Source organism: Cucumis sativus, chromosome 7 (genome assembly GCF_000004075.3).
Source record: "Cucumis sativus cultivar 9930 chromosome 7, Cucumber_9930_V3, whole genome shotgun sequence".
NCBI lineage: Eukaryota > Viridiplantae > Streptophyta > Magnoliopsida > Cucurbitales > Cucurbitaceae > Cucumis > Cucumis sativus.
This window is the reverse complement of record NC_026661.2, coordinates 6,317,163-6,378,307: the sequence shown is the minus strand read 5'-3', so window position 1 is coordinate 6,378,307 and position 61,145 is coordinate 6,317,163. Positions and strand designations below refer to the sequence as shown.

General features: G+C 33.2%; 2 protein-coding genes across 2 annotated transcripts; one reads left to right on the top strand and one right to left on the bottom strand.

Moving 5' to 3' along the window:
* Positions 1–6,489: 6,489 nt before the first annotated feature.
* LOC105436247 lies at positions 6,490–7,962 on the bottom strand. Its single transcript, XM_011661429.1, has 3 exons — positions 7,121–7,962; positions 6,975–7,032; positions 6,490–6,864 (listed from the first exon to the last, which is right to left on the bottom strand). Exons 1-3 carry the CDS (start codon positions 7,960–7,962, stop codon positions 6,490–6,492), a joined length of 1,275 nt encoding a protein of 424 aa, XP_011659731.1.
* An 11,556-nt stretch (positions 7,963–19,518) lies between these two features.
* Positions 19,519–22,733, top strand: LOC101211536. The gene is made up of 5 exons (XM_004148873.3): positions 19,519–20,173; positions 20,883–20,968; positions 21,104–21,406; positions 21,487–21,570; positions 22,034–22,733. The coding sequence occupies exons 1-5, from the start codon at positions 19,784–19,786 to the stop codon at positions 22,482–22,484; spliced, it is 1,314 nt and encodes a 437-aa protein (XP_004148921.1). The 5' UTR covers positions 19,519–19,783; the 3' UTR covers positions 22,485–22,733.
* The last annotated feature ends 38,412 nt before the right edge of the window (positions 22,734–61,145 follow it).

The window sequence follows — 61,145 nt, the reverse complement described above, 5'->3', positions numbered from 1 at the left end:
TAACATCTTAGCATTTGTCCAATCTTCCTTATTCGGTGACATTTCATGTCTATAAGAGGCATCTTCATCTTTTAATCTATCAAGAGCTTTTTCAAACTTAACAGTAGATTCAAGCATCATACATGTAGAGTTCCATATTGTGGAAACATCAAGACACACATAACTCTTAAAAAGCTACTTTTCCAATTTCATTGCTTTTTTAATTTTAAAAAACGTGTAGGAGAAAACCTTATAAATCGTATGACATATCGAATCCTTTTAATACAATCATTATTTTCTTTAAAAAGCATCACTTACTATAAGATTCAATCTATGGACATAACAACAAACATGCAAAAATTTTCCACCAAACACTAATCCCTTATTCGAACTTGCATTATCAACCTTAAATAATCATTACTCTCTCAATGTCTCAATCCTTCAAATTCTTTTCAATGGTTTTACCTGTAGTATTGGTTTTATGATTTTCAATTGGATAAAAATTAAGTATTATCTTATGTAATTTCCAATAAAAATCTATGAAATGGACAATTAGGACCATATAATTTATATTTTGTCACGATGTTCAACAGTTCGTGGTGAGAGAAACTCTATAGTTATATTTTACAAAAGTGTCTTTCAAACGATTCTTCTTATTAACATACAACTTAAGCACGATCTCTAGCCGCAGTAAACCGAGACAAAACAACAAATTTAGTTTGATTTGCACATGTTAATCTATCCACAAATTATTTTTTAAATCCCTTACTCTCCATAAACTTAAAGGGCAATTCATCTGCTATTATCATTTCAATCAAAGCTTTCCGACAACCCCTAAACGAAATGACTCAAATACAGGTTTCGAAGAATTATCTCTAACATTGTCTTTTGATTTGAAAGCTAATGTCATTTAGGTTTGGTCTCTTTTTTTCTTCTGTAAGGGTACTTTTTGCAATTTTTCAAATGATGCTTCATAGTTCGAGTATTTTTACGATTAGAATGACATGCATAGACAATTTCACAATATTTAAATTTAACGTAAAGGTCTTTAGGATCACTTTTAAGCCTATGAAAGTGGTCCAAAACCATGAATTGTTTGACGTTCTTCCTTCTTTTCAGAGAATTTGGAATATCTTCTATCATATATGAATCAACATCAATGGCTAAGGCTTTACTTTTGTCATTTGTATTCACATCAATATCTTCTCATCTTGTACAATTTTTGAAGTTTCACTTCCATCAAACTCCATATCCATTGAATCCATTTGTTTTAACTGTTTAAGAACAAAGCCAACAAGAGAACAATTAATTAGGTTACCAACAATAAATTTCAAAATGAAAACTACTATTTCCTAAGAATGTTAATAACAGATATTTAGACAATTTTGAAAAGTCTTTGATGAAATCATTGAAATATACTGGATTTTAAAGTCCAAGAATTAAACACAATTTATATAGATTGAGTTCAATAATGTGTAGAGGAAAATTTTGAAAATACGATTTATATTCCAAATCTACATATCAGTCATGGGGTAAAGTTCAAATATAATGTATATGTTTGATCAATAATTGGAAGCTTATCCTGTAACACAGAGCCTAAGGTACTGTTTGGGAGTTTGACTACTTATTTCATTCATCAATGAAAATAATTCTATTCTTAAACAACTACCACAAACACACACCAACTTCACACTCTTTTTTTTAGGGTTTTCTTACTAAATAATATTTTTATATTTGATGATGAACTTTCCCTTTTGAAAGTTAGGAATATAATAGGGAAGAAAAGCATCTTGTATGGTTAAATATCTAACAAGAAATTAAAAAAAAAAAAAGATCTTTAACTAACATGACCTAAATTGCTATTTGATATTGTATGAAAGACTCAAATTTCTAATAAATTTCACAAATGTCCTAAATGAACCTATATATTACATCAATGTATGACCCAAATTACTTTAATACACATTTCTATTATTAACTACTATTTCCTAAGAATGTCCCGTAACCTTGTTCTACGTTTGGAGAATCGTGGGTCAACACTAGTGGTGGTTCGAGCTAGCAGTTTGAAAGCCATGAAGGTAATTGATTATAAGTGAAAAAAGAAACTTTCCTTAAAAAACAATTAAAGGAAATAATAAATTGAAACCAAATGCACTAATAAAATTTTGCTTTGGAAGTTTGGAACCAAATGAAAGTTGGAGCAAAACTTTTTAAAAAATTATTATGAATTATGACTAAGATTTTAGTCTAAAGGTCCGCAAACAAGTTTATGAATGCAAGCAAACAAACCTGAATTCCAATTTGATCCTGAAATTGAACGAACATTTCAGAGGAATCGTAGACAACGACAGAGACAAAATCAAATAAAATGGAGAATCCAAACAATAATCCTACCAACCAACAACATGCTCCAGATCAGAACCCTGCTTACCTTCCCATGATTTAGAGTGTCCCATCAGGTCATATGCATCACCAAGCCTATACGATTTCAACCCAGGCATAGCATCTGTTGTGTTTGGGGGGAATTCACGATTTGATATCAAGCCCGTGATGCTTCAAATGATTCAGAATGCTGAGCAATTTGGAGGACACACATGCGAGGACCCTCACGAGCATATCCACAATTTCTATGCCATCTGTGTGTCTTTTAATTTTTGAAATATCACGCGATGAGCTACGTATAACATTATTCTCACTCATTTTATGTGATGAAGCCAATCAATGGGTAAATTCTCTGGAAGAAGGGGAAATTACAACTTAGGATAGTCTGATTGAAAAGTTCATGAAAAAGTTATTCCCAGCAATTGAGAATGCGAGAAGAAGACAAGACTTGATAACCTTCGAGCAGAGGGATAGCAAAAACTTAATTGACGCGTGGAGAAGATTCAAATGAATGATCAAGGGATGCCCTCATCATAGCATCCCTCGATGTGTCTTGATGGAACAATTCTATTTCGAGTTAAGCAAGAATACACAACAATATGTAGACGGTCTATTCACAGGTGGGATGCTTCAGTCGTCCTATAACCTGATTAAAACAACGTTGGAATGGATGCAATGGCCAACAATAGTCAAGAGTGGAGGGAAGATGACTTCGACTCACAAAATGATAACAGGTGAAGTAGAAGAGAGAGAGGTAGGATAGAAGAAGGATTCAATAGGAATGCTATGGTAGCATTACAAGGCTAAGTCACTGAAAAGAACAAGCTTTTACACTCCATGGTTCCATCGTAGGTTAATGATGCAAGGAGTTCTTTTCGAACAGTGCAGCAGGTAGCTGAGTTGAGTTGTGTATATGAAAAATGACCCCTACTCCAATACATATAATGCCAGATGGAGAGACCATCCCAATTTTAGTTGGAGAGGCCAGGGACAAAACGTGCAATAAGGATAAAGTGGTCAATTGAATTACAAAGGTGAAGCACCTGGCTATCGCCAAAGACAATATCCCGAGAGACCACATCAATCAGCTCAACACCATGGCCACCACAACATTCCTAACCAAGCTTCTTCATCTCCTTCATATCATCATCAATGGAAGCCCTTGTGTGTGATATATACAGAGGAATGACGCTCTTATGCAAATCCAAGCCACTCCATTAAAAATCTGGAATTACAAATGGGGCAAATAACCAGTGACATCCATGAGTGCTAGAAAGGAAACCTTCCCAGCAACACAAAAATACCAATCTAGAGAGGGAGCTTAAGGAAAGAAAAGTGTCAGGCAAGGAAACTACAAAGCGAAAGGAACTTATCCATCCAAAAACTAAAGTCTGAACGTAGAAATCCTACTTCTACCTCGGCTATCGAGATTGGTAGCTCAAGTAATAATTCTGATCCCTTAAAGTTCTCTTTTTACTAATGATAATTCTTCCTTGCAGAATAAAAATGTGTTGAACGAGGAATTGAAGCATATGAGACAAGGAAATCAACATGGTGAAGCGTTTGATCAGGCGACAAGCTCTAATCCCTTACCGCCCCCTTAATTTCCTGGTCGCCTAAGAAAGAAAGGCGACGAACAACAATTCAATAAGTTCTTGGATGTTTTGAGGCAGTTGCACATCAATATCCTGTTTGTTGATGCATTAGAGCAGATGCCAACCTATGTCAAGTTTCTAAAGGATATCTTGGCAAAGAAGCGCAAGACCAATGCTTTAGAAAAAGTGGGTCTAATGCAAGACACAAGCAATATCTTCAAATGAGGGATGCCAGCGACGATGATAGATCTTGGAAGCTTCACTATTCCCTGCTCAATAGAAGTATCAATTTGATGCCTCTTTCTATCTTCAAGAAACTGGAGATTGAAGAAGTACAACCTATGCAGTTGAGACTCCAATTCGCAAACAGATCCTTCGCCAAGCCTGAGGGTAAAATGGAAGATGTTTTGGTAAAAGTGGATAAATTCTTGTTCATCAAAGATTTCGTGGTTCTGAACTACAAAGTTGATCGAGAGGTCTTAATCATTTTGGGGTGATCGTGCCCTCATAGATGTCCACCAAGGGGAATTGACCATGCATTTGAATAATGAAGAAATAGAATTTAATGTCACTAACGCGATGAAATTTCTCGCTGATTTTGAGAACTGCAGTGAACAGAAGTTCTTGGTTGGGACTATTGTAAGGACGAAGTATGTGTTGAGCTGTTTAACACTGAAGAATTCTTTAAAGATGAGCTAAATTTGCTTGAAGAACTGAATGCCGTAACTGGCAGCAAGAAGTGTAAACCTTTGGACTTGGAAAACAAAGGTGATAAGGGAACAAAGCTATCAATTGAAAAACCACCAGAACTAGAGCTCAAATCGTTGCCTCCTCACCTAGAGTGTGAATTTTCAAGAGAGAATGACACTCTACCTATCATTATCTCTTAACAACTGAGTGGTATTGAAGAAAATGCATTATTGAACATGCTAAAATGCCACAAGAAGGCGATAGGATGGACCCTTGTTGATATTCAAGGCATAAGTCCATCTTATTGCATGCATAAGATTAGGTTAGAAGAAGGACAAGTAAGAACCGTTCAATTCCAGAGAAGGTTAAATCCTGCGATGAAGGAGGTTGTTAAAAAGAAAATTATTAAATGGCTTGATGTAGAAGTCATTTATCCTATCATAGACAGTGAATGGGTCAGTCCAGTCGAGAGTGTCTATAAGAAAGGTGGGATGACTGTTGTGAAAAATGATCGAAATGAGTTAATCTCGATGCGAATAGTCACAAGGTGGAGAATATGTATGGATTACAGCAAGCTGAATGCGGCCACCAAGAATGACCACTTTCCCTTACCTTTCATTGACCAGATGCTGGATAGGCTTACAAGAACAAACACAAAACAACGTTTACATGTCTTTTTGGTACATTTGCATTTCACACGATTCCATTTGGTCCATGCAACGCACCAGAAACATTTCAAAGGTGCATGATGGCTATTTACTCAGAATTTTTGGAGAGATCAACTGAGATATTCATGGATGATTTCTCGATATTTGCCGAATCTTTTAAAGAATGTTTAAACAATTTGAAGGAAGTACTCGAGAAGTGTGAAGAGACACGACTCGCGTTGAACTAGGAGCAGTGCCACTTCAAGGTGAAAGAAGAAATCGTGCTTGGGCACAAAGTCTCTAATGCGAGACTGGAAGTAGACCCCGCAAAGATTGATATGGTTAGCAAGTTGTCGCCGCCTTATGATGTTAAGCCAGTGAGAAGCTTTCTGGGCCATGCTGGGTTTTATTAAAGATTTATTCGTGGGTTCTCCCAGATTTCCAAACCATTAAGTAACCTCTTATGTGCCAATCAACCCTTTATTTTGAATGAAAAGTGTAACCACGTTTCAAGCCATCAAAGATGCGTTGATCTCAGCGCCTATCCTCATCACACTAGATTGGTCGCAACCATTTGAACTTAGGTGTGAAGTGAGTGATTTAGTGGTAAGGGCTATGTTGGGTTAGAAGAAGAACAAGGTGACTCATCTAGTATACTATGCTAGCAAAGTTTTCAATGAAGCACAAGAAAATTATACCACCACCGAGAAGGAATTGTTAGTGGTAGTCTTTGCGATAAAATAATTCAGAAGTTACATCCTTGGCTCCAAAGTTATGGTGTGTTCTCATAATTTTGTGATTAGATATCTCATGGTGAAGAAGGACGCTAAACCGTGGTCTAAGAAGCATGGACACAGACACGAATACGATAAGACACGACGATACGTCAATTTCTAAAATAATAGGATACAGACACGTTGGGGATACGCTATTTTTTAAAATTATTATTTTTTATATAATATATATAAATTTGTTACAAAATACTAAATGCTCTTCATTTCCTCAAAAAAAAAAAAAAAAAAAAAAAAAAAAACTAAATGTTCTTTAATCTTCATTAGAAAAACATAAAATGTCAAATTAACATTTAACCATTGTAGGTTGTAGTAGTACAAAACATATTAGGTATATTCAACATGGAAAGTGATTTTCCATACAAAAAAATAAAATATTAAAGACTAATAAAAAAAACTATCCTCTCAAATCTCAGTGACATCTTCATCCTTATCAACACTATCGTCCTTAGTAATTTCAGCCTCAAACTCTGGATCATCTAAAGATAAATTAGCTACTTCAAGCATACCTACATCTTTAAGTGAATCAACATCTCCCACAATATCCCATGCCTTGGTTTCTCCTTTTGAATATTCTGGAGTTTTTCTAGACAAAAGACGAAGGTTACTGTGGATAAATATCAAATCCTCTACACGTTGAGGCATCATTTTGTTCCTCTTGATAGAGTTAATAAAGGAATATGTGCTCCAATTTCTTTCACAACATGAAAATGATGATGATTGTCCTAAAACTTTGAAGGCAATCTTCTGAAGCATTGGTGCATAAGTCCCATGAGTTGCCTACCAGCTTTTGTAGAAAATTGAGCAAATTCTACATTCACTTTTGCACGATCCTTCGAGCTACTAAAATACCTCTTCATACATTTCATTCTCTCTCTATTTAGTTTGACATCTTGATGTGGAGCAACTTGATTAGGATCTTCTATAAGCCAGTCTTCACTATAGTATCTATATAAAGGTTTTAAGAAAATGTTAAACTTGAAAAAATTAACTAAGAATCAACTTAGAATGTACTATACAAAAATTAAGTAAATACCTTGGATTCAAAGAATGTGCTAAACAGTGAAGTGGAGTACTATTCTTGTTCCAACGATCAATGAGAATGTTATACACCACATCGTAGAAAGAAGAGAATTCAATTGGTCGCAATCCTTCGTGTTTATATATGGACATCTTCACCTTTTCAATCATTGTATCCCACATGTCATACACCAAATGTAAATAAGGTTTATCTGTATCACAATCTCTTAGCATGTCGTATATGGGTGAAGTGAATGACAAAATATAATTAATTTTGTCCCACCAAATTTCTTCGAGCACCAACTCCTTTACATGTCTTGCCTTGACCACATCATCTTCTCTATAACTTTTCCATTTATCACTGATGACCATAGCTTGTAAGCCACTTTTAATAAGCTTAAACCTCTTGAGCATAATAATAGCCGATGGAAAATGAGTTTCAGCTATTGAAAGCAATTTAAGAGGCACAAATTCATTAAACATGGCAAGCCTCATGGAATGGTTCATGATAAAAAATTTCACTACCACGAAGTCCCCAACAATATCATAAATCCAGCTGCACTCTCCATAAACAATTTGATTATTTTCAACATTCTTGGTAGCACAAATGTTTTTCAAGGCAAGATTTACAGTATGAACCACGCATAGTGTCCATATAATCATTGGAAATTGTGCTTCAATAAGTTGTCCTACCCTTTTGCAATTGGGAGCATTATCCGTTATCACTTGAACAACATTCTCATAACCGACTTCATTAATCACTTCCTTCATCAAATTTGCAATGAAGTACTTATCCTTAATCTCACCTGAGCAATCGACCGATTTTAGAAACATTGGCTTACCATTAGAAATGACCATGAAGTTTATCAATGACCTTCTTTGTGAGTCACTCTAACCATAACTCACAATGCTCACTCTCTTTTTTTTCGCCATTCACCTTTAATAGGCATCAATAGTCTTTCAATATTAGCTTTCTCCCTTTGCAGTAGACTAGTCCTCAACATATTATATTCTGGAGGCTTGTATCCGGACAATGGATTATTTGCGGCATAAGTAAAGGCACAGATAAAATGAGGGTTCCTTGCCAAATGATATGGATGAAGATGCTATTGGCAACAGAACATTTTTTGGAGCTTTTCTTTCCATTTGAGTTTTTGCCTCATCCTCTAACCTTTGCATATCCGTTATGTCTTTAGGAGTGAGCTTTAGACATGACCCAATTCCTTGACCAACCATCTTCAACAAGTGAGCTCTCACTCTTGTATATGAGCTCTTCTTTATAACGTGACAAAAATTGCATTGCCATGAAAAATTTCCACCCCATTACTTAACTTCTTAATCTTAGTCACATATTGCCATAGGGGTTTAAAATCATCTTCAACAGTGCTACTGTTAGTTTCCATGGAACTCGTTACTCCTAACATTTAAAGAAAAAACAAATAAATTTTGAAGTTTGCTAATGGTGTATATATAAAGCTTTGGTTATTAGTTTAAAAAGATTAAAACTTTGAAAAATTTTTAAACTTTGAAAAGGATTAAAACTTTGAAAAATATTAAAACTTTAAAAAAGATTTAAACTTTAAAAAAGATTTAAACTTTGAAAAATATTAAAACTATGAAAAATATTAAAATTTAAAAAAAAAATCAAAACTTTTAAAAAAATTAAAACATTAAAAAAAGATTAAAACTTTAAAAAAAGATTAAATCTTTAGAAGAAAACAAACTAAACTAATAATATATAACTAAAAAAACATACTTGATAGTTGGTTGTGGTTTGGTGTATTAGTTTTGAGTTGCCGACAAGCAACAACAGTGACTGTGAGCAAGAATAGAAAAAATATCCAGCAAACAGTAGCGGTGAGAGGGACTCTTTGGTCGTTGAAGTTGGACAAAACACAGAAGAAAAGATTGAGATGAAAGCAGAAGATGAAAAGTCAAATATTCAAGAGTGAAAGCCAAAAGACGTGGACGGCACAGAGGAGAATAGAAGAAAATGGAAGAAGATTTACAGTATCTAATAAAATCTTCATATTTTATTATTTATTAAAGTTAGTTTAGTGGGCTTTGGGCTTTGGGTTGGGCTTTACTTAATTATAATTTTTATTTAATTTATAAAACATACAAATATGTCGTGTAAATGGGCTTTGGGCTTCTTCCAAAAAGCAAAATGGTAGTGTCTGGACGTGTCCGGATAATTAAAAAAAAAAGAACGGATTTTAGCGTGTTGAACATGTGCCCCTAACGTGTCCGGACGAATTCGTGTCCCCCAAGTGTCCGACACCGATACCAGCTCTAATATGAAGTGTCCATGCTTCTTAGACAGTTGTTAATAAGATGAATTTTATTACTCCAAGAGTTTGATTTTGAGATCATAGACCGCAAAGGCACCGAGAACCAAGTAGCAAATCACTTGTCGCGTCTTTGAAATGTAAAATTTCAATGCAAGGCGAAAGATATTGAAGAAAGATTTCCAGACGAGCAGCTCTTCCGCATTTAGCTAAAAGAGCCTTGGTATGCAGATATAGTCAACTATCTTATTTGTAAGATTTGGCCGCAAGATTTCAATAGCCAACAACAAAAGAAGTTATTTCATGAGTGCCACTTTTATAAGTAGGATGAACCTTTCTTTTAGAAATTGGGCCCAGACCATCTATTATGGTGGTGTGTCCCTGAATATGAACAACTGACATACTAGCCAAATGTCACGAAGCACCATATAGAGGACATTTTGGTGGACAAAAGACGATCACAAAAGTATTACAGTGTAGGTATGGCCTACTCTCTTCCAGAATGTGAGGAAATTTGTGATCAAATGTGATAGGTGTCAGAGGACGGAAAATTTGTCTCGCTACGATGAATTGCCTCAACAACCCATCTTAGAGATCGAAGTCTTTGATGTGTGGGGAATAGACTTTATGAGACCATTTCCTCAATATGGTAACCATGTGTACATCTTGTTGGCTATAGACTATGTTTCTAAGTGGGTTGAAACAATATCCTATGTTAAGAATGATACGGTTAAGTGAGTAAATTCCTGAAAAAAAAACATCTTCACTCATTTTGGAATCCCTTGAGCAATTATCAGCGATGAAGAATCCCACTTCGTTAACCACATCATCATCAAGCTGCTTGCAAAATATAACATAATGAATAAGATAGCCAATTCCCATCATTTGCAAATAAATGGTCAAACAGAAGTATCCAACAGGAAAATCAAGAAGATCTTAGAAAAAATGGTAAATCATTTTCGCAAGGATTGGGCAGATCACTGGACTCTATGCTGTGGGCAGATCATACTGCGTAAAAGATGCCAATTGGGATGTCTCCTTACATGATAGTTTTTGGAAAAGCTTGCCACTTACCCCTAGAGTTGGAACACAAAGCGCTATAAGCATGCAAAAAGTTGAACTTTGACCATCGTGTCACAGGAAAGGCAAGATTACTACAACTGCACGAACTTCAAGAATGGTGTTCTCAAGCGTGCTAAGATTTATAAAGCAAAGACTAAGGCATGGCATGATAACCAGATTTGTAAACAGGAACCCCACATATGACAAAAAGTGTTGTTATTTAATTAGTGTATACGATTGTTTCCAGGTAAGCTTCGTTCACGATGGTCTCACCATTTTTGGTCAAGCAAATCTTCTCGCGTTGTGCTGTAGAAATTTCTTCGCTGGATGGAACAAATATGTTTAAGGTACATGGACAATGCTTAAGGCATACTTTGAAAGAGAACAGTGTTGTAAATTTATTGTGGATTTATTGTAAAACGCCTTTTAGTGCTTACCTCTAAAACGCATGATTGCATTTTGTATCTTTCAACAAGATCATATCATTTATGCAGAACACATTCTTTTGTGCATCACTTTTGCATTATTTTCATTTTTGTTTGCGTTATTGTCATTTATATCACAATTCTTTACTGCATTCCTTGCTGCTTTCTTTACGCATTCATTATTGCATTCCTTAATGCTTTCTTTATCGCATTTCTTCATCGCTTTGTAACCTAAGACAGTTAGAACATTTGTGCCTATGGAAAAACTCCTAAAGCTCACACAATAGGTTTAGGCCGGAAAAATTAGAATTTAAATCTAATTCACCAGGAGTATAGCATAAGGGAATTGAAGTGTTTTTAAACGTGAACGATCATTTAGGGTTTTGAAGGGATGCGTCGACCTTTTGTCAGACGCATTAAATGCAGAAATAGCCGTAATGATTGCCTCGATGTGTATAAATATGAATACACCCGCTCTTTTTCCTTTTTATGCTTTCATTAGACTCATCCCGCTGAAGACTCTCCGTCTCTAAAACCTACTTTTCACTTGAAAACTCATCACCTTCATTCATCATTTACTTTTAAATAGTCGACACATCTTAGAAAACCTCCAAAATGGCCCAAACCCTTAAGGAAACCTCATGAACCTCCTCACAAAAATTCAACACTCAGGATTCTAGGAAAAAGATAGTCCTCAAGTCTCGAAACCAGTCGTCACCCCCTACCCACTCTGTTAGACCTGATTCGAAGTAGGCTCAAAGACCTAACCTGACAGCCAGAGACTTCATTCTTGAAGCATATTAATGGATGAGATAAGAAGAGAACTTTTATACCGAATTATCAGACTTGAGCCCAAGGGTGGAAACCACCAACTTAGAGGACAATTCGCCACGTTACAAACATTTGAAGCATGGAGCGGGAGAAGTGCTTGTTGGTCGCAAGGAGATAAGTGGCGAATCAAGTTTGCAAATTCCATCCCACCTCTCGAATTAAGTCAAGAAATTCATAGAAAACCTATAGGTTGCAGAACAAAGAAAAGATGAGGCAGCGAGAGAAGAAGAAAAGAGGAAGGAGGAAGAGAGAGCAAGAAAGAAAAAGGATGAGGAGAGGGAATTACATGAGAAAAGAGCTATGAAAGAAGAGGAGAGAGTCAAGAAAGATGAAGAAAGAAGAAGGAAAGAATGCGAGCACAATTTGCCTATGATGACAGAGAAAAGAGAGAAAGATAGAATACGAACAGAGGATGAACGACTCTAAAAAATATCCAAAGAGAAAAAGCAATTTCAAAATAAATATATTTCATCAAATTTCATTGATCCTATCTTGCAATATTCTTTGCCCTTCTTTGGAAGGAACAAAGAGCAAGTTGGACGAAATCTGAGCCCCCAAGAAAAAGAAGAATGACGTCCTCGCAGACATGAGGGAACATGTAGAGAGGGTGACCGCAGTGAATGGGGCGACATAACAGCAGGAGGTTGATCATGTGAGCATTGTGGCAGAAGAGCTAACGTGGGAGGTTGAAATGATGATCTCTGTAGAGCGATTAGAAAAACCTAATGAGTCTGGGATCTTAAGCTCCTAATGCCCCCAAAAAGGAAAAATTAAAGTAGGAACATCCAGACCTGAGGATGTTCACAGAGGGAAAATGTTGGGCACCCTTTAACTAGACAAGCCCATTAAGATCGAAAAGGGATTACTACCCTTTAAGGACCCACTACTTGACTTCCTCTACGACCCAATCAAGGCATTCAAATGGAAAAAGTTCTTTGTCAGTGAGACACAAATTCGATTAGATCTGGTGGATATGTTCTATGCAGCAAAGTTTCACCCTCAAGAATCATACGTCGTAGTGAAAGGAGAGAAAGTTCCCTTCATCGTGGAATCGATTAACGAGTTATATGATTTTCCCAATGATCCTAACGCATATCTCGGCTAAAGAATTATTGACAGCCCAATGAGGAGTGATGCAAAAACAATTATCTAGTTAATCGCGTGCCCAGGGGCAGAATGGACGAACACAAGAACTGAGAGGCTTCAGTTATTCCCGCATCAATTAACAACCAAGGAAAATATTTGGTTGTTCTTCATAAAAATGAAGATGCTCCCAATTCACCACAAAAACATAGTTTTCTTGAATATGCATTAGCTCTATACTGTATTATGACGAAGCATCCATTTAATTTGGGAAGTATGATTAATGGAGCTCTCCTTGTTTGGAGGACGAACCCCAAGGGCGCAAAGCCTTTCCCGTCTACCATGGAGAAGTTATATTTGAAGTACTCGCCCACCCTCGCGAGATACCTACAAACTCCTATGGCGACAGGTACGTGCAATCTTGTGGGCCTTACTCACATCATAACTCTCTATCAAAACAAGGAAGAAGTGTGATGATTAAAAATAAAGTCGCCAAGAGATGAAGAGGAGGATGCAACTGAGGAATTTGCACCACCACCACCGCCGCTCAAAAGGAAAAGTTAAACCACACGGGAAGTGGTGGGTTTAGATAAAGAGGGCCCAACTCCTAAGGATCAACCAAGTAAAAAAAGGGAAAATGTGCCTATTAAGCACACCCTGATGGAAAACTCGCCTGTCAAATCCTCTCATGATAATGACCTCCCTCTACTTGGTGTAGATGGTGATGAAACAAACCTTCCCTCCACGAGGAAAGTCAAAAGTCACCTCCAACCATTCCAAAAAATAGTGTCAATCCGCCTCTACCCTCATTGCCTATTTTGCCCAGCAAATGTAGCCTCTGCTTAAAAATCAGCTCACAGATTCAACTCCCTCACCCCTCGCCTACATTTAATAAATTGACAACTCACTTACCCACCTCCCAAACACCTCAAACCTCTTTCGCACGACGAACATCTATGTCGCCTAGCCAAAGTGCCCTTGACCCACCAATCAGTAACCTGGACCCTGATCACATTGAATCAAATGTACTAGTGATAACTAGTGATGAAAGGGATAGTTTAATGCATGACGCAGCCGACATAGGCAAAGTTATCTAGCGTGTCATACCACTAACTATTACTAACCACTTGATCCAGACATAACAGAGGAAGAGGTTCTTTGCCAAACAACTATAGAGGATAAAATTCTGAACGAGGAGGGAAGTGCTGAGAAACAAGAAAAGTCAGATAAAGACGAGGCTCAAAGGGAGCATGTGGAACTTGAGATCCCTGACTTGATAGACAGTGGTTTTCGCGATGTACTTCATAACGTCATCGTGGTACCTATGAATGTCGCGTTCTAGGCCGTGATTCAAGAAAACATGGTGCTAAAGGAACATATTGCTATCCTAAGCAAAAGGTTCACTAGAAGACAAGAATGTTAGTTGGAGTTGATGTGATGTCATAAAGCTGCAACGACACTGACAATCTCAGAAGAATAGAAATATCCCACCAAAAAATGCCTATAAAAAGACTTCATCCCCACCAAGCAAAACAGGTCTGTATTGGCCAGAAGAAGGTATGCACGAACCATAAAAGAGAGTCTAGATGAAAGTGTAAAGAGTTTTCTTCTCCGGTCATGCTTTAAGTGAGAACTCAGAGTTTGAGTGATGGAGAACCCAATCCCCATTCCCCCTAACTTGTATTCTTTTCCCATTCATTTGTCTTCTATTTTTGTATTCTTTGTGTAATATTTATTCTGTTCATATCGTACAATGGTCGAATGCCTACATTCTTTATATATCTTACATGTTTATACTATTTCAATCCATCATGTATTCACTCTCCTTCAGTCAATGTATTATTTGTAATTTAGAAATGTGACAAGTTCTTGATAAGAAGTGTTGCTTATAAGTTTTATCGCGTTAGATGAGTTATTTTCACTGCTTAGCCAGCATAAGTCGCCAACTACCCGAGAGAAAAAGTAGCAAGAACCTAACTAACACATACAAGGAAAAATTTCTTCTTTCTTTGTGAGATCATTTCCAGCATTTGTATCCTGAAAGGAGAACAAGTGTAGACACTGGACATTGAAAGGTTGTTCTCCTTAATCACGAAATTCTATATGGTTTATAAGTGATTTCCTTTATATATATCTCACCTAATCATGCTTAGTCATATGGATCCTAAAAAAAAACCCATGTGTGGTGTATAAAGACTTCGAGAGAAGCAAGCCTTAATCAAAAGCACGATTTAGTAAGTTATATCGCATAAGGAGCATCACACTACTTAGTCGCATAATAATGCATAGACCTTCCTTCTTTCATTTCTCTGATACAAGTTAGTTCGTATTACCATTCCACCATCCTATCACCTCTTTACAGACTCTCGAGGCTTAGTTTAATAGTTCTTTTTATTCTTGCATTCTTTAAGTTTATTATTCTTTAATTCTTTTATACTGCCTAGATGATAAGTAATTCTTAGAACTAATGTGTTGAATCAACTCCATGTGTTCAACCTTGGATCATCCAAGTAAACCTATTGTTTCACTTGCACTTGAACATGTAGTAGGAAAACTTGTACTCAACAAGGACTTAGTAGTTATGCGATAAATATGTACATCATAGTGGGTACCTTGTGCACAGTGATCATGATCAATGCCTTGTCGCATAGAATTAATTGTGTAATGAACGACTAAGTCCCCAACAAAATGAAAGAAGCATACCCTTAGTGAGATCATAGGTTGTTTACCTCTGCACGCCATGCTTTGTTGTAGCTTATGTTGATGCTGCAATCTCTCCTCATATCTTCTACAATGTATTTAGGTTTATTAACATGTTCAATGCCTATGAACTTTCTTTTAATCAGTTGTCCTACTAATCTAGTAATTGCTTGTCCATAGTCATGATTTAGAATTCTAATAGAACACGTGTGTGAACTTATATACTTTGCGATCTTGAACATATCACACCCTTGTATTTTCCTTTCATATAAACACCACTTACAATTTATCTCAATACATTTGATAGTGAACAAGGACTTGTTTGACTTTTTAACTTTGTATTTGAAATTGTTGTTGATGGACATAATAGACAATCTCATTTTCAAGTCCACCTTACTAAAAAATAGTTCATCAACTTCAACATCTATCCTAGATATAAATATGTACCAGACATAATCAATTCTATTGTACAACTTGAAGATCACTAAAGCAACTGTAGAACCACACACATCTATAGGGTTATAATGCACATCATTCAAACCCGTTGATCGCTCATTTGCATCAATTGAAGGACCCTGCTGATATGGGATAACAATCTCCATATAATCAAGTCGAAATGGTCTCTCACACAGCTTTGTGATACTCCGCCTCATATAGTAAATTCCAGATGGTCTCTCATCATCATCCATCAAATCTAACTCGACTGGTATCTTGTTACTAGAATTCACAGTTTGGTTGCATTTGATTCCTCTTTTTAATTCTCATGGATTTATGCTAATGTTGTCTCATGATAATTTTGGCGGAATAGTGTTCGTAGAAAATATAATATCATCCTCTCCTAGAGCAAACTCATATGACACCTCATATTGTTTGTCTACACATATATCATCATTACTCATATTTTCAAGACCCATTCTTAAAGTTTCCTCTCGATAGAATTTCAATGTTACAAATAATAGAACTCTATTAATGTGAAACCTCAAATTTCTATGATATTTTAGACTTATTAAGCTTTAGTAAAGGAAAGAGAAATTATAAAAGATTTGGTTCATAGTTTAAGTGTTGAGGTTGAAGTTGTGATGGGATGATGGAAGAAAAGTTGAGGAAAAGATGGTAGTTAGCCAAAGTAAGTGCCTTGGAAAGGGACTCTCGGGCCAGCCTTGAGCAATCTCGATCTGGATGGAAAACAGAGAGAAAATCTTGGTGCTAAGGCAAGAGCATCTTGATGCTTGCTCGGTCAAGGTGAAAGACACAATGCCTTTTATGTAAGGATCTCAGACAGTCGTGTGGAATGTCGAGCAAGATTGAAAACAGAAGTGAAATCTTGGGGCCATCATGATGCTTGTTCGATTGAGATGAAGGACAAAAGCTTAAGAAGTTAGGAGCTCGGGCAATCCCGAGGGTCTTGCTAGGTTGGGACTGGAAGCAAAAAAGGGAAATATTAGGAATCTTGGTGCTTGTTCAGTCGAGAAAAGAGCAGTTCTCGAGGGATCTTAGGCCTATCTGGGCTAAGATCACTTAATGGACTCACGACAGACATATTTTTAGAAATTTCTAACGTGCGAGGTTAGCGTTTTTTGAATACAAGGAGTGTTTTTAAAGCGTAAGAGGCTCTCTTTTCTCTCATTTCTCACCATTTTCACTCCAAGGGAAAAATAGAGAGAAGAGGAAGAGAGAAGTTGAGTTGCATGCAAGAGTTGAAGCAAAAAAAAAGGGTAGTTCGACACGAAGCTTCAGTCAAAAGGAGTTCAGGTTGATATATAAACCAAGCATCTAAAGCTTGTAATAGTGAGTGAAAAAAATGAGTTTAAGTTTATTCTCAACATAATTTGTTATCAAATGTTTTGATGTTTGAATGCTTGAAAATACCAATTTACAAAGTGTTCTTAAAGCACGAGTTTAGAAATGTTTTGACATGCATGTATATGCTAATGAATTTACTAATGAGATCTATAAGCAATCATGTCTATGCTAATTAAGTTTTCGAAGTGTTTAAGCTCGAGAATGATTTTAAGCTATTGCTATATGTATGATTTGAGTTAAATGTTTGAGCTATCTGTTTAATAAATGATTTTCAAGCCTGAGATTTCATCATATATTTATTCAAGCACGTTTACTATTGAATGTTTAAAGCTAAAGAGAAAAAGAGTTTACCAAGCCATGACTATATTTAAAGATTGCTTTATGCAAAAGTTATTGTGTTTAAGGGTTTCTGTATGCAAAAGGATTCTTAAAGGGTTTGAAGCATATGAATTTATAAATTCTTTATCGGATTCAAGATGTCTCAATTAGCCTTTAGCTGGGTAGGTATTGGGGCGCCAAGGAATTTTAGGTAAGGACACTTATCTCGAGGATTGGAGGGACACCTATCTTTTAGGAATAGGGATTGGGGATGCCCATCTATGAAATTTGGAGCAGGTATTGAGTAACCTCTACCTTCTTCGAGGAGTAGATACTTGAGATACGAAAAGGAAAAACAAAGATTGGACTTACTATTTCTCAAATGTTTATGAAGTTAAAGTATTTATGTTATCGCTCATTGTTTTGTTTTTAAAGGTTTATGAAATGTTATTTGAAAACTTATCACTCATGAGGCTCGTTTAGCTCACACTCTTCAAAATGTTTTCCACTTTCCAAGTACAGATTATGTTGCTTGGGTTGCTAGATTTACTGCTGTTAGGCCAATTTGATTTTAGTTGTTTAAGGGTTGGAGTTAAAGTTTGTTTTGATGCAATTTTGGTTGTTGTTAAATGTTTGTGTAAAACTTATATGAAGTTTTTTTAAGTGAAAGAGTTGCTTTCAATTGTGTTTAACTTGTGTGTGTTAGCTTCCACTTTCATTGAAAGGTTAAAGCTTAAGGGTCAGTTGGTGTCGTTCAAAGGGAGAGCGATATTGGTTGACTTTACGCCGTCTCTCGGGTCGAGTGTATGTGATTTGGAAGGGGGTGTGACAACTAAGACTATCTCTAAAAAAAGAAAGACAACGTCATCATCGTTCCTTATTTACCGTTGAGGGGTTTCAAAGTCAAACTTATATTTAATTCTTATTACTACGTCAAAGTCTACATAACTGACATTTATAATCTTGTAAATGCAAGCTTTATGTTTTTCATATTCCAATGTTATAAGCATAATAATTCATGTCAACTCGCCTCCAACATGAAAGCATAATCTCCCCCGTGTTGAACAAGAAGACACTTTTTTGTCATCTGCAAAGAAAAATAACATTTGTCATTAACTTGTAACAGACATTGAACATCAGTACATTATGCCTCGTACCTATATCTCTCATTGTCTCGCTCCTTCAAAATCTCTCGCTATCTTAATATCTCACTTTAACTCTATCTCGTTGACTGGTTCTCATGCTATCTCATTGTCTCGCTCTCACATTGTCTTATTGTCTCACTTTCGCTTTGTCTTGCTCTCACTACTTCTCGCTTTAGATCCTTCCATGTGTAATGCTTTCTCTCACTCATCTTTGATTTCAAACTCTCACTCCCTTCACAGTTTTGCTTAATCCTCATTTCATACCTTTTTCGGACACCACACTAACTCCTATAAACACCTAAACAATGGAACATAGTTGTGAAAGACCATTGTGTAAAAGCTCGTTGAGTTATGGAAACTTAGTTCAACAAAACTTTGTCTAACAAAACATCGTCGAGAAGAAGTTCGTCAATAAAGCATTTAGTGTTGAAATGAAGCTCCAATTCAAAGAAAACACAATTGTTCGTTTGTTTTAGGGTTAATGTTGATGTTCATTTTCATTTCAGAAAAGATTGTCGAATCATTTATAATCTAACAATCAATCACATCACTAGTCGAATTTTGAGAGTGAGACACAAAAGTAAGGACAAATCAGTAACGTGGCAGTGTTATGACATATGGGAAGGGTCAATTAACATTTAAAAAAAAAAATTAGCAACTTGGACTCAAACCAGTCATCTATACAAATTTTCCAAATTATAAAAAAAAAAAAAAAAAAAAACACATCTCCCTTTGTTTCTTCTCTTGATATTTGGGGTTTTGGCATCAACATTTATATTTTTAGATCGAAGTCTCCGAAAAGTCGTTCCTTTTCTCCTAAATTTCAAACCCAATTTGCCCAAAATTTCACAGATGACGGCAAATAATTCAACCTAGTATGAGTATTTCGCCATTCTCCTCTACCGCCACACCTTGACTCTCACTTCCATTCCAAATTTCCGATTCCACCATGTAAAAGCGACCCCAACTGCCACTTTCTCTCATTTCCAATTCGAAACCCATTTTCTCAACTCCCATCCAAATCATGTCTAGCAGCAGAGACAGAGACGACCCTCTTTCCTTCGCCCCCACAAACCCATCTTCTTCTTCTTCCCCTGTCTCCGTTTCTGACCCTCGTGATAGTTTTCTCTCTGACCCAACTACCCACATCGGAAGTGCCTCCAGTAGCTTCCAGAATGAGGGTCTTCTCTCCGATTTCAGTCCCAACATCAGCGATGCCGAGTTTGGATTCTCTCGCCCTGAGTTCCGCCAGACCCCACTTGCTGCGACTGTCGATTTCTATGAACGTCATGTGTTTCTTTGTTACAAAAATCCCCAGGTCTGGCCTCCTAGGATTGAGGCTGCTGAGTTCGATCGCCTCCCTAGGCTGCTCTCTGCGGCTGTAATGTCGAGGAAGGCTGATATGACGAAAGAAGTAGGTCTTTATGTTTAACGCCCACCTACTGTTTGTTGTTGTTCTGCTTTTGGGTTCTCTTTTGTGTTTTACTGTGTGATTTGATTCACTCTGTTGTTGGAGTGATTTGGGAATGTGGGTTTTGCAATGTGGTGATTTTTGTGTAAGGGGCGGGTTGGGAGTGGAGTTTAATTGTTCGGAAAGAGGCATGGTTTCTCAGGATTTCAGAGGTGTTTCCATTCCTCTTATTTTCTCATGGGACAGAAGGCAATTCTTGGGGGAAACAATGCTGGTTTTGCTTTAGTGCCGTAGGTTTTTGTTTTAGATCTGTTAGTTTACTGAATATATGTTTTGGACTATCCTTTAGGCATTTTCGAATCTTCTTACATTTGCTGTGGCTAAGCACTTTAAACTGGTCTAAATTAAGGTCACAATAACGCTTTTGAGAGTGGATTAGAAGAAATTAAAGAAGAAGGTTTGTACCTAAATGTTGTTAATGAAAACAGAAAACAAGATATAAAAAGGTTGTCACAGAAAACAAGGTATTACCATCTTTGTTGTAGTTATTGAGGTTCTTGTCAATCCTGTTGTGTGATAGATTGAACACTATTATAATCTATACCGCTTAGAATATGCAATACAAATGCTTCTTATTATCTCTCTAACTCTATGATGCTGGATACTTTTACTTCTCTATGTTCAACCTTCCTGCTTCGTCTGGAAATATTAGACTCGCTTAACCATATGTGAGGGGCATGATGGAACGGAGACATCGAATGGGGATGTTTTAATCTTCCCAGACATGATAAGATATAGGTCAGTTGTGTCAGTTACAAGCTCAACTTCAACTAACTTCATTCTTAAGAATTCCTTGATTATCATTTGCGGTGACGATGTCAACTCAAAATTTCAGATAAATTTAAATCGAACAATGACTTTCAAGAATTGCAGGAGGTTGACCCATTTTGATGTTGACACATTTGTTGAAGAAGTGCTTGTGAAGAACAGCGAGTGGCAGCCTGGATCTCCTGAAGCACTGAAGGGATCATATGTTTTCGTATGTTGTCATGGGTCCCGAGATCGTCGGTGTGGCGTTTGTGGTCCTACCTTGGTCAGTCGGTTCCGCGATGAGATAAAATCTCTAGGTCTTCAAAATGTATCTGTTAGCCCATGCTCGCATATTGGAGGCCACAAGTATGCAGGAAATGTGATTATATATGGATCAAATGCCAATGGAGAAGTCACTGGGCATTGGTATGGGAGAGTTATCTATCTTAATTGATACATCTACCCATTAACCTGTTTCGCTAACACCCCTCTCAATTTGGTTTCAGGTATGGATATGTTGCCCCTGAAGATGTATTTTTATTGCTTCAGCACCATATCGTGAAAGGGAAGATTGTAGATGAACTTTGGAGGTATGTTTTTTCTTCGCACTAATAAGTCTGATAAAATGTATGTCCAGTGCCGCTTTAAATGAAAACTGGATCATTATCACTTACCTTGCAAGAAGTCAATTTCGTCTTCTGATTATTCAGAACAATAAGATAAATTTGCATTGAGTTATTGATCTTTAGATACGGGTTTGTGTGAAGAACACCATGAATTTCTAATTCTGATGTGGTTTGTTAAAACTATGGTTAAAAACGGTTTTTTGTTGGTAAGGACATGATAAAGATGGGTGATGAGCTGTCTTCCAAAATGTGTCATATAAGAAAATGATTAGCATAAATATTTTAAGAGACTTAGCTTAAATATAGGGATCAAATGAAAATGTTTAAAGTAACCGATCCCGAACTATCAAAGATAAAATGTTTGTTTAATCTAAAATTATTATTGAACATTCTGTTCTAATTCTATATGATAAATATACTCACTTAGGGGCCAGATGGGTTTATCAGAGCAAGAACAGATGCTAAGCCTTGAACTGAGACTTCGTGTAATCAGTGGGACAAATGGGCATAAAAACAAGGAAGAGCTGGCACAAATCGAGGCCAATGATTCAAACTCCGATCCCTATAGATCTCGGGCTGAGGTTGCGGCCTGCTGTCAGGAAGATGCAGATGGTTATTCCTCTTGCTGTCAGAATCCCAAACTATCAAGAACAGTAATTGATTCAGATACAGACAACCTTTCTCCAAATACTGTTACTGCAAAGGGCAACAGAAAACTAACTTCACGAAGCAATAGCTGCAAATCATTTTCCCGTAAGGTTTGCGCAATGCCAACATGGCTCGAGAGCTGGGAGCGTGAAGACACATATGCTGTTGCTGCTGTTATCTGTGCTGCTGTGTCGGTTGCCTTTGCTTATCGGTGCTACAAGCAGCTGTAACAATGTAATTTGTGAGAAGAAGCTTCAGTCCAGATTTAAAATCGTGTTTGTGTTGACGTGATTTTGGGTTGGTAGATGAGCAAAATATTAAGAATTTAGGATAATCTTTCTTTTTTCCTTTGGGGATCTTATAAACTCTTGAACTTTAAATGGAGATGGAGTGGAAATTAATTGAGTTCTTTCTGTATAAATTAAGTTTTTCATAGCAGTACTTAAACAATAATATGCTTCTAATTTTCGACTGATTTATATTTATATTTAAGAAGGGTGTTTGGAGGAAGGAATTGATTATTATAGTCAAAGGTCATTACAGTTTAGTTTTAAAAGGTAATAGTAATCATAGTAGCAAAAAAATAAAGAAAAAGAATGAGAATGAAAATGAATATTAATAAGAGTTGAAACAACAATGTAGAGGCTTGAACACATGACATCTTAGACTATACTATTATGATGCCATTTTAAATCATAAATTGATATACGAACTTAAGAAGATAGATGAAGACAAATTTAACATAATATCTAACATTAGTAGCAAGAAATGATTATTATAGTCTTAGTATAATTGGTGTCTCGAACGGTTCCTAATAAGTTATTATTTTGCTCATTGTGTTTAAAACAAATAGAAGTCGTTATTTCTTATCTATTATGGGCAAATGACCATTACACTACATTTCTCATGTTTTTTTTTTTTTTTTACGATATTTGGGAGATTAAAACTCAACTCTCAAGAGTGATAATAGTATAAGTTAAACTATGCTTCTCTTGACTCATTTAAATGTCGGTAGGATTGAGTTGGTTATTATACCAACTTTCCTCGACTCACTCAAACTCTCTCCAATTCTCCATACCTCCAATGTTTTTAATAGCTCCACTCATTGACATCCGTCAACAACTATTGCTACCACACTCCAATGACATACTTCGACGATCACCTATGCATGGTCAACTTTGAGCTACGGGTGTGAGACCTGTACCTAAGTAAAGAGGTTAAAGTGTTACCAAGTGTTTTGAAAAAGGCGTTTTGAAGGAAGGATGTGATAAGAAGCTGGTGTTGAGTTAGTTCGTGAGGAAATGAGATGACGCGATAAGACATTCCACGTTTAAGAATCAGTAGGCATTTGAAGTTCTTCCTGAGATGAAGTTAGACGACGAAGATGTCTAATCTTGATTTGACAAGGATTTACGTGTAAGGTTAAGAGTTAAGCATGTTTAAGTTAAGTGTGAAGTTTACACGTGTACCATTAAGAGCAGGAGCTGGCGAGTTATTAGGAGTCTAGGGATGACTAATTTGTTTTGGAATTAGTATAAATAGATGATGCAGTCAGATTAATAAGAAGTTTGCTACTGAAAATCAGAAAGGAAGTGAAGTGTTGAGTTGACTCCAGGCGTTCTTCGAGAAGGAAAAAAAAGTGGTTGTGAGTGATTTCTTCTAAAAGTGTTTGTTTATATGAAATGTTTTCTTTAAGTTATTACTGATTTAAAAAGATGTTTTACATATGATGTCTTATAAAGATTCAAACGATGTTTCATGTATATAGTATGTTTTATGAATGTGAAACTATGTTCAAACCATTAGCCTTCTTCTTGTCATTTGAGCTAACTCTTATGGACATAAGGGGTAAAAGTAGCCATGTAGAAAAGAACTGCATAGTGGAATGAAGTCGACCAATGCATAGAAAGTGTGTATTGTGTTGGGCGGCCTAAGCAACAAGAATTGAATGAGGATATTCTTGAATGTTGTTGATGAAAAGAACATCACAGTAGTCTAAACGCGAGATGATGAGTCTTGGCGTAGAGAATGATCCAAGTTCTTGGCAAAAGGATTGTTTGAAACTAATGTGTGTTTATGCAAAAATATGTGTTTATGCAATTTGATATAAAATGATGATGTTTATGAAATGTATTTCGAAAAGGTTCTCTTAAACTATCTCACTAAGTCTTTTGACTTACGTTTTAAGTTTTCACTCTCTAGGTAATTAGAAATTAAGGCCAAAGCAAGGAGAGGATGAGAAGCTGCTAGGCAAGAAGAGATTGACAGACGTTTAGTTTAAAGTTGGAGTTATTTCCTATGTATTATGTAAAAAATTGTAAACCACGTGATTTAAGGTTAATAAAGGAATGATTTATTTTATTATGTTGTGTTAAGTGCATTATCGCTTAAAGTATGAATTTAAGTTTAAGTCTGAAGTCATTAAATGTTTATGCAAAGCTTAAGGATCAGAAGTTGAGCTTTTGTCGTGTAGCGTGTTAGAAGTGGCAAAGTCATATCGCGTCTTGCATAGTTGTGGGGCGGGGTGTGACAAGGGGTGCATATAAGTAGGATTGGAGGAAAATTATGGACCAACCCAAACTATTCGGGTTGGCAAAAAATGAACAATATTGGTTCAATATGCAAGTGTCAGCCCAAAAAATCTGGGTTGGGCCGAGGTTGGCAAGTTGATGTTTTTTTTTTCATTTCTCCATAATTTTGACAACTTTTCATACTTTTTTCTCAATATGCAAGGTGAACAAACTGTCATTCAAGGTGTGAGGCAACACACACACACACATACACACAGACACACATATACATAATTTGGTTGGGCCTACACAACCCGACCCCTTACTTGCTATTGAGATTATTAATAAAGTGTTATTATTATAACTGTAATAAGTGTTATTTATTATATTATTAGTTTTTTGTTAATAACCTAAATCCAATAAACTTACATCCTAAGTTTCGATGAGCCTTGAATAGTATGTAGAAACATACATGGATAAATGTTCGAGATATAACTTAAATGGTCTAAAGATTGGGTACCTTATCTTGGTAACACTTTGGATTCGACTCACTTTGTATTTGATACAAATGCAATGATCCAACACATTCATGTAGGTGACGTGCGAGTGAGAGTATTCTATGCAATGAGTTTGCATAAGACCGAGTCACGAAATAGTAACTACTAGATGTAACTCTGTTAACTAGTCAGTTTTATATTCATTAGGATGCCTAGGTAATTAAGTCTTAATCTTGAGTGTATTATGAACTTCTATTTGTGAGAGATTGTCCTTTGATTTGTACGGTGAGAGTGGTCAGATTGCTGACTCAATATGCTTATCATTTTGGGGATAAGATCGAGTGGAGAGCTAGAAACATAATCACACGAGATCGAATTCACTCATTCCCAAGTTTATAGTAAGTAGATGAGTATTCCCTTAAATGGTGTCTCTGAGACTTGAACAAATGACCATATCCTTTCTATGGCACGAGAGGATAAAAATTTGCATTGGTTTGGTGGGATCTTGCATTATGAATCTAAATTTTGTAATTGAATGTTTATGTAATTGAATGGTTTGGTGGGATCTTGCATTACAAAGTTTACCATAGAGGTTGTATACGTCGCTGCTTGTGAAGTAGCAAAAGAAGCAGTTTGGCTCAGAAAGTTCCTACATGATTTGAAAGTTGTTCCAAACATGAACTTGAACATCACTCTATATTATGATAACAGTAGGGCAGTAGCAAATTCTTAAGAACCTCACAACCACAAACGAGAGAAACACATAGAGAGGAAGTATCACCTAATATGAGAGATTGTGCAACGAGGGGATGCGATCTTCACCAAGATCACTTTGGATCACAACATTGTTGATTCGTTTATGAAGGTTCTCACGATTAAAGTGTTCGATTATCTAGAAAGTCTAGGTATGCTAGATATGTACATTAGTTAATTGGTTGCAAAAAACTTTTCTTTGTTTCATTTATGAGTTATGATCTTAAGTATTATGTTCGTAGATTTAACATAATGACTATAATTGGGTGACTATCAGATGACTAAATTAGATTATGCGATAAAAAGCACAGTTCTACTCATGCGTTGCTAGATTGCTAAAAGTAAACGTGATTTTACAAGTTTTCCTCCCTATCGCTCAAGTATAATTGAAGAAAGGTTTCTTGCTAAGTTCAGGGTCGAACACAGGGAATTTAATTTCTTAGTTTACCTTATCGCGTACTAAATTATGCGATATAATTTATACAGTATATTTGTGGACAGTATACTGTTTAACTTAACTATTTACACTATGGTGCTTAGTGGTGCAAGGTGAGCATGACGAGATGGAATAGTGGTAAATGAACTCATTATAGACAAGGCAACGAAGGAAAGTTTAATTATCTAATTACAATGATTTGTGCTTCAATACTCCAAGATGATACAAAGCATGTATTAACTAAGAATTAGGATGAGCAGCCTCTCAGCTCTTTGTCATACTTGCTCGCCTTTCGGGATGCAAATACACAAAGTTAAGCTACAATTTGTATCTGATCATCTTAAATATGTTATTAGTAACTTGTCTTTCATTAAAGTAGGCATCCTCTCGGTGTTGTCGCTTCACACACAAATTCCTCTCGGTTGTGTATGTGAAGGACTAGTTTGGCGTTAAGATTGCCTTGCGACTATCTTCTCACCACTCGATTAGCTAAATGTGGTTCTCACTTGTCAGGTGATTACAATCTAAACCCTTGCTATTCTCTCGAATACACAAGGTTAAGATATTCACGTTTAACTCAGTAAAACTCATAAGACATTTATTTCAATTCTCGAAGTATTGAAAGAACAATTTATTGCTAATTATTTAACCAAACATATTGAACGTGGAAAACACAAGAAATATGGACGAATGGAAGAAGAAATGCATTGCTTTAATAAAAATAACTTTAGGCCTCTCGACCATGGTGTTCATCTTACAAACAATATAATATAAAGAAAATACAAGTGAAATTTAAAAAGTGTTATGCCTTAGAGTATATTTCTTCATACTCTTTGGTTCTGATTTTTGCCTATAGGTAAGGGGGGAAGATGGAGGGGATGAATCTCTCTGTCTCTTTTTTCTAAGCTTTCACCTATAGGGAAGGACAAAGGTGGACGATCTAAGAACTTTTTTTCCGACCAAAGTGTGCAACACTAATTTTAGAGAGATAACCCCTATTTAAAGGCAAGAGTTGATGTTGACAGGATGTCACACGCCATTAAAGCTTCTGAAAAGCTACAGCAGTGTCATGCAGACGTCTTTTTGTTATTTCTTTGAATTTCCCACCAACCAATTTTTGTCTGTTAGTGCCTTAATCATCTGGCTTGATTTTATTTTTGCTATATAGGTTGAGTTGAACTTCTTGCGTAGAAATGGTATCGCTAAGCTTCACTCCTTTTCGCTTAAAATCTCGTGATAAGAGCACTAAAGAATGATAAAACAAGGATACAATTCTTTTTTATCATTTATTTTGCGAGATAACCAAATCGCATACTTTTTCTTCTATTTTCTTTTCTTTTTATGCTATAAGACTTTATTATTTTACTTAAATGATCACAATAACTTGTATTTCTACAAGTTATCATTAATCTAGGACAAGTGAAAGATGTGTAATGGGTATGAGGATGTCCTAGTTTATTGTATTCTTATGTATATGTTTATGCAATATACTTGTACATTTTATCATTTTCAATTTTAGAGGATTACTTTATTATGTACATCCTATAAAGACTAGAGTTTTAATCCAAGTGAGAGTTTGTTGGGATTTATGTCCTAAAACTCTTAGATTGTAAATATAATCCAATTGACCATAATTAATAAAGTGTTATTATTATAATTTCAAGGAATATTGATTCCATTATTAGTTTTGTCTTAATAACCTAAATCCAATAAACTAACATCCTAAACTGTTTGATTAGTCTTGAACAGTATGTAGAGACATACAGGGACCGATGTTCGAGATCAACTTAAAAGGGTCTATAGTAGAAGGATAATGTTGAGGATACCTTATCTGGTAACACTATGGAGATGACTCATTTTGTATTTGATACAAACGCAATGATCCAACGTGTTCGGGTAGGTGACATGTGAGTGAGAGTATCCTATGCAATGAGTTTGCATAAGACCGGACCACGAAATAGTAACCACTAGATGTAACTTCGTTAACTAGTTAGGTTTCTATTTCATTAGGATGACCTAGGTAACTTAGTCTTAATCTTAAGTGTATTATGAACTCCTCTTCGCAAGGGATTGTCCTTTGATTTGTACGAGTGAGAGTGGTCAGATTGTCGACTCAATATACTTATCATTTTGGAGACAAGACCGAGTAAGGAGCTGAGAACATAATTACATAAGATGAAATTCATTTTTTTCCAACTTTGGGGTAAGTAGATGAGTATTCCCTTAAATGGTGTCTCCGGGACTTGAACAAAGGACTCTATCGTCTCTATGGCCCGAGAGGGATTTCTGTATATTGGTTGGACCACAAATAGGTTGTTCACTAGAGGAGCACTGTTATTTAACGATTAGAGGTAACCTAGTGGTAAAATTGTAATTTAACCCAGCTGGTGTTACGAACACTAATATTAGAGGATTACATATATTATACTTACTGTTATTGGTCTATATTTGTGGACACATAAATATATCTACAGTGAGAAGAGTTCAACTGTGAGTCTTTAGTGGAGTGTACACACAGTGAACAAATATTGATTAATGTAGTTAATCAGTTTACCCATTTAATCTCATATCGTTGTAACTTTTGATCTATAGGTCCATTAAATTCCCTTCCTAGTTCGTAAAGGGTAATGAGATTTATTTATATTAGTTATAATTTGAAATGTTCAAATTTACGTTGAAAATTAGTATAATATATGTTGATACATTATAATATACATTTTATATTTTAATCAAACTTTATTATATAAATTTAATTTTGGACATGATTCAAAATTAATTTATGAGAGATAAAATATTTGAATGAGTTCAAATATTAATTTAATGTGAATTGGATTAAAATTAAAATTATTGGTTATAAAAAAAAAACTATATTTGAATATGATTCAAATTTAATTTAAGTTAAATATAAGATATTTAATTTAGCTATTAATTAATAGGAGAAGTAATTAATAGTTTAGTTTTATTAAATTAAATTAAATTAATTCGAAACTATATGATATGTGGAGATATTCATTAAAAATGATTTAAATGAATTATTAATTAAATATGATTTGATTAATTTCTAATTAATTAGTTGATTTGAAATTTCTATTAATTTTATATTTTTTAAAAATAATAGAATCTCATGATTCTCTTCTACTCCCTAAAGAAAAGTGAGTTATAAATATTCAGAAGAAAACAAGTTTTCTTAAAACTTATGGTTGTCCCTCTCTGCAAATAGTTTATCTCAAAACCTTTTTACAATATAATCGGTTCCCACAAACCAATGTCATCCTAGAGTATAGGAAGGTCTTCGACGGGTGTTGTCTCCAATTTGGAGTTTTAGTAGATTCAGAGACGTCAAAGTACGTGAGTTTTTCATTCTCTGTATCTTTTAATTTAAAAGTATATATGCTTAGCCTTTTAGAATTTTGTTTCTTAATATTACAATGTATCGGTATTTTGGGATTCCTAAATTAAATTAAGGAATGGTTCTTTAAAATCTTTCGCTGCCGAGAGCTTTAATCCCTTCGATAGGAACTCCTTAACTCAAACTGCTTCTTTTACTACTTCACAAGCAGCGGCGTATTCAACCTCCATAGTAGAGTCTGCAATGCATCTTTACTTGATGATACACCATACCACAGCTCCCCCGTTTAGTGTGCACACTGATCTCGACATGGATTTCCTAGAATCCTTATTGGTTTGAAAATTAGAGTCAGTGTATCTTGTTAGAATCAAATCCTTAGCTTGATACACAAGCATGTAGTCTCTCATTCTCCTAAGATACTTGAGAATAATTTAACTGTCGTCCAGTGGTACAACCTAGGGTTGGACTGATATCTACTGACTATTCCCACTACATAACAAATTTTTGGCCTAGTGTAGAGCATAACATACATTAAGATGCCCACAACTGAGGCATAGGGAATACGCCCATATCCTCAACTGCTTGAGGTGTCTTAGGACACTGTTCCTTAGACAAGTGAACCCTGTGCCTGAAAGGTAATAAATCATTCTTGGAGTTCTTCATCGAATATCGAACCAACATCTTGTCAATATAAGTTACCTGAGACAATGCTAGCGTTTTGTTCTTTTGATCTCTTATGATTTGGATCCCAAGAACATATTGTGCCTCTCCAAAATCTTTCATTTGAATTTGAGCTGCTAGACAAGTTTTAATGTCAGTTAGGTATCTTACATCATTTCCAATGAGAAGAATATCGTCCACATAAAGTATATATTTTAATCTTCTTACTTGATAGATTTTCAACTTTAGCCTTATACTCGAACTTTTCAAGAGCCTTAGACTTATGCACCATTAAGTATAAATAACCATACATTGAATAATTATCTATAAAAGAGATGAAGTATTCAAAACTTACTCTAGCTTTTACATTCATCGGACCACAGAGGCCTAAATGTATAAGTTCTAGGGGCTCTTTGGCTCTATAACTTTTTCCAGTAAAAGGTCTTTTAGTAATATTTCTTTCAATACAAGATTCACATGGAGGTAATGAATCATATTCTAACTCATTTTGAAGTTCATTCTTCACCAATCTCCCAATCCTATCGAGATTAATGTGACCTTATCTTAAATGCCAAAGATAGGTATTGTTATTAGGAGAAATGTTTTGCCTTTTATTTTGAGTATTAGCAGTTTTAAACATCTCATGATTTAAAATCGCTTTCGCTTCATTAGGTCTCAATACATACAAGTTGTCTTCAAGCTTAGCTAAACAAATATGTACACCATTCTTATAAATGAACACTTCATTTAAAGAAAAAATAACTGAGTACAAGTTCATTAAGGAAAGAAATAGAAATTAAGTTCCTCTTAATCTTAGGAACTATGTACAAGTTTTCTAAAATCAAGAATCTATTTGAAAAAAAAAACAAACAACTTGGCATCTTCTACTGTATGAGCTGTAATAACATCTTCCGTTCCTACCTTGAGTGTCATCTCATCCTCTTCGAGCTTCTGGAAGGAATTAGTTTCCTGTAAAGAAGAACAAACATGATTAGTGGCTCCTGAATCAAGTATCCAGGCCTTTTGGTCATTTTCTGCTAAATAAGTTTCTAAGACAAGTAAATCAATTTACCTTCCTTTTCCTTTTTTTGTCAACAAGGTACTTGAGGTAGCTTCTCTTCTAATGTCCAACAACATTGTAGTGGAAACATTTCCCCTTCCCTTCTTTCTTCTTTTGAATTTTCTTAGATTCAAAAGATAGAGATGAAAACTTGGTCCTAGAGGATGAACCCTCCCGAAACTTCTTGGAATAGGAACATTTTGTTGAAATTTTTTGTCCTAAAACTCGTAGTTTGTAAATCATATTCTGTTCAATAAAGTTGTTTATTGAGAAATTAAATATTATAATCTTAAATCCAATAAATCAAGTTCCAAGGCTATTTTTGAATAAACTTGAACTTTATGAGTAAACATAAACGTGGATCAAGTTCGAGTATATAGCCTAAATAGTCTATAGTATATGAAATAAAGGTTGGGCGCCTTATTAGAGAAACTATGGATGCGGCCACTTTGTAGTACAAACGAGGTGATCCTAATCGTTCATGTAGAGACATGAAAGTGGGGGCATCCTATGTAAAATGTTTACATAAGACTGAACCATGAATTAGTCTTTTTTACGTTATAACACCGTTTACTGTTTAAAACTGACTATCTCAATTATTGATGACCTAGGTAACTTAGTCTTAATCCTGAGTTAACTATGAACTCCTGTTCACACGCATTATCCTTAGATCTGCATAGGTGAGGGCAACTCATCAGCGTTGGCCCAATAAGCCTCCAATTTCAGGGGTAAGATCGGGTGGATAACTGGGAACATAGGGTACAAGATGGAATTCACTCCTACCCGCTTTATGGTTAGTATATAGGTTGTTCTCTTAAGCACTGAATCCAAGTCTTGAACAAGGGGCCCCACCCTCTCATTGGCCCGAGAGGGATTAAGTTTAAAGGTTGAACCTTAAACCAATTGTTCAATAGTGGATTAGTGGGACTTAAGGAGCAAGATGTAATCATGAGGGTAAAACGGTATTTTGACCCAGCCAAGGTTACGAGCAACCTGTGAAGGATTAACTTACTGATTATGGTTTTATCAAATGGACACAAATATATCTATAGTGAGAGGGAGTGCAACTACGGGACTTTAGTGGAATGACCCGTTAGTTAACGAATGTTGATTAACTCGGTTTAAAAGAGTTTAGCTAGTTAATCTTGAATCGTTGGAGCCCATGATCTATAGGTCCATTAGGTTCCTCTGCTAGCTCATATGGATTAAACTTAGAACAGTGTGATGAAATAAGTCGAATTGTTCGAATTGGGAGAAGAAAGGGAAACCGACAAATATATAGTGATATAATCGTCGGTCTTCTAATTAGAAATAGAGCTTTATGTTTTACATACTATAAGTATGAATGCAGATTCATACTATAAGTATGAATGCGGATTCATACTAAGAAGCTCGGAATTGGTCAAAAATAGTAAAAAGTCAAAATGTTGACTTTTTGACTTTGAAAAGTCAAATTTTGACCGGCCTTATATTCAAATGTGATTTGAATTTTGGAAAAATGAATGCGGATTCATGCTCGGGAGGTTGAATTATTCAAGACGGACAAAATAGTAAAAAATCAAAATATTGACTTTTGACTAGAAATATCTAATGACCATTTTACCCTTGGACTAAGTTAGTGGGAAAATCCAACATTTTGTTGGATAATCCCACTAACTCTTAGTGGGATATGTGGCTATATGAGATATAGACACCTAGCCCACTAAGTTCCACTAATTGTTAGTGGAACATTAAGTGTTGAGATTTGGCAAATGAATTGCATGCATTTTTGCATGTAATTAGGTTATAAATAGAGGTGTTTTCAAATGTTGAAGAACTTTTGCCTCTTTTATCATTTTCATCATCTCAACAAAAGAAAAAAGAAACCTTCCAATTCCATTTTATCTCCATTACTTTCTACACCAAAATTGGGTCCCACAACCCGGTTCTTTGTCTAGAGGATAGCAGTTGAGTACTAGTGGTGGTCTCGGTTAGAATTGGTAAGAAGATATCAAACCTTTTGAAAGCTTCAAAGGTAATATTTCTTAAAACCCTAATTTGATTAGTTTATGGTTACATGTTAATTGTGGCAATTAGGGTAGAAATTCGATTCTTTTTCCGCTGTGCATGACTTAGTTCTATCACATTTGCCTTTCCTTCATTTTGTCCTTTAAGAGACTGAAAAGTTTGCAACTCGTTTAAGAGGGCAATCATGTTGTATTATATCTTGTTCATTACTGCATACCTACGAAATTGAAGAAAATCTTTCGGAAGAGATTTCAAGATAAAGGACACTAAACTCTTCTCATGAAAGACCGCTCCATTCATTTCTACTACATTGAGGTGGACTATCATGTCAAGAACATATTCTCCAACAGATTGGCCATCTTTCATACATGCATTATAAACGTATTTAACAGTCTCTTGTTTGATCTGAATGAACGGTTGGACAAACATCTCTCGGAGGGAGTCCATAATCTGATGTGTAGTGACTATGATCTCGTGTTTCTTGCTCAGTATGTCAGACATACTAGCCAAGATGTAGACGTGGGCCTTGTCATTTATCTTTGTCCAGCAGTCATATACACCTCTGAAAGTCTAGGATGCATTTTGGGTAGGGAAAGAAGGACATTGCCTTTGTTCGTTTAAGCAGTTTAATAATTGAAGAAGACATATTGAAATATCAAACAATTGACTGTATTATTATCTTTGTTTTAACCCATTAAACAAAATAATCCAATCAATTCAACAAAAACAAAGAATCAAAGAAACCTAATCAAACAAAATGATTTAGTTTTTGCAACAATACTACAAAAGTTTTTAGACAGTCTCAATTGAGACAGTCTCAGCTAATTACTAATATCAGAATAACTCATATTCCCATAGTCCTTAGCTACTTTTGTTCGGTCAAGGATTTATTAACTAACTTAATTCATCCCGTAAGTGTGGCCCTACCATTCTTAGATCCCAAAGGTACGCTTTAACAAGCTACCGATAGGAAAGACAACTGTTGAAGATTAACCTAAGAATAGTCACTCTTGGACGACACACAAGCAGATCATATTCTCTCACGGTGCATCCTATTTGAGGAGATTGTAGAATACGTAGACAAGCGTCCTTCTCCCACTTGCTATGACCATTTTCCCTATTCACCTTGTTATTGACCCATACAAACACTTTCTAATGGGAGGCCGCGCCTAGGGCGACACGAAGCCTGAAGGGATTAAAGCCCCTGGCAACAGAAGATTTTACAGAACCATTCCTCAATTTAATTTGGGAATCCCAAAATACTGGTACATTGACAATATTTAGAAACAAAATTCTAAGAATTAAACATACTTTTAAATTAAAAGATACAGAGAATGAAAAATTCAGGTAGTTTGACGCCTCTGAATGTACTTAAAACTCTAAATTGGAGGACACCACCCATTGGAGATCTTTCTATCCTCTCAAATGAGATTGATTTGTGGGAATCAATTAGAATGAGAAAAGGCTTTGAGAAAAGTTTTTTTTTTTTTTTTTTTTTTTTACAGAGAGTCAAAAGCATAGGTTAAACAAAAAACATTTTCTTCTGCATATTTATAACTCCATTTCCTTCAGGGGTAGGAGAGATTCCTGAGATTCAATTAATTTAAAAAATATTAAATTAATAGAAATTTCAATCAACCAATTAATTAATAATGAATTAAATTGTATTTAATTAATATTTCATTTAAATCATATTTAATGAATATCTCCACATATCTTATAGTTTTAAATTAATTTAATTAAATAAAATTAAACTAACTATTAATTATATCTCCAATTTATTAATAGCTAAATTAAATATATGATATTTAACTTAAATTAATTTGAATCATATTCAAATATAAATTTCTCTCATAAATCATGACCTTTTATGTCTCATAAATTAATTTTGAATCATATCCAAAATTTAATTTATATAATAAAGTTTGATTAAAATATAAAATGTATGTTATAATGTATCACCATACATTATACTAATTCCCAAAGTAAATTTGAACATTTCAAATCACAACCAGTATAAATAAATCTCATTACCCTTTACGAGCTAGGAAGGGGACCTAATGGACTTATAGATCAGAAGCTATAACGATATGAGATTAATTGGCTAAACTCATTAACCACATTAATCAATATTCGTTAACTGTGTGTACACTCTACTAAATATTCACAGTTGAACTCTTCTCACTATAGTTATATTTTTGTGTCCACTGATATAAACCAGTAATAATAAGTTAGTCCTTCACGAGTGTTTGTAACACCAGCTGGGTCAAATTATCGTTTTACCCCTGGATTATTTCTAGTCCTTAAATATCAGTGCTCCTCTATTGAACAACCTATTTATGGTCCAACCAATACACAGAAACCCCTCTTGTGCCATAGAGAGGGTATGACCCTTTGTTCAAGTTTCGAAAACACCATTTAATGGAACACTCATCTACTTACCCTAAAGTCGAAAAGGAGTGAATTTTATCTTGTCCCCAAAATGATAAGCATATTGAGTCAATAACCTAGCCATTCTCACCCATACAAATCAAAGGAAAATCTCTCGCGAATAGGAGTTCATAATACACTCAGAATCAAGACTAAGTTACCTAGGTCATTCTAATGAAATAGAAACCTAACTAGTTAACGGAGTTACATCTAATGGTTACTATTCGTGGTTCAGTCTTATGCAAACTCATTGCATAGGATATCCTCACTTGCATTTGACACACGAACATGTTGAATCATTGGTTTGTATCAAATACAAAATGAGCCATATCCATAGTGTTACTAAGATAAGATACCCAACCTTGTCCCTATACTATAGACCCTTTTAAGCTGATCTCAAACATTGATCCCTGTATGTCTCTACATATTGTTCAAAGCTCATCAAACAACTTAGGATATTAATTTATTGGATTTAGGTTATTAAGACAAAACTAATAATATAATCAATAACGCTTATTAAAATAATAATAATAACATTTTATTGATTAATAACACTTTATTAGTGAATAACGATCAATGAATTAGATTGACGATCTATGAGTTTTAGAACAGAAATTCCAACAAAGTTAGTATAATGATTTATCACACTGCATCGTTTTGTTTTTTTTCGATTTTGAAGGGGATTCAGTAAAGGTGAGGTTTACTTTTGATTTGGACAGGAAATTGATAAAGATGAGGAGAAGTTTTCTTTTTAAAAAAATAGATGATCTTTCGACTCCATTATGGTATATCTCTCGAGCGTTTTCGTATATCTTCCGACGTGTGTGTGTATCGGGAGATACCAATTTTCTTGTAGTGCTTTGGCAAAACTTGAGGATTTAAGTGGTGAATTTTTCCATCAAGGTTGAGAGGATTTTTCAACCTTCATTTTGGGAATGTTTGGTTAGCTAAGGAAATTTATTAGTTATTTGTTGGCAAAAATTGTTAATTTAATTTTGGTTATATACATGGAATTGTGGTTTCGTTTGATGCAAATAACTTAGCATAACCTAAGGTAATGGTTATACTACTGGATCTCAATTGATGGTTGTATTCTTATGTGATAACAGTGATAGAACTATACATATAGTCTATGATATGTTTGTGATGGTGAATTATATGTATAGCCTAAGGTTATTGTTAATTTATGTGAAGGGTAGTCATTGGATTAGGCTAAGGTGTAAAAGATAATTATTTTCATAGCTTACTATGCGTACTGTAAAGCATGATGATTGTTTGCATAATTATTATGGATTACTGATATGGTATGTTATGAATTAGACTATGAATTATTTGCTTAGCTTATGGGTTAGTGTGATAACTATTATGGGGAGTTACTTGCATAACATGTGGGTTATTGTAATAATTGTAATGGATAACTACTAGATTAGTTATGAGTTACTAATAACTTGTGAAGGGTAGTCATTGGTTTGGTCTAAGACTACTGTATAATGTGTAAAGAGGAATGATTTGCATAACAATGGTTACCTGGGAATGCTTACTATGAAAAGTATGATGATTGTTTCCATGTCGATCATGGATTATTGTTTGGGCATAATTGATAATTTTATTAAGTAAAATTTCTACTACTGAACCTTTGAAATTAAAATTTAAGCGCGCTACATGGATGTACTAATTATGCATTGATGGTAGCTAAAATGCATAGGTAAGTTTATAGAAAATGTTGGTTGAAACAATGTGACTTATTTGTATGAATGATTATGTAATTATGGACTATTGAATGATGTTGCATGTTATGCCTACTATTGGATTTAATTGGCTGTTATATATTTCTTGGACTGATGGTGGTTGTTAGTTTTACAGAGTCAATAACCAATATATATTTGAGGAATTTTTAAAAATAGTAGATTTTACAAAATATTTACAACCTATAACAAATTCTATCACTGGTAGTCATTGATATGCTATAGTGATAGAATCCAAAAATTTGTTATAGCTTGTAAATATTTGAATTTATTTTGATATTTTTATAAATGTCCCTACATATTTTCTATTTATTTTTTAAAAATTCTATATAACTGCCACACGAATATAATCTTTTAAAATAAAAACTAACAAAAAAAAAAACTATGGATAATAGTAAATTGTGTTGAAATGAAGGAACTTAATCTAAAATTTAAAATTGAAGTTGTTATTAAAAGTATATATTATGTATTATTTAATAAATTATTTAAAATATAAGAAAATAAAAAATCTTGTATGATTGGCATTATTTTAGGGAATGATCTATTTTTTTTTATTTTTTATAAAGGATAAAAAATCTTTATCTTTGCCATTATTTTAGAGATATGATCTGGAATTTTGAATTCAAATTTTTATTAAACGTATAGATTATGAATTATCCAACTATATTGTTAATTAATTGTTTGAAATATAAAGAATCCAAAAATTCGGTAGGAAATATTGACATTGTTTTAAGGGATGTTGGTGCAACAGAAAATAGCCGAGTTAGTTAAGATTTACCAAATTTGTACCAAATTTGATAGTTGTTTGAAAAATAAGTTGTTTTTGTGAATCTATGATATTTTGCTTCATTTTTTGAAATATTCAAATACACTATATGTGAAATAAATGAATTGTCATATATCAAAGGATATAATCAAGCTTAAAATAATAATAAAAAAAAAGCAGCCGACGATTTTGCTACAAATCTTATTGTTTTTTATTTTTTTTCATTTTTTAGTTTCTATATTAGAATTTGTTATTTCCATAGTTATCTCGGCGAAAGTTCAATTGAGCTAAAAAAATAAGTTTAATTTAACTCAAATACTAAACAACACTCAAATCCATATTGTTGAACTCAGGGTCTGATTCATGGACCAACCAAGCTCAAACCCATAAACCCCACCAAACAACCTTATAAATAGAGGAGTTCTCTTCATTTGTAGGGTTCATAAAATTTTGCTGAAAAAGGGCCTAGAGAAAATTCTCCGAAGACTATCTAACTCCTGGAGATTGGACCACACTCGAAGCTCAAGTTACATGGAGACACAATTATTCTTCCAAGACTATGACTTCAAGAACGTTGTTCCGCTTCCATACATCAACATATGCATTCAATCAAGATAGAATCAAATATTCAAGTACTAAAGATTGAACCATATCACATCAAATCAACACAAACACAAAATTAATACTAGTTCAACTCCATGAAACACGTTTCTTTTGATAACCTTGTTCAAACAATATTATTTAAATATTTTCTAAATTTTAAATTTCAAATCCCGCAATACATACATGCTTATATGTTATTTTAAATTTAAATTTATTACTTTTAGTTCATTCGAAATTAGTTAGAATTTTACGATATATAAATTTTACATTTAGGATATCTTTAATATTTTTCAACCACAATATTTACATAAAAATATAATATAATTGAGTTGAATTTGAATCTACATCACGAGAGAAATGAATTAAATAAAAAAAATATTTTAAATCAAAATTTAATATAGATATTATTAATAAAAATTATTGTATGATAGTTATTAATTTTGCAACCGAATTTATGTGTATTTGATAATGTGAATGTTTTCATAATTTTTTTTATATTTTTATGAATTCTATATATCTTTTTTTATATATAATTAAATTATATTTAAACTATACAAAATTTGTGAAAATGCTAGAAAAAATAATTCCAGAAATGAGAAACAAGAAATAATTATCAAACATTCCCGTCTTTGATTCTAAAAAAAGAACAAAGAAGGTACGAGAAACAATGATGTTATAAAAGTGTCCTGAATAACCATTTCCACTTGTTTATTTCTTGTCTTTTGTGTGATTGTAGGGTATGACCTAATTCCCAAGTGTTGGAAAGTAGATGTTGGGTTGGTTTCAAAAGCATTATTGATTGTAACTATGAAGTTTACCCAAACCAAAAGAAATTTGATCCTTCAAGATGGGGATGGGATACAAGTTTTTAACTCACAATAATTTCCATATCTTTTCTGTAAGAATTCCAAGTTACATCACAGGATCAATATGAAACCCATCTATAGTATCAACGTGTGACATCCACCCTGTGTTTTGTATAAAGGGGATTTATCCCAAATGCAAGGAGAGTTTCTTCCATCTTTTTTTTCTGCTCTTCTTTTTTGTGTTATTTCTCAATTACCTTTTATTACAAAAGTGTTGATGAAAATTATTAAAAATTGTTTTTGATTTATCCCACACATTGATTGATTTGGAGATGGAAAATCCACATCAATGTTCACATCCTTAAAATGAAAAGTTGCGACCCGTTTTTAATTCTAGTATAGGAAGTAAAATTTCGGCTAAAACTACTATAGAAATTGACCTTTGAATATATGTCGAAAATGATTAAGCGAAAAAAAACATTTTATTTATAATTATAAGTTTTGTGATTAAGAAGTTAATTCGTTAGGTAATTTTGAGAAAAGATGGGTTTGCAGTAGAATCTATAAGTCTAAACGTCCTCAGAAGAAAGTCCGTATGTTTTAAAACTAGGGGTTTGGGTAGTTTTCGCGATAAGAACCAAGAGTTTTGCGATGAAGAAGTTTGCGAGGAAGCTTTAATGTTTAAATTCGCGATAAGTCATGTTGTAAGCTAGTAAAAGTTGGTTAGTTCGCGAGGAAGATTTCTTATAAAAATATAACTATGCGATAAGGTTATTAACGAAAAATGTTGTGGTTAAAGTTATTTGTGGTATGGGGTTAGACGAGAAGTAAGGTCGGGCTAAGAAAATGTCAAATTCAATTCGACAGGGGTTAACGTATAAGATTAAGAAAATGTCTCTTCGCTCTCCACGGGAAGAGAAGGAAGATGAGAATTTTTGTTAATGTGTGGTGAGTGGTTTTCTTCTTAAATGTTTTGTGGTTCCACTTTACTATTTTGAAAGATAATTTCAAATGAGAAAGTGTTTCAAAAAGAAGTTGTGAAAGTGTTTCAAATGAGAGTATTAAGGCTTGATTTGATGATTATGATTTTGATGCTATGAAATGGTTTTCAAACCATTAGCTGATTTTTATGATGCTAACTTTTATGTGCACTTAAAGAGTCAATGCCACTATGGGGTGTACATACCACATGGTGATAAGAACTTGGCTTATGCGTTGAAAGAAGCATATAAAGCTTAGCGGTTTGAGCAACAAGGACGAATCTGTATGTCTTGGATGTTGTTGATACAGTAGTCAAACGCGAGGTAATGAGACAAAGCATAGAGAATGATTTGGGATCCTTGGCGAAAGAAATGAATGTTAACTAATGTGTGTTTATGTGAAATTGTTATGTTATGAATATGTTAAGCATAAAGAAAGATTTATGCAAGATGAAATTATTTTATACTATTTATGCAAAATGATGTTTATTATATGATCAGGCGTTTAGGCCAAGTAAAGAAGAAAATTGAAGGACTTGCAGCGAGATAACTCCAGACGTTTTATAAATAAAGCATTGGTTGTTTGGTCAAAGTGTTGAAAATAAACGTTTTGGTAGGTATTTATTATACTTGGCATTTAGGTTGACCACCGTTGCGTTTTAAGTTTCGTTGAGAGTATAAAAGAAGTTCAGAATAATATTTTGCAATAAGAAAATTTTGAAGTTGTAACAAACTCACATCCTATTCCTACTACTTCAACATTTTTGTTGATAGTATGGTTTGGGGTGTGACAGCTTGGACCCAATGGGTCAGTGACGGACCCAAAATTTTATATAGGGAGGCACCGGACACTACATAATAAACACACTAAAAATGTTTAAAAAAAATATCTCTTCGTTTCATTCATGTTCCAATAACATTCACTACATTTGTAGCAATAAAGAAAAACCAGTAATTTTCACATTATTTTTTGTAATGTAAATACGTTAATTTAAAATTTGCTTTAAAAAAAAGAAAAAGAAATAAGAATATCATTTTCATGTAATATTATTGAGAGAGTCGAAGTTTGGATCACTTACTTTGTTACATTTTTTTTTAAAATTTTGTTAGATAACAAATGAGAGCTAGAAAATAAGTTAAGGTTTTATATTATATGAGTTTTTTTTTCTCTTTTTAGAAATTATCTTCCTTTTAGGAAATCCTTGAAATTTAGGAAAAAATTTGATGTTTGGGAAAAGAAAATTATTGATATTTGAGAAAAGAAAACTATTGAGGTTTTGAATAAATTCTATTTTGAAAATTATTGATATTTGAGGAAAGAAAATTATTGATGTTTGGAATAAAATCTATTTTATGATAATTTAAGAAGAAATTTGATATTTGAGTAAAGAAAATTATTGATATTTGGAATAAAAACTATTTCATAAAGTTAGTTGTAGCAGACAAGATTTGAACTCACAGAAATGAGTTGTGTAGGGGCACAACCACTGCAGCAAAAGAAAATTTAGGCAAAATGAAGCTAAATTGAATATATATTGTAATATAACACTTCAAAATTAATATTAAAATACAAAAACCAATAATGTGAGGCATGTCCCTGATAGAACTAAGTCATGCACAGCGGAAAAAGAATCGAATTTCTACCCTAATTGCCATAATTAACATGTAACCATAAACTAATCAAATTAGAGTTTTAAGAAGTATTACCTTTGAAGCTTTCAAAAGGTTTGATGTCTTCTTACCAATTCTACCCGAGACCACCACTAGTACTCAACTGCTATCCTCTAGACAAAGAACCGGGTTGTGGGACCCAATTTTGGTGTAGAAAGTAATGGAGATAAAATGAGATTGGAAGCTTTCTTTTTTCTTTTGTTGAGATGATGAAAATGATAAAAGAGGCAAAAGTCCTTCAACATTTGAAAACATCTCTATTTATAGTCTAATTACATGCAAAAATGCATGCAATTCAATTGCCAAATCTCAACACCTAATATTCCACTAACAATTAGTGGAACTTAGTGGGCTAGGTGTCTATATCTCATATAGCCACATATCCCACTAAGAGTTAGTGGGATTATCCAACAAAATGTTGGATTTTCCCACTAACTTAGTCCAAGGGTAAAATGGTCATTAGATTTTTCTAGTCAAAAGTCAAACTTTGACTTTTCTAAGTCAAAAGTCAATATTTTGACTTTTTACCATTTTGTCCGTCTTGACTAATTCCAACCTCCCGAGCATGAATCCGCATTCATTTTTCCAAAATTCAAATCACATTTGAATATAAGGCCGGTCAAAGTTTGACTTTTCAAAGTCAAAAGTCAACATTTTGACTTTTTACTATTTTTGACCAATTCCGAGCTTCTTAGTATGAATCCGCATTCATACTTATAGTATGTAAAACATAAAGCTCTATTTCTAATTAGAAGACCGACGATTATATCACTGTATATGTCGGTTTTCCTTTCTTCTCCCTATTCGAACAATTCGACTTATTTCATCACACTGTTCTAAGTTTAATCCATATGAGCTAGCAGAGGAACCTAATGGACCTATAGATCATGGGCTCCAACGATTCAAGATTAACTAGCTAAACTCTTTTAAACCGAGTTAATCAACATTCGTTAACTAACGGGTCATTCCACTAAAGTCCCGTAGTTGCACTCCCCTCACTATAGATATATTTGTGTCCATTTGATAAAACCATAATCAGTAAGTTAATCCTTCACAGGTTGCTCGTAACCTTGGCTGGGTCAAAATACCGTTTTACCCCCAAGATTACATCTTGCTCCTTAAGTCCCACTAATCCACTATTGAACAATTGGTTTAAGGTTCAACCTATAAACTTAATCTCTCTCGGGCCAATGAGAGGGTGGGGCCCCTTGTTCAAGACTTGGATTCAGTGCTTAAGAGAGCAACCTATCTACTAACCCTAAAGCGGGTAGGAGTGAATTCCATCTTGTACCCTATGTTCCCAGCTATCCACCCGATCTTACCCCTGAAATGGGAGGCTTATTGGGCCAACGCTGATGAGCTGCCCTCACCTATGCAGATCTAAGGATAATCTCGTATGAACAGGAGTTCATAGTTAACTCAGGATTAAGACTAAGTTACCTAGGTCATCAATAATTGAGATAGTCAGTTTTAAACAGTAAACGGTGTTATAACGTAAAAATGACTAATTCATGGTTCAGTCTTATGTAAACATTTTACATAGGATGCCCCCACTTTCATGTCTCTACATGAACGATTAGGATCACATCGTTTGTACTACAAAGTGGGCCGCATCCATAGTCTCTCAAAATAAGGCGCCCAACCTTTATTTCATATACTATAGACTATTTAGGCTATATACTCGAACTTGATCCACGTTTATGTTTACACATAAAGTTCAAGTTTATTCAAAAAATAGCCTTGGAACTTTGATTTATTGGATTTAAGATTATAATATTTAATTTCTCAATAACAACTTTATTGAATAGAATATGATTTACAAACTACGAGTTTTAGGACAAAAAATTCCAACAGTCCCCTGGCCCCTTAATAAATCTGCCCCTGCAATGGGTAAGGGTGATAAGATAGACCAATAAGGATATAGCGGTAAATTCACATGTGCACCGTCATCTGTACGAGGCAAGAAAATTATTACTTTTTTTTTTTTAAAAAAAAAAGACTTGTTTGTTAAATAATAATTTAATTGTTTTCAAAGTAGCTAGCAAATCCTCCATGTGTCAAAAGAAGGTTGTTCATCATGTTAAGTGGAACACACATTCAATGGCTCCCCTCACTTCTCGTTCTCTATAGTTTTGGGCACATTTTGTTGTTTGCCCTCATTTGTGTACGGTATGATTGGGTCTCATGGCCTATATAAAAGGATCTATCCCCCTTCTCCTTTCAACACAACAAATCATTTTATCTCCCTCTTTTAGAAAGGTTTTCTCCTTCCTAATTACAAAGTCTTTCCCTCTTGTAAATGAATGGATAAAAGCCTTATGCCAGCGGAAGATTTTACAGAACCATTTCTCAAATTAATTTGAGAATTCCAAAATACCAATACATTGACAAAAATAATTAAGAAACTAGTTTTCTTATTAAGACTTATAAGTATGCTTTCTAATTATAAATTAGAGAAAGAAAAATTTGCTTGTTTATGTCTCTGAATCTACGAAGTAAATCTCCAAATTGGGACACCACCCGTCAGAGACCTTTCTATCCTCTAGGATGAGATTGGTTGGGAACCAATTGGGATGCAAAAGATGTTTAGAGAGAAACTATTTTCTTTTAGCAAAGAGCAAAAGTATTGACTCTTTTTTATTATTATTAATTCATTGATTCAAAAAAAACTGTTTTCTTCTAGATATTTATAATTTTCTTTTCTTTATGAAGTAAGAAAAGGAGTAGGAGAGAATCATGAGATTCTATTAACTTAAAAAATATTAAATTAATAAAAATCTGTCAGTCTCTAGGGTTTGGACCATTCAGACACACATTGATTGGTAGTGATAAAATTATTTTATAGACAACTTTTGGCAAGAAACTTCTATTCTTTGATCATGTGAGCGCCGATTGTAGCCTTGGTCAAGTCACATCAACTCTAACTAACATTCTTGTCTTCTAGAGAACCCTTCTTGCGTGATGACGTAGTATCTTGCTTAGGAACGCGCTCCTCTGCAATTCACTATTCTTCTTTTCTTATTAATCTTGCATTAAAATACTAAAAACAAGGTAAAACAGACATGGAAACTCATGTAAGGTGTATTTCCTAATAATTTTGAATTTGCACTAGAAGCTATACGCTTTGACACATTTACTATGCATTTTGGTTCCATTATCCTAACTAAAAATCTATAATAACTTGTATTTCTAAAAGTTATCATATGTAAAACAAATTTTAAGGGCTGTAATTTGTAATTTATGAATTTTTGTAAAAGTGTTAAGTTAATAAAGAGAGGAAGTTTAATTTACTATTTTTCGTCGTGTTTATCTTTGTGTTTATTGCCTGCAAGTTGTTGAGTTTAAGTGTTAAGAATTAGATGATGAAACTAAGTTGAAGAGTTGTTTTCTGCTGCAAGAAGTTGTGGAAGTCACTAAGGCTCAAGGAATGAGCTTTTGCGAATAGATAAGTGAAAGAGTTGTTTCGCTTATTAAGTATCATCTTGCGAGGAGATATGCGATGGATGTCTAGGCAACACGTTCCCATCTAGTTTCATGGAGTGTCATTTGGGGTGGAACATGACCCTAGTAGTACTGTAATTATTTTAGTTTCGTTGTTCTTGTCTTTGGTGGATGTATCTATATGACCTTCAAAGTAGAAAATTCTAGATCTTTGAAGACTTTAAAGCTTTATGAATATATTGGTTAATATAACTTATTGATTATTGCATAGTTAAACAATTTGTCATTTTGTTTGTTGTGAACTAGTTAACTTTTGCGTCTGCTGAAAGTTGAGTTGTATATATAAAAACAAGATTTTGGTTTGTGTATGTATAGGTAATAAAATATTGTTATTGTTTCTTAAAAGAATTGATTTGTGCCTAGGATTATATATATATATATTGACAAAAAGATGATGACAGACATTTTAAAATATATATATTATTAATATTTCTAGTATCAAAATAATGATAAACTTGATATCAAATAATTGCTGACAAAAAAAATAAATTGATACTTCTATAATGTCGAGTTTAAATTGACAATAAATACCAATTTAATACTAGTGATTATAATTAGTTTCACTACATAAGATCAAACTTAAAAAACTTAAGACATCTTTTTGGCTCATTAAATGTGATTTTTTTCTCTATCAAAAATACCAAATCAAGTTCTCAAAGCAAGCAAAAGGAAAGTCACCGTTCTTTACATGATATTTTAATCATGGATCAATGTATATTGCTCTAACTCATCTCCATTGCATGTCTTGTCAGCACCATGGTCGTTTTCTTTGTGGGGAATTGATGTTATTGGACTCATTGATCCTAAAGCCTCAAATGGTCATCGTTTTATTCTTGTAGTCATTAATTACATCACTAAATGGATAGAGGCGGCATCTTACTGCAATGTTACAAGAGGAGTGGTGCTCAAGTTTATAAAAAAAGAGTTGATCTGTCGTTATGGTCTACCAGAGGGCATTATTACAGATAATGCCAAGAACCTTAATAACAAAATGATGGACGAACTTTGTGAGAAATTCAAGATCAATCACAGAAATTCGACTTCATATCGCCCCAAGATGAATGGGACAGTTGAGGCAACCAACAAAAATATTAAAAGAATCATTGAGAAGATGACAACAACATACAAAGATTGGCATGAAATACTACCGTTTGCACTGCATGGATATCGCACATCAGTTCGTACTTCAACAGGGGCAACACCATTTTCTTTGGTTTATGGTATGGAAGCTGTCCTACCTTTAGAAGTTGAGATACCTTCGTTGAGAGTTCTCATGGAAGCTAAGTTGGATGAAGCTGAATGGATACGAGGTCGTTATGAGCAGTTGAATTTCATTGAAGAAAAACGTTTGACAGCATTAAGTCATGGACAACTTTACCAGAGAAGACTAATGCGAGCATACAATAAAAAGGTACACCCTCGAAGTTTTCGAGAAGGAGATTTAGTGTTAAAAACGATGCTTCCATTTCAAAAGGACCATCGAGGAAAATGGACTCCTAATTATGAAGGCCCGTTCGTGGTAAAAAAGACATTTTCAAGAGGAGCTTTGCTTTTAACCAATATGGATGGTGTTGAGTTAAGAAAATCCGGTGAATTCAGATTACGTTCGAAGATACTATGCATGAGGGCTTTTCATAGAAAATTTTGTAGTGTTGAAAGAAGTCCGGAGTATTTCTAGGAAACTTACATTTACTTCTTAGAATGCTATTTCCATTTGTATAAACTTTCCCTTATCTCCTCTCTTTGTACTCTATTCCAAGAATCGTTGTTATCTTTTCATTTCTTATCATATGTATCAAACACTTCTTTATTTGTCAATCATTTCTTTCATCCTTTTTAAATGCCATCAAATTATAGTAAACATCCATTATTCATTAGCCCATTGTTCTATCTATTTGTTAATTAATAAAGATTCAGTACGACTTATTGTATTTGCAAACCAAGTAAAAGCCATGATTTTCTCTTGTTAAGACTTAAGGAAATGTAGGTGTTTACAAGTCCAGACAAATTTCTCTATGATTGTGAGTTGCTGTAATTGGAAGTCTACATCCTAAGGGATTCATGTTTTGTGAAGTCCAAAACTAAAACAATATTATGTTTTTACAACATAGTACAGTCTATCGCAGTTGGATTCATTTGTTTTGATACGAAGAGAGGCGAGTTCGACAGCTTAAAAAGTTCTCGTGATATATGTCTTATTCTATCCTATGACGACAATGCTCATAAATTGTTAATGGTATTGGTAAAATTGAGTAGTGAGCTATTTATTCCTTTGAAAAGCACAATATTTTTAAATTAAATTTCAAATAAGTTTTAAAAGAAGGATGAGTCCACTTTATCAAATCTAGCCCTAGAGCTAAGATTGGTGTTTATCAAATCTAGCCCTAGAGCTAAGATTGGTGTTTTTTTTACAAATTTGGTTAAATCGAGCTCAGATATGAAGCTGAGGTCGAAGCCTGTTTATCAGGTCCATTCTCATTTATCAAACCTAGTCTTAGAGCTAAGGTTGATGTTTTTTTTTTAAAAAAAAAAATTGGTTAAATCGAGCCCAGATATGAAGCTGAGGCCGAAGCCTGTCTATCAGGTCCTTTCTCATTTATCAAATCTAGTCTTAGAGCTAAGGTTGATGTTTTTTTTATTTTTTTATTTTTTTTTTATTTTTGGTTAAATCGAACCCAGATATGAAGTTGAGGCCGAAACCTGTCTATCAGGTCCATTCTCATTTATCAAACCTAGTCCTAGAGCTAAGGTTGAAGTTTTTTTAAAAAAAATTGGTTAAATCAAGCGCAAATATGAAGTTGAGGTCGAAGCCTGTTTATCAGGTCTTTTCTTATTTATCAAACCTAGTCCTAGAGCTAATGTTGATGTTTTTTTTTAAAAAAAAAACAAATTGGTTAAATCGAGCCCATATATGAAGCTCAGGCCGAAGCCTGTCTATCAGTTTTGTTTCTCATTATCAAACCTAGTCCTAGAGCTAAGGTTGATTTTTTTTTTTTTTTTGTCTCTCTAAAAATAAAAAAAGATCGGCCAAATACTTTATCTATTTCCTTTGTCCACCTTTAAATATTTACAGGATGGACAAAGGGGGGCAAACTGTAGATACTGTATTTTGTCTTATATTTATTTATTATAAAAGAAAAAAAAGAAAAAGAAAAAGAAATTAAATTTGAATTTGAATTTGAATTTGAATTTGAATTTTAAATTTATATTTTAAAAACAAAAATAATAATAATAAATACATTTAAAAATAAATAATAAAAATAAAATTAAAAGGGTTGTTTCCTTCCTATTTTTTCTCAACCATCTCTTTTTCTTCGTCATCACTCCCCCACTTTCTCCCACTCTATCACTTTCTCTCACTCTCCCACTTTCTTCCTATTTCTGTAGTCTGCACTCCATCTCATGATCTAAAAAAAACAATGGAACTTGCCCTATAAAAAGGGAAGGAGAGATTAAAAAATGGAGAAAAAAGAGAATTTTTTTTTTTTTATTATTTGGGGATTTAGGAAGAGGTGAAGAGTGAAAGAAGATAAAAAAGAATAACCTCTGGCATTTAAGGGCAGACCTGCTGGTAAGTTTTTTTTTTTTTTTTTCTCTTTTTATTCATGCTTGATGATACTGTTTTTAATTATGAACTGTTGTGTTCATCATTTTACAGTCATTTGACATGTTAATTTAATTATTTGTATTTCTTTTAATACTAAGCATTCTACCTTCCATTCTGTATTAAATTTTTTATTTTTTTTATTTTTTAAATATTGAGAATTATATTCTGTGTTAATTTCTTTTTAATTATTGGGTATCCATTCTGTGTTAATTTCCTTTTATTATTGGGCATCCATTCTGTGTTAATTTCCTTTTATTATTGAGCATCCATTCTGTGTTAATTTCTTTTTTTATTATTGGACATCTATTCTGTGTTAATTTCTTTTTAATTAATTAGCATCCTGTATTTATATTTGGATACTCATTCTTCATTGGCACCCATTTTACAGTTAATTACTTATATCCATATGACATGCCTTAATAATTATGCATAATTAATCAATTAGCATCTTGTATTTGGTAATACTCATTCTTCATTGACATCCATTTTACCGTCTTTGTTAATTACTTTATCCATATGGCATACTGCGTTAATAATTACTGCTATCCATATATTATCCATGTTAATAATTATCCATGATATAATTAACATTCTGTATTTGGCAACACCCATTTTTCATTTGGCCTATTAATTAATTAGCAACTTGTATTTGACGTTTTTCACTCACTCATTTTAATTATTTGCATGATGTATTAATTAATTAATTAGTATGCATCTGGCTATAATTATTTGATATTCATTTTGGTGTGATTATTTATTTGCATATTGGCTTAAACCTACTTTGGCATTCAACTGTTAATTATTATTTGATATCCATTTGGCATCCTCGTTTAATTATGCATTAATCAATTATTTTGCATCCTGCATTAATCAATTATTGTGCATAATTTTGAATTAATTAATTATCTTGCATGTGTTGTATTAATTAATTATCTTGCATCCTACGTTAATATCTTTTACATTTTGCATATGTTATCAATGTATTTATTTTATCTCAGCATATTACACTTAAGTATTTTTCAAATTTCATAATGTTTTGTCATTGTTATTATTCATTTTTCAATTTAAATATAAAAATGTAAATTGGAGAAAAAATATTGTTTTTTTTATGGATTTTATAATTTAAAATCCATGAATACATGAAATTTTTCCGTTTGAAATTTTATTAATAGATTGTTTTTAAATAAACACATTTCATATTTTAAATGAGACTGAGTAGTATTTTCTATGAATTTATTAATTCTAGATATATGAAATTTCTCATTAAACACCTATGATAGAGATTAAAATATCAAGTTTTGGTATCTTAATATTCTTAAGGTGAATAAAAATATTTTAAAACAAAAATAAACTTCATTTTTCTAATGGCTCCTATGCCACCCATAATTATCAATTCATGCTTAGGTTTTACTTTCTTCGATATGAATTGATAAACATGAGACATTTAAACAAAACCTAAATAAAAACTTTGTTATGTGATCCCCTATATTTAATTTAAAAGATAAAATTGGGTAACCATTTTGTGGGTATTGTAGGGTGCTAACACCTTCCTTACACACAACTGACTCCCGAACTTAAATCTCTGAATTTACGTAGACCATTTTTTTTTTCTTTTTTTTTGGGTGACCAATCACACCTTAATATGATTGGCGGCGACTCCAAAATTATTTATTAAAATAAAATAAACGGGGAGGTCGGCCGCTCCGCGTCGCGATCACGTTGCAACAATATTTTTATCATGGATCAATGTATATTGCTCTAACTCATGTTATTGAAGAAAATTATATGGTCCAATGATTTTTGTTTTATTGAATTATACCATGTTAAAATTTTATTATATAATTATGTAACTGTTGCTAGAGATTTTATCCTCCATTTTCTTTTATTAATTGGTGTACTAAAAAATATTAGTTATACCAATTTCCACGAAACCATTGCTCTGACAATACTTTATAAAGCTCAATGTAGTTATTATAATTTATGTGATTGGTTAATTAAAGTAAACTTACAAACTCTTCTATTGTTTTGTTGTAAATCAATCACATCATTCTTCTTCATATATATTAAAGTTAAATAAAAAGATAAAGATGAAGCATTCAAACCACCAATGACATAAATTAATCACATTGTCACTACCAAAAAAACTAACTACTATGACAGTTGTATACATTCCAAATTGAAAGGAGGAAAGAAAAAACTGTCACAAAAGCTAAAAAACCGCGTTTTTGGCGGAAAAAGACGGAATTTTTCGAATTTTATTTTCCGCGACAGTTATTTGGTGTCATAAAATATACAAAAAATAATTTATTTAATTTATTAAAATAAAATTTTTTTAAATAAAAAATTTATTAAAATCAGATTTTTTTCTAATTCTAAAAACATTAAATAATTTATTTATTAAAATAAAACATCTCCAAAACTCTTTCTCTACATCCTCCTCCTCCTCTTCTTCTTCTCTCTTCTTCTTCTTTGTGGAAGATCCACACGTCGCCCCTCCTCGATTTTTCCTCCCTTCTGCTAACCATCTCTCTCCCTCTCTCACGCACGCCGGAAAAGACTAGACTTTTGGTCAACAATGCGCAAAATCCCTCTCTTTCTCTCCTTCAGCCGACGCAACCACCCAATACCCCTTGCACTGCTGAACTCACTGGTGAATCTCAACCATTATTTCTATTGTTTGTATTTATACAATATATTAACTTCAAATGCTTTCATTTTACCCACAATGTGATATATTGATGGTTCTTTTTATGAAAAACATCCCTCATCGCTTTGCTTTTATAGGAGATATGTGTTTGTTTTGTCTACCATCCTATTCAATATTTTTGTTTACAATCATTTTTCTAATTTGAACCTACATTTTTTCTTTATGGTTGGCTATGTGATGAAACATTTTGGTAGCTTACAATGTGTTTGATGAAATGCCTCAATGAAGCATTTGTTTGATTTTTGATTGATTTTTGTTCGTTCAAATTAGGAAATCAAGGCCAAGGGAGATGTCATGGCTATGGGCTGAAGCTTTGAGAAAAAGAGAATGAAAAATGAAATGTGAGATTTTAAACTTTGATGGTGTGTAGGATCTTTTTGTTTGTCTATGCATTTCCCAAGTGAATTTGAGTACTTTTGATTTTTCTATTGATATTTTGTTTATGGTTGCTATTAAGTTGTATCGTAATTGCATGATAGTTATAGCATAAACAAACTATATATATATACTTGAACACAAGTACTTGTTATCTAACTCATTTACTAAATTGTTGTAATTTACTAATGAGGAAGAAATAAACTCTTTATGTTGCTAATGGACTTATCTTGATTTATAGGAAGCTCTGATAAAGCATCAATTTAAGCAATTGTTTTGGCCTTGTTATAGTTGTGAATTCCATTTCTTTTTGTTGGTGTTGGAAGTCAGTATGCAATAATGGTCCAACTCATCTTAGACAGAGAGAAGTATGATATTTGTGAGGTAAGACATTTGCTATTAAACCTAAATATGTCATTGAATTCCATTTTCCATTGTCATTACCTTTGAAAAAGAAGTCTAACCTTCACTCTCTTTTTCTTTTTGTCTATATTATGATCTTGCAATCTTGGAAGCATTACAGTTTCTTTTGTAACATAAAATTCTTTTATTTTATTTGGATTAAAATTATGTCTTGCTTTGATTGAAAGATAGAGGGAAGTGATTATTGATAATTATAGGTATGTTCTCTCTTCTCTCTCTCCCTTTCTTACAATAAGGATAGTAGCAACAAAAATTACTACATGTTCTATATTGAAAGGAAAGACAAAAAAATGATGGTGAATTAAGATTTATTTTGTATGGTAGAATTTTATTTGCCACTTACCGTGCTAGATCTTTCCAAGAGGAGTAAATTTGAAAATGTCGAAATACACCTTCTGCTTGAAACATAAACCGTGATGTATGTTATACACATTGGAAAGGTATGAATGTGTATGTTGAAACTTAAGCCTATACACTTTCTAAGAGAATTTCTGTATGTTATCTATTTGGTTTTTGGCTTTAAGTTTTTGAAACTTAAGCCTATACACTTTTTTTACCTCTACTTTTTATCAACGTTTTTAAACTATATTTTCTTCCTATGACTACCTTATGACATTTTGAATAATTGATTAAATTGAGGATTAGCAAAAAGTTCTCTTACTTCAAGGACGTTGTCGTTATTTGTTCAAGTAAGTAGTGTCTACCTCCCTACCAAATACATATTCAACTATTTGGTTTAAAGTATATTTTGTATAATTCTAGTCTCGTTGAAAGTGTTTTAGTCTAATTAGTATGGTATATTAGTAGTATATCAACGTTTGCTTGAATTAATATCATCCAAAACTTCCATAGTAGTTCTTTCCTTACTTTGAAAGATCTTGTTGTTCCTTTCCAACAATAGTGATGGAAATTGGGGGGAGGGGGGATTAAGAGCTTTATGAAAATGACAATGCTTGTTGAATTTTTATGAAAATGCAACATTGAAAAAATATTACTTATGGGTATTTATGTTCAATCTTATTTTGTTGTGATCAATTGAGATGCATAATATGCACTAGAAATTTGTTAAAGTGTTAGACTTATATGTTTTTTTGATAGGGTTGGAAGGACTCCAAGATACGTTTTTAACTATTAAATTACAATGAAAATTGTTTGGACTTGTTAGTTCAAAGTTTAAATTGAGTTTAGCTTGTGAAACTCAAAAAATTCATTTGTATACTGATTATATATGTTGGTGTGGAATAGTTTATCTTTCGTGTACCAAACAAAATGATTATGTTTGCTTGATTATATTTCTATTTGTCCATTTTCTTTTGCTTTTCTTAAAGGTTTTGAGTGAACTCAAGTTTATGGTAGATTGGGGTACATTAAAGTTTATTGAACTTATTCTTCATTGTCCCATTGCATAATGTCCTATATAAGGTGTGTATATGTATATCTTGTTATATTTTTTTTAATCTTTCTTAAAGTTTATAAACCATGAAAAGTAAGTTGAACAGTAGTTTCTCGTTAGCTTTTGTTTCTAGAGACATGTCTTTTATGTACATAGTTCTCTTTAGGGTTTGTTGAAATTGGTTTGTAAATATCTATGGATTTTATGAGAGTCAAAAAAAAAAAAAAACACAATGGTTTGTTTGTTTTTGAATATCTTTGAAATTTTTATTTCGTGTTTAATTTGTTTGTTTATTATTGATTTTAAGTATATGTTAATTCTTCTTTGACTTATTATGCCTAGCTAATTATGAAGACCAGTTTAAGTTAGGAACTTATTAGATGCACTTAAGGTTATATTTAAGTATCTACGACCTTTAAACCATAATCTAATGTTTATGGTTCAAGTATATGTTAAAGGTTGGGATGAGGCTTAAGTGTCCAAAATCTTAAAAAGTGGCTTACGTTAATTTTGACTACAAATTAAAAGCCTTCAAACCATAAGTTTGAACCTCTGGGTAGGTATTGTTTGATGTTCATCTTTTAAGGACTAGAACTACGAATCAATACAACTTTTACACCGTTACCAACACATTTGTTTTGATAAGTCTTCTCTCTAGCTAATTTAATTTTGTAGGTGATACATGTTATAATGGTTGAATTTTTTTGGTAAAATATTAAAAGTGCAGTTATCCCACATTGTTCTTGTAGTGTAGCCTTTTGATCAATTATGTTAATAACATGTTTTGAAATTGGAGCTTGTGCATTTTGTTGTCTCGTTTGTTTATTGATTAATGTTGATTTGTAGTATCAAGTCTACCCTAATCTATTGGAGTATTTGAGGAGATTGTTGATTTTTCTTCCCCTGTATTTTATTTCTTCAAGTTAAACTAAGTGAATAATGAATCCCATTTCATTCATTTTTGCTATTTGGTATCTCATCGTATTTTTTTTTTATTAAAATGAAGTTTGTTTAATGATCAACAGTAGATTAAGATATTATGAACTCTTTGTATTAGTAAAGAAGAGTGAAGGGAAGGGATTTGAAAAGATTCAGAATTAGCCCCCATTATAACCATATCGTTTTTAGTTTGGGACATTTAATTTAGGTTAGGTTTATCATCATTTGTTTAGTATTGTCTTCACCTTCAAGAAGAAAGGGTTGAATTAACAAGTCTTTACAAAGGTGAGCATATAAATTCTAACCACCAAGTTTTTGTCTTATCATTCTTTCATTGTCCAGCTGCGTTTTTGTTGTGTTTTATTTTTTAAGTCAAAATGTGCACCACTTCTGTGTATCTTAACTTCTACGTTCTCCTCAATTTGGTGGTTCAGTTATGTGTTGGGAGCTATTGAAACATTTTTGAATGTTGTACCAGCTGCAAGGATATTCAGAGGTAATGATGAGTCTTTGTTGTTTTAGAGTTAGGCTACAGACATAACTTATTTGTATCTAGTTAAGCCTTTTTATATTGTTATTAGTTGTGTATTTCATTAGTTTTCATTTATAACTTGGATTTAAACAACATTTTTTAGTTTCTAATTTATATTTCTATCAAGGATATATTTGTCTGGTATGTGAGGTTTTGATATAATTTTACATGAGGCACTGTTACTCTAGTTTATTCTCATGAAGACACCATGTCCTTTTGTTTACAACATAGTAATGTCATTTGATTTTGAAGTAATAAGCATGAGTTTTCTAGGTGGAATTGTAAGGAAGGATTAAATAGCATTCCAATTTAAATCAATTGGTCTATAACAGACGCGTATATAGTTGTATAATATTTGTTTAGACAGTATTGATACCTAAATTTTATTATCAGAATCTCACCACCATCTCCTTTACATTAAAAACTTTTCACATGTAGTTTGTGCTATTATCCATTACACAAGCAGTTATTTGTCCATTAAAATTTGGTGTTGTATGCTATGGGATTCTAGATATTTTCCATGTTTAGTATTACTGTATTAGCAAGACATGCTTAATTAAATTATATTAGAGATATTTGCTGCACTATGTTGATCATTTTGCTATTGCTATTGCCATGCAGAGACTATAGTTTTCGTGTTTTAAATTTAGCTACAAATTCGAATCTTATTTAGCTATCTACTCTACTAGACTTTCTAGATAAGTATTGGTGGTATAATTTATATGCTCACCTTTGTAAGTTTTATGAAAATGCAATATTGAAAAGGTATTAATTATGGGTATTTATGTTCAATCTTATTTTGTTGTGATCAATTGAGATGCATAATATGCACTAGAAATTTGTTAAACTGTTAGACTTATCTGTTTTTTTTTTTTTAATCGGGTTGGAAGGACTTCAACGTACGTTTTGTTAAAGCAAATTTGATCTTTATATGGCTAGGTTGATGAGTTTCCAATTTCAAAAGTCTACCTAAAGTTATATTGTTTGTTTAACTCAAAGGTAAAAAAGAGTAAAGTATGTGGACTTGCACCGAATAGAGCCATGGTAAGTTTCCAATTTCAAAAGTTTACCTAAAGCTCTATTGTTTATTGATGAGTTTCCATAGAATTTTGAAGGTTTGAGAAGAGTTGTGGAAATTTGGGACAATACCACCCTCCTTACTTGTATTTATTCTCATCCTTATTAAGTTTTTCTAACTACGTTTCTTTGAAATTACCAACTAGTGTAACTATGTTTTTTTAGCTTGTGGTCATATGTCGATTTCTCAATGTCAATGATATTTGGTTGTTATCCAAGAAGAAGAAAACTCAAACCTTTTATTTGATTATTTTGTTTGGTTTCTAGCATTTAGTACTGTTTTACTTTTTGGTTGATGGTTGTGATTTTTTTATGTCAGTTTGTCCTAGTATGAAGGATTTGACCATGGTTCAAGCAACAAAAAATATTTTCAGAGGTGAAGGTTTACCGATTTGGTTGTTTATGTTTGTACAGAAAATCATGTTATATGTATTATGATGGTACTACACTAGTTTTGATTAAAGGCTGTAATTTCATACTTGTAAATAGTTCAAACTTGATTGGAAATGTACGAATATTACAAAGTGTATTATAGTGTGTATATATAAAAGTGTCGACCATTTGTTTCTATATGGGTGTTATGTATTTTAACATTATTGTCGTTCAAATGGTTCGTGTAATGGCGGAGCGAGAAGGAGAATAGGGAAAAACGGTAGTAATTGAAGAATTTGCAACAGAAAATAAATGTCATAATATATGGATTCGTTACACTTTATAATTGTTGTCAATATTAAAAAAATGACATTTTTTTATAAGAAAAACTGTCACGATTGTCCTATATTTGACAGGAAAAAAATGTCGTCAATAACAAAACAATCACATTTAATTTCTAAAAAAACGGTCACGATTGACATATCCTTGACATTTTTATAAACGAATTTACGACATTTTAAAATTGTCGTTAATACGCAAATGATGACAGTTATTTGTTGCCATGATATAAAATATGACAGTTCTTTGTTGTCATAAAATAGTAATTAACGACATTTATTTTCTGTCATGAAAAAACTTATTGCGACAGTTTTCAAAAACTGTCATGGAATGACTTTCCATGATTCCCGCTTCTATGACTGTAAATAACTGTCACAGATTTTATTCAGGACATAAAATAACTGTCGTCGTAGACCACTTTTCTTGTAGTGTGTTCTTCTTCATAAAACAAGGTATATATATTAAATTTGGATAAAAAAAAATGAAACATTCAAACCTCCAATTTAATTTAATGGAAGTCATTGTCATTTTGATTGTACACCCATATACTTGTTGAAAGGTGAAAGTGAACTTAATAAGTTGTCTTGCATTTCTTCTCTAGATATTAAAAGTAATATTTTTTCTATACAAATAAAGCCAACTTTTAAAAATATATATATATTTTTTGAATTATTATTATTATTAAAAGTGTTAAATTTTGTAAATAGAAGTAGAGATTAAAATTATAACTTTCCTAAAATAGATAGCCACAACTAAAATTTAAAGATATATGGATAAAATTAAACAGGCCAAGTTGTATAAAATCATTTTTGTTTGCATTATAATTTAAGTGAAATGTGTGACATAGTGAAAATACGTGGTTGTGGTTGCTTTGGATAAAAGTGTCCTATTCACCACTACAATCTAGAATGGTTTTATTTTAAGAGTAATTTTGAAAGTTAAGTGGAAGACAAACAAAGGTTTTTTTTTTTTTTTTTTTAATTTATTGAAATAAAGCAAGATCCTTTGTGCATGTATTATTTTATTCCCATTGTGTTAGATTATTTTAATTGGTTTTGAGTTTGGAAGGTTTTGTTACTAAGTTTGAGCATTGTTCTTAACTACAAGTTTGAACACACCTTACGCGTACTTCCGTTTCTACCATTTGTGTGAGAGAATAATATTTGCATATATATTTTTTTGTAATGATTTTGTTTTCTATTTTGATGATATTGAATTTTTTGTTTGTTTTCCGATATAAGAAATGAATCAAAATATTTATAAATATAATAAAATTTTACTTATTACTATCAGCTATGAGTCACAGTAGACTACTATTTGGATCGTGATAAACACAAATAATAGTGTATCGATGTTTATTTGTTGATAGTTTGTGATGTTTTTGCTATATTCCTAAAATATATTTCGCAGCTTTTGTTACGACCCGCCCTAAGATCACTTTCACACGACCATGTGGGACGTGACCACCTAGACACTCAACGTGTATCTCCTATTAAGATAACACGTTGAATGCCTAGTAAGTGGATTCCAACAACATATCAATCGATATCTTAACGCAGCTTGAAACTTACACTTTCCTTAATACTTAGCTCAGACTTACAATCTTAAGTTATTAGGCAACAATAAACACAATGTAAGATAACAAACAATAAATTTTCTTTATTAACTTAACAACTTGCATTCCAAATACAATACAATACAAGTTTTCTTAGATACAAAACTACACAATGAGGCTTCTAACACCTTGCGCAACCTTACCCTTAAAACCCCTAGCTAATGTGTCAATGCGTAGTAGCTCGCCTTACCTTTTATTAGCTTGGCCTCAACGGTTTGATAACATGGTGAAGAAAAAATTAAACCATAAGTCAAATAATGTTGATGAAACTTTTTGAAAATGTCATTATTACAAAAAATATTCATCTAATTGTGAGTTTGGAAAGGAGAAGTGCTAAACAAATAAGTTGCGTGTTGCGGTTCGAGATGAGATGGCTAGGTGATTAGATTTACTAATCTCCACATGCAAAGTACCATCCTAGGCGAGATGGTTAGAACATTTGCTAAGATCTCCATACACATGTTGCCATTTTAGGTGAGATGGCTACGTGAGATGATATGTAATAATGATATTATCTTTATCTCTTTAATATAAAATCAGACGTTCTATTTTCGTTTTATATTTAATTTCCAACATTTATTTCCCTTAATTACAAACACTTCCATAATTAAATTTTCCTATTTAATTACCAACGTCTCTATTATTCTCCTCTATTACATAAACACTTCTCTTTGTTCATTTTAATAAATGAGAAAAACAAGAAAAGCATTCTTTCAAACTTTCTTTTTTGTGAGATTTTCGAACAATAAAAGTGACATTTGAGTGTTCGTAATCCAATAAGTTTCAGTACAATTATGATTGAAGAACACTAAAGCTGTTTTATCTTGGGATGATGAGGCTATATAAATTTGTTTTCATAAAGGAGCAGAGCCGCGAAACGTCTTAAAGAAAGCGAGATACGCGAGTCAGCCTTTTCTCTTAATTAGATTTTGTTTTACAGTTGTCATTTTTGTCATGAAATTTTGACCAAGCAAGCTGATCAATAAATGATTTGATCATGACGCAAGTTATTAACCATGTGATACTCATGGCAAGAAAGCAAGTGGTCAGTCTAGGCATTCTATCTAGACAAGGCGAAATACTAACTCTACCAGGCAAATTACAAGACAGCTTAGCGCGCGGGTTATTTCTTCTTAGCAAGTTACACCTTCTAGGAAAATTACCACTAGAAATACTTAGTGAGTGATAATTTGGAAAACCTTTTGGGGAATACAATTCAATCGACAAATTCATTTTCATAAAAAATGCTCTCAAAGATTCATTCATAATCATAAAGCACACATTAGCCTCTACTTATTTCTTTATGCCAAGAACATGAACCATACCACGCATAGACTACTGGTATTCAGTTTCCCAGCATCAGTTGAAAAATTTTCCGATTCATTTCCCGTTTCTTAAATGTGCTTGATTGTGTTTGAACTTAATAATTTTGTGTGTGTACAACACAATTGCAATACGTCACTAAGTTAGGTCATTGTGCGTGATGCACTCATCGTAACTCTCTGTATAGCAAGCTTTAAATCTAGGCAATGAGTCGTGGGTCATGATCATAACATGTAAGATGCTCACAATGTACCTCTTCATCGCGTGATACATAAGTCCTTGTTGAGTACAATTTTTCCTATTACTTATCCAAGTGCAAGCGAAATAACAAGTTTACCTAGATGATCTAGGGTCAAACACAGAAAATTGTTTATAAATGTTAGTTATAGGGTTCACTTATCATTTAGGCATTATG

What these genes read in the sequence shown, in the direction of transcription:
- LOC105436247 (XM_011661429.1), bottom strand. Translation starts at nt 7,962, where the DNA reads ATGGTCATTTCTAATGGTAAGCCAATGTTTCTAAAATCGGTCGATTGC. An exon ending in GCACATTCTTTGAATCCAAG is followed by an intron (nt 7,033 to 7,120) that starts GTATTTACTTAA and finishes ACCTTTATATAG; the next exon opens with ATACTATAGTGAAGACTGGC. An exon ending in AAGTTGCTCCACATCAAGAT is followed by an intron (nt 6,865 to 6,974) that starts GTCAAACTAAAT and finishes AAAAGCTGGTAG; the next exon opens with GCAACTCATGGGACTTATGC.
- LOC101211536 (XM_004148873.3), top strand. Translation starts at nt 19,784, where the DNA reads ATGTCTAGCAGCAGAGACAGAGACGACCCTCTTTCCTTCGCCCCCACA. An exon ending in AGGCTGATATGACGAAAGAA is followed by an intron (nt 20,174 to 20,882) that starts GTAGGTCTTTAT and finishes TGGAAATATTAG; the next exon opens with ACTCGCTTAACCATATGTGA. An exon ending in GGAGAAGTCACTGGGCATTG is followed by an intron (nt 21,407 to 21,486) that starts GTATGGGAGAGT and finishes ATTTGGTTTCAG; the next exon opens with GTATGGATATGTTGCCCCTG.